The sequence below is a fragment of the Nomascus leucogenys genome, chromosome 8 (genome assembly GCF_006542625.1).
Source record: "Nomascus leucogenys isolate Asia chromosome 8, Asia_NLE_v1, whole genome shotgun sequence".
In the NCBI taxonomy this organism is placed as follows: domain Eukaryota; kingdom Metazoa; phylum Chordata; class Mammalia; order Primates; family Hylobatidae; genus Nomascus; species Nomascus leucogenys.
The window spans coordinates 56411106-56483194 of NC_044388.1; the positions used below are offsets into that span (position 1 = coordinate 56411106).

The 72089-nt window shown below is 41.5% G+C and overlaps 1 protein-coding gene across 2 annotated transcripts; it reads right to left on the reverse strand.

Moving 5' to 3' along the window:
- Window positions 1-1052: 1052 nt before the first annotated feature.
- On the reverse strand, window positions 1053-30727 carry EEF1E1 (eukaryotic translation elongation factor 1 epsilon 1). 2 transcript variants are annotated; one of them, XM_030817273.1, is made up of 4 exons: window positions 30590-30715; window positions 25438-25638; window positions 18377-18472; window positions 1053-3253 (listed from the first exon to the last, which is right to left on the reverse strand). In XM_030817273.1, exons 1-4 carry the CDS (start codon window positions 30674-30676, stop codon window positions 3158-3160), a joined length of 480 nt encoding a protein of 159 aa, XP_030673133.1. In that variant the 5' UTR covers window positions 30677-30715; the 3' UTR covers window positions 1053-3157. The 2 variants fall into 2 exon arrangements, with proteins under 2 accessions (XP_030673133.1, XP_003272300.1); XM_003272252.4 differs by lacking the exon at window positions 1053-3253 and adding an exon at window positions 7605-8239 and having other exon boundaries at window positions 30590-30727.
- Between the last annotated feature and the right edge of the window lie 41362 nt (window positions 30728-72089).

Genomic DNA, 72089 nt, shown 5'->3' on the forward strand with positions numbered 1-72089 from the left:
AGAGTGCTGTATATACCCTGTTTCAGGAATGTGTTCACAGACCATTGGATTGTAAACTTTATGAGGGCAGGGACGTGACTGTGTTATCTGCAGGGCCTAGCAGAGTTCTGTTACACAGTATGACCTAAATAATATTTGGATTATCATTGACTGGTCAGTGCTGTAGGCTTCTCAGAATTACAGAAAGAAAATCCTTGGAAAGGGGCTTTCACTTTTCAGAAGGAAGAACATTCGCAAAGATAGCTACACTCTCTTTTAGACAGGTCGCATCGATCTTTGTTTTTTTTTTTTTGAGATGGAGTCTTGCTCTGTCGCCCAGGCTGGAGTGCAGTGGCGGGATCTCGGCTCACTGCAAGCTCCGCCTCCCAGGGTCACACCATTCTCCTGCCTCAGCCTCCCAAGTAGCTGGTACTACAGGCGCCTGCCACCACACCTGGCTAATTTTTTTGTATTTTTAGTAGAGACGGGGTTTCACCATGTAAGCCAGGGTGGTCTCGATCTCCTGACCTGGTGATCCACCCGTCTCGGCCTCCCAAAGTGCTGAGATTACAGGCGTGAGCCACCGTGCCTGGCTAATCAATCTTCGTTTTTAAGAGATAGGGTCTCACTCTGTTGCCCAGGCTGGGATCCAGTGACACAATCATAGCTCACTGTAATCTCAAATCCTGGGCTCAAGTGATCCTCTTGCTTCAGCCTCCCAAAGCACTGGGATTACAGGTGTGAGCCACCACACCTGGCTCATTGATCTATTAGAAACAAAATAAGAAAGACAGCATGGTCCTTTTTTCCAACAGCTTGAAAAATGTGAGAACCCAAGCCTTTTTTTTTTTGAGATGGAGTCTTGCACTTTCACCAGGGCTGGAGCGCAGTAGCGCAATCTCAGCTTACTGCAACCTCCGCCTCCCGGATTCAAGTAATTCTCCTGCCTCAGCCTCCCAAGTAGCTGGAATTACAGGCGCCTGCCACTATGCCCAGCTAATTTTTTGTATTTTTAGTAGAGATGGGGTTTCACCATGTTGGCCAGGCTGGTCTTGAACACCTGACCTTGTGATTCACCTGCCTCATCCTCCCAAAGTGCTGGGATTACAGGCATGAGAGACTTTTAAACTGGCAAGTAATGTAAATTCGTGTTTTATCAAAATCCCAAGATGCTCTGCCACCATTTTTATCTCAGATAGGCTCACATGTTGAGCAAGTTGGCACCTCAGGGATGATTGGCAGGTGGGAAAAGTCTTAATAATTTGGCTTTATGATTTTACAATCTTCCATAGCAGTTTGTCCTTTACTCATAACTTTCTACACATTAGGCACAGTGCTGAGTAATTTTTATACATTCCCACTGCAAATTAAATGAGATCAGTCGTCTTTACCCCTATTTCGTATGAGGAATTCCACCTGCAGTGACTTGAGCAAGGTCTCATAATTAATACATGGTGAGGCTGGTGTGCTCGACTCTACTGCTACCCCACCCCCAAATGTTTTAATGCTGTAATTCACGTATTACAATATTCACCATTTAAAGTTAGAGGTTTTCCGTATACTCCCAGAATGGTGCAACCATCTCATTTATTCTTAAAGTTATGTACCCATTTATTTTATCTAATACCTAAGGCAGATTTTTTCTAGGTTGGTAAAAACTGATTCCACAAGTTAATTAAGCAGAATTTTACGGCACTCCATGTAAAGTAGTTTACAGGTTAAGTTTGAGCCAGACATTTGTGTTTGAATCTCAGTCCCTTGACTATTGGTTGTATGATGTTGGGTTAGTTCCCTACTTCTGTGTGCCTCAGCTTCCTTATCTGCAAAAGGTGATAAAAAAGGAGTGAATTCACTTAAAGCACTTAGAATAGAGCCTGATACACACTAAATGCTCAATAAATGTTATCTATTATTGTTGTTATTAAAAGTTTTAACACATATTTTAAAAAGCATTAACAGATCTTCATAACTCTGCATGCTACAGAATCCTAAAATTAGTTCTGAATCATGAAAATTAAATTGTCAGTGAAATATGGTCAGTGGGAATTGTATTATATCCCAATTCTTTGCAAATTGATAATCCATGTGATGTCAATTTATTAACAAAAGATCTTATACAGTTGATCATTTGGCACTCAGAAGGCATTTTCCCATTTAAGCATTACTCACTGTGACAGAGATAGCTGGTTGCCTATGCAGTATCCTTTTTCCTTCTTTTCTCATTGACAGAGCAGAGCTTTATTCTGGGTGCCCTCCGACTACACACATGGCCTCCTCCCAGCTGGAGTGGCCAAAATTGTAAATCAATACAGCTGAATAAGGCTTCCAGGAAAGGCCCTTCAGGGGAATTGACAAGGTTGGGAGAGAAGCCTTTTGCTGTTCCCCTCTTGCTCTTTCTTTGGATCTTAATCAGACTTATGTCTGGAGCTCTGACGTTAATATTGGACCATATGTTGAACTTAAGAATGGAAACCACTTGTTCAGCATGGAGCAGCAGAGACAGGAGCTGGATGCTTCACACCAAAGGTGGGCTATTTCCTAACTTCTTTTACGTGAGAAAAAAACAACCCACCCTGATGTTATTGGGTCTTTCTGCAATATAAAGCTGTACCAGAAACATATACATGTAATTTACACTTATACTTTTCTCAGTCAGCTCAAAAGGAACTTAAAAAAACAGTACATTCTTTTAACAGATCGAGCACCGACTGTGGTGTGCCAATGATTGTTCTGAGGGATGGATAAGCAAGGGAAAATATAGTCTCTGCTCTCAAGAAATTACTAAGCCTGACAGAAGAAACAGATAATCAAAAACAGTACAATGATGCCAGTGCCAGAATCAGGGGCCAGGGGTGGGACACACTTGACTTCCATGAGGACAAGCAGAATACTGAAGAGGTTACCAAGTGAGAAGGAAAGGGCATTTCAGGCAAATGCCTGACAGAAATGACCCAAGAAGCACAGTAGAAATTCTACAAGGAAATGAATTGTTTTGATCTGCATGCTGAGAATATAATCTAACGCTTGGCTGCAGAAGCCAGGTCTTCATCTTTCGACCATCCCTTCATCCTCCAAGATCTAAGTTAGTTGCGAGAAGTCCTGGTACTTGGTGGTACCAAGTAATACCTGTTCCATCAATGTTTTGCACAATAAAGAATTGCCTAGCAGACTGAGGGATTCAGAGGAGTAGGACACAGGAAGAAGCGGGAAGAGGGGTCGCTTGACAAAGACGTGGTCTCCCTCTCTGTCCTCCCGCTCTTTCCTCACTGCTGACCTAAAATGAAGGAAAAGAGTGAAATAGTTGGGATGAGAATGCTTGGTGGCCTGTTTCCTGTTGCCTCTATCTGTCCTGCTTCAATCTTCCTGCTGAATGGTGGGAGAAGACAGAAGTGTTGGGGCCAGATGTAATTTGCAGCAGTGAGACATAATGTGGCAGGCTTATAGCAGACCCAGTGGTTAGCATGAAAGGTACACAGACTTGACCTATCCCTGTAAGACACATAACAACTCCCATCACTAATCTGAACCCTGTAGTCTCCGAACATACAAATACAAATTTACAGTTTTTAATTTAAAGACCATGTCGCAAAACGAAATATACTCCTGAGGGCAATGAATTGTGAAATACATCATGTAAAAACTGTCTTGATCTGTTATAATATACAGGAAGATGTGAAAGAGTGTAGGTTCCTTTCTAGACCACCACAACAAAGTGAGTTGCACAAATTTTCAGTTCCCCCAACCATAGAAAAGTTACGTTTATACTACACTGGAGTCTATTCAGTGTACAACAGCATTACGTCTAAAACCACAATGTATGCACCTTAACTAAAAAATATTTTGTTGCTAAAAACAGCATTAATGATCACCTGGACCTTTAGGAAGTCAATCTTCTTGCTGGTGGAGGGTTTCGCCTCCATGTCAATGGCTCCTCATTGATCAGGGTGGTGGTTGCTGGAGGCTGGGGTGGCTCTGTCAATCTCTTAAGACAACGATAAAGTTTGCCACATTAATCGACTCTTTCAAAAAACATTTCTCTGTAGTATGCAATGCTATTTGATGGCATTTCAACCAAAGTAGAACTTCTTTCAAAATTGAAGTCAATCCTCTCAAACCCTGCAGCTGCTTTGTCTACTAAGCTTATGTAATAGTCTAAATCCTTTGTTCTCATCTCTACGGTGTTCACAGCATCATCACTAGGAATAAAGTCCGCCTCAAGAAACTACTTTCTTTGTTCACCCGTAAAAAGCAACTCCTCATATGTTGAAGTTTTATCAAGAGACTGCGGCAATTCCGTACCATCTTCAGGCTCTACTTCTAATTCTAGTTCTCTTGTTATTTCCACCACATCCGTAGTTGTTTCCTCCACTGAAGTCTTGAACTCCCTCTAAGTCATCCTTTAGAGTTGAAACCAACTTCTTCCAAACTGCTGTTAATGTTGTATTTTGACCTCTTCCCGTGAATCGCAAATGTTCCTAACAGCATCTAGAATGCTGAATCCTTTCCATGTTTTCAATTTACTTTGCCTACTCCATCAGAGAAATCACTATCTATGGCAGCTATAGCCTTACAAAATGTATTTCTTTCTTTTCTTTCTCTCTCTCTTTCTTTCTTTGAGAGGGAGTCTCGCTCTGTCGCCCACGCTGGAGTACAGTGGCTTGATCTCGGCTCACTGCAAGTTCCGCCTCCCGTATTCACGCTATTCTCCTGCCTCAGCCTCCCGAGTAGCTGGGACTACAGGTGCCCGCCACCGTGCCCGGCTAATTTGTTGCATTTTTAGTAGAGACGGGGTTTCAACGTGGGCTCCATCTCCTGACCTCGTGATCCGCCCGCCTCGGCCTCCAAAGTGCTGGGATCACAGGCATGAACCACTGCGCCCGGCCTACAAAATGTATTTCTTAAGTAATAAGACTTGAAAGTTGAAATTACTCCTTAATCCATGGACTGTAGAATGAATGTTGTGTTAGCAGGCATGAAAACATTGTATTTATCTCCTTTTTATCTCCAGCAGAGCTCTAAGGGTAACCAGGTGTATTGTCATTGAGCAGTGATATTTTGAGAGGAGGCTTTTTTTCTGAGCAGTAGGTCTTAACAGTGGTCTTCAGTAAACCATACTGTAAACAGATGTGCTGTCCCCCAGGCTTTGTTGTTCCTTTTATAAAGCACAGGCAGAGTAGATGTAGCATAATTTTTATTTTATTTTTTGAGATGGAGTCTCGCGCTGTCGCCCAGGCTGGAGTGCAGAAGCGCGATCTTGGCTCACCGCGAGCTCCGCCTCCCAGGTTCATGCCATTCTCCTGCCTCAGCTTCCCGAGTAGCTGGAACTACAGGCGCCCGCCACCATGCCCGGCTAATTTTCTGTATTTCTAGTAGAGATGGGGTTTCACCTTGTTAGCCAGGACTGTGTGGATCTCCTGACCTCGTGATTGGCCCGCCTTGGCCTCCCAAAGTGCTGGGATTACAAGCCTGAGTGACTGCACCTGGCCAGATTTAGCATAATTCTCCAGGGCCCTAGGATTTTTGGAATGGTACATGAGCACTGGCTTCAACTTCAAGTCACCAGCTGCATTAGTCCCTAATAAGAAGGTCAGTTCGTCCTTTGAAGCTCTGAAGCCAGGCATTGACTTCTCTCGAGCCATGCAAGTCCTAGGTGGCATCTTCTGCTAGTAGCAGGTTGTTTCGTATACACCGAAAATCTGTTGTTTAGTGTAGCCACCTTCACCCATGATCTTAGCTAGATCTTGCAGTCTACGTTAGCACTTGCTGCTTCACCTTGCACTTGCCTTATGAAGATGGTGTCTTTCCTCAAATCTCATGAACCAATCTCTGCCGGCTTGGTTTCAAACCTTTCTTCTGCAGTTTCCTCACCTTTCTCAACCTTCACAGAATCGAAGAGAGTTAGGGTCTTCCCCTGGATTACGAGAATGTTGTGGCTGGTTTCATCTTCTATCCAGACCACTCAAACTTTCTCCCTATAAGCAATAAGGCTGTTTCGCTTTCCTATCATCTGTGTGTCCAATGGAGTAGAACTTTTATTTATTGATGTATTTTGAGACAGGGGCTCACTCTGTTGCCCAGGCTGGAGTGCAGTGGCACGATCACGGCTCACTGCAACCTCAGCCTCCCAGGCTCAGGTGATCCTCCCACCTCAGCCTCCCAAGTAGCTGGGACTACAGGCACTCTACCATACCTAATTTTTGTAGAGACGGGGTTTTGTCATGTTTTCCAAGCTGGTCTTGAACTCTTGGGCTCAAGTGATCTGTCTACCTCCACATCTCAAAGTGCTGGGATTATAGGCATGAGCCACCACTTTTAATTTCCTTAAAACTTTTCCTTTGCATTCAAGTTGGCTGTTTGGTGCAAGAGGCCTAGCTTTCAGCCTGTTTTCGTTTTGACATGCATTCTTCAAGAAGCTTAATCATTTCTAGAGAGAGATGTGCAACTCTTCCTTTCACCTGAGCACTTAGGGGCTACTGTAAGGTTATTAAGTGGCCTAATATCAATTCTCTTGTGTCTCGAGGAAGAGGGAAGACCAGGGAAAAGGAAAGAAATGGGGAACGGCTGGTCAATGGAGCAGTCAGAACACACACAACATTTATTAAGTCTTAAGTCTTATATGGACATGGCTTGTGGCACCCCAAAAATAATAATAGTAACAAAGATCATGGGACACAGATCACTGTTAACAGATAGAGTAATGAAAAAAATTCAAAATAATGTGACAATTACCAAAATGTGACACAGAGATATGAAGCAAGCACAAGGTGACGGGAAAATGGTGCCAATAGACTCGCTCGAAGCAGGGTTGCCACAAACCTTCAATGTGTTGAAGATGCAGTAAAATGAGGTGTGCCTGTGCTCACACACCTGGCCTGTTAAGTCTCCTGACTCAGTAACTTTAGAGACAAAAATGGCGGCCTGTTACAATCCTCATTTTGTTATAAACAAAAAAATCATGATTTGCCTGGAGAAGAGAAAGAACTAACCTCACTGATTGCCAAGAGCTGCATAGCAGGCTTTTTTCTTCATGTTGTCTACTTTAATCCTAATTTAGCATTACCTTAATTTTTATTTTTAGAGATTAAGAAAATATGACTGACTGCTTTGTTTAAAGTTCTGCTAGAACTTTGAAGGGTCCATTGGTCAGACTCAGCATCAACACCAAAACATTAAGTAGCATTAAACGGGAAAGCCCCCAAAGACCCCATTTTCTCATTATTTGAAAAGATAAGGTCTTTAGCTCTACAATAACTATTATTTATTCAACCAGCAAGTTATAAAATATACAGATCTTTTAATAAAGTGCCTTTGTTCTTCACACAGCACTTTAACAGCAGTCTTTCCATGAGAGTTGGCTTTCAGTTTAGAAAAAATCTAGTAATTAAAAATCCAAAATTAGTGGGACAGTAAGACTTTTCCATCTCTTTGTTTTTATTTTCCTCCTTACAGGAGGAAGAATTTCCCATCTCTTTTTGGCCACTGCATATTACAATAAGCCCAACAACAAAAAAGAATCATTAACTAGGGAGGAATGTATCTTACTCCAGTTTCCCGCAGGGCAGTTCAGTAGTTAGTTTCACCCCAGTGAGTACTGACTACAGAAAGAAAGAAACAACAAAAAAATATTTTTTCAACCACATTTACTAGCTCACATAAGTATTTTAAAACAAATCCATCTGTCTTCCCTTTTGGTTTCCTTGGCACAATTTATCACAGTTCTTAACAAACTACCATAAATACCTATAAGGGGAAAATGAATTTTAGAATATGAAAGAGAGGTTAATAAATAGCCAAATATGTCAACCATTGAAAGGACCACCAATTTTAAGATTAAGCCCGATTTGCAACTTTTATTGAAATAAATGTCATCTATTAAAAACAAGGTTAATTTATAACTTGATCTCAACTTGTTTAATAGCAACTGAATTTTGACATAAAAATTGCAAAACTTCAACTAAAGAACAAATAAAACATTCAGACACAAGTTTACACTTCAAAAATTCTATCAACTTCAACAAATAATGAATGACTGTATATTAATTTACATTAGTCCTGTGGTCCAGAGTACATTTTCCATTTAAAACATTTTAATAGATCTTCTGTATAGCATGGACAGCTTCTAGTGGGAATTAGTATATAGTCTGTTCTTGATGAAGACAACACTAGACAGATGTTGCCTGATGCCTGGATAATGCTGAATGTGACAAAACCAGCGAGACACATTAAGATATTTCTCCTTTTCTTGAACTGTCAGGTCAACCTAAGTAGAGATTAAAAACATACACACACAACACAGATGTTACATAAGCACAACTATTAATATCACTTAAGTAGGAGATAGAAGTTGAAAAACAACATCAATCCCCCAAGAGTTCTCAAAAGCCAACATATTCAGACAGGAGTAAAAGTTTCAGCCCAGTGAACACTGACTTGTAAAAGTTCTTCATGTTCAATGTTATGTTCAGTACAAAACCTGATGTGCTTCCTGGGAAATATCAAGTTTTCAACAAATGGAAAATTTACATTAACTGAGGATTTGGAGGTCAAATAATTTGTTTTTTACTTCATTGGAAAGGAAGACAGATTAAGATACAGTTCTTTCTCTGGTGTCCTTTAGTAAACCTAAAAAAAGGAAATGATCCATTTCAAGTCAATATTGCTTAATATAAGGAGGGGCTATTTCCAGTAGTGTGTGACTCAGATGAAGGAGGCTGAGTAAATGCATGAGAACAGACCTTCATAATTCTGTTTGCAATAAAGCTGAACTCAATCTTTCAGTGAATGTAGCAGTTCACCCTATTTGCTATCAAGCTACAAGAATGCTCAGAGATTTGGTTAGAGAGAGATGTGATACAAACTGCAGGTGCTTATCATTTCACTGGGCTCAAATCCCAAAATAGGTGACTCAAAGACTTTTCTCTAAGATAAATTTTAGATTATTGAGAGTTATCAGGTAAAGAGAAAACCAGTAGGGCAGTAACTTGCAGCCATGACCCCATGAATGGGTAGTGTAGTTCCTTCTCCTAAGTCACATTTACTTAACAGATAGTGCAAATCTCTATAACACTGACAGGAGTGTTTGCAGAAAGAAATAACTCAGCCACTCTACAAGCGGTACAAACCCCCCAGCAGCCTGACTGTTGGGAGACATTTTTAGTGAGAAGACTGTCCTTTGCTTTTCAGAATTTAGCACATATCTGTTCTGCAGACAAACATTCTGGTAAGTTACCAGATCACCAAAGGTGAAGGATAAATCACTCTACATGCAATAATTATTACAGAATACAAAAGGATATTAACAATAAAATTAAAAAGTAGGCAGTATTTTCTCATTAAATGTTGATTTGGACTCGTATTTGTTGGCTCAGTTTACTTAAGTTGTTACCAGGGAGAATCTTCACTGCTTCTGTTTCATAAAAATTTAAGTTTCAGGTTTTAGTGATACATACTTAAGTCCTACACACAAGCTGCTCTAGCACATTATAAAAACATATTCATCTTGTTTAAGGTGTGTAAGGTTGTGTCTACTTAGAAAGATGTTACTATAACTGTCTCATCTATAACATAGTCAGTCCATGGCACAGAGATAAATAACACACCAGTCAAGAAAACTGGTCAAGTATGTCTTTTTTAATGTAAAAGTTTAATTTTTATTATGAAAATTCATGGTTTCACATGAAAGAATTACATTAGGCTAACTGGTAGATTCAAACGGAAAAGAGCATCTACCTGTCAGGTGTGTTTTCATAGGCAGCATTTAATCTGTGGAATAAACTGAGCATCAGTCTACATTTCAAGAATATTTTGAAAAATATTTTGTAAAAGGGCATTTTGTTCTTTTTCTAAATCTTTACCATATATAAACGTCAGCAAGGACTTCAAAAGAAAATGTACGATTTATTAAAAGCTCAACCAGTAATAAACAGAGCTGCAAATCTAACAAGAAATGGGAGCTTTCTTACCAAAAATGAATAAATGAATGAATAAAATTCAAAATCAACTTCGACAAATCTCTTTGCTGATAGTTAAAGCAAACAGATTTAACAATAAGTTTTACTCCAACTTGATTTCATGTCAGCTGCTGAAATATATGATGATTCAAATCTGACCTCTTTCTTACCATTTTAGTCCTTTCATAGCTCTTTCATTTCAGATAATTCTCCACTCAGCCATTTGGTAAAGCATTTCCAAACAATAGAGTACTAATCCTTGTTTATGTTCAAGTTGTTCACCCAGATTTTAAACTAGGTAAAAAGGGCAATGTTATGTGTGATATCTGTATTTCAGAACAGCATTTGCTGTCACCGAAGACTAGTATAAGTTGCTTACAGGCCTATTATTTAAAGCAATAACAACATGCAGAACACAGCAAAATAAATATTCTCCAACTTAAACATTTTACATTTGGAGTCTCTAGAGTCAGGATTATCAACAGAGTCACAGTAAAAAATAGTTTTTATTCCAAGAGCTCCTAAAGCTTCTGAAAATTCCTAATTTATTCCAATAATTTATTTATTTATTCATTTTTGAGACGGAATCTTACTCTGTTGCCCAGACTGGAGTGCAGTGGTGCGATCTGGGCTCACTGCAACCTCCACTTCCTGGGTCCAAGCAATTCTCCTGCCTCAGCCTCCCAAGTAGCTGGGACTACAGGCACATACCACCACACCTGGCTAATTTTCTGTATTTTTAGTAGAGACGTGGTTTTGCCATGTTGGCCAGGCTGGTCTCGAACTCCTGGCCTCAAGTGATCCACCAGCCTGGGTCTCACAAAGTGCCTGGATCACAGGCATGAGCCACTGCACCCAGCCCCCTATTCTAATAATTTTTAACTAGATGATCCATTTGACAATATTTTTAGATGATCTATTTTAAGAATGTACATTTATTCATTTTCCCTCAGGAAACTTTTGCCAGAAACTCACAGAGTTTTTCAAAAAGGATGAGGTTACGGTTACCACTTTCACCTCTTTTTACAGTTTAAACTTTGGAACTTGTCCCTTTGAGTCTGAGACAATTACGAATGACCTTGTTAACTCTGCTACTTTTTTGGAAGACATTCCCTATTTAAACATTGTAAACAAAGAAATGAACAGATTTCTCCCCTCACCAAATTTACAGATTTTAAAAACATTTCTGATGGGCTCTCCCAGACTATTTCACTTACAACCCTGGTTTTCCACCATCCCTTTCTAGCTCCAGTTCTTTTTCCTTTCTTACAACAGGAAACAATGCAATTGTTCTAGTTGCCATTTCCTGCTTCATGTTGATCTGCATGCCTGTGTGTCTATAGTGGTGCTTGGCTCTTTCTGCCTAATAATTCCTTTAATTTGTACTGGCACTCTATCATGACTTTGAACCTTAAAGCCAAGCAGATAATATTCTGAATCACTAATTTTCCATGAAGTCATGTGAGAAACACTTTAAGTGACCCGTTCCAGATCAGGGTGACATGCTGCTTTGCTACCTTTCCAACTGGCACCACGCTGCCGCCTTTGGGACATTCTTTAGGGCCAGTGCTCCTGGACTATTTTGCAGTTATTTCTTTTATTTTTCCTTTCCTTATAAAAGAACCACATGCCTCCCATGGTGCTCCAAACTTCAGAACAAAAGTATTTCAGTTGATAACAATCTTACAGTCAAGCAGCACATAATATTACAAAGGATTTTAATAATCTTGAGTAACAGTCTGTTCACAGGGATGACTATCTACTAGTGAAATCACTTTAAGAAAGCAGTGAGTCACTGGTGTTATAATAAACAGCCACACTAACAGGCAGTATAACAAAGGAAAGGCAACATAATATTCCTCAAATGGAGTTAAGATAGACCAGATCTTAGAATAACTCAGCCATGACTAAAATTGGGCTCACAATGAAACAAAATACAGTGGAATTATCTGATGACTTGAAGGTTCCTTGACTGCTGTTTTGTACACTGTGCTGATTACATATTCCGTATTGAATAATGTGAACAAATTAAGGAATGCACGAGGACAAAAATAAATAATATTGCCAAAGCAAACAAAGCACGAAGACCTGGCAAATATCAGCAGGTGGCCAATCTGCACCTCCCACCCACCCGACCTTAATTTAACACCTAGAAATCATTTATTCCACATCTGTATGTATTTGTACCCGACTTAACTGGAATGTCATTTAACACCACGGTGCAATTCTGCCATTGTGTAGGTTTTAGTCTGTGAGGCCTGTTCCTTGAGAAGGTGTTTATTTCTCTGATTACTTTGCCTGCACTTGGACTAGAGTGGGAGAGATACTTTGACTCATGATAGGAACCCAAAAGGATGGTCAACAGTGATTTACATATTAATCTATTCAATTTCACTTTGAAAAAGATAAGGATATCTTTAATCATAACATCCTAGTCACTATATATGAAGAGGACATACATTCCGAAATAGAAAATGTAAACACACACAGAATGCTAAATATTATTAATGTAACCCTAACTTTAACATGCTGTACTGAATGAAACACTTTTAACCTGCCTAAAAACCAAGTGCCCTCCAGTGCACTTAGACTCGTAATTAAATAACTTTGCAGCTAGTGCTATGAATATTTTGCAGTATAGGATTATGACCTTGTGCATTCTGCTGGCAAAGGAATTCCAAACAAGTTCCCTCCTTTTTCAGAGTATTTCTTTTCCCTACTGCAAAACCTGCATAAGCTAGAGGAAAGGAAAATTTAATGACACACTTGGTTTATGAGTTGCACTTCAGTATCATCTTTTTTTTTTTAATTAGATGGAGAAATACTCTCCTTCTTAATGACAGCCCGATGCTACAGCAAGCCAGATCTTGTGGGTCTGAACAGACATTCACTAGCCTGCTGGCTGTCATCACACAGGATGACTGATGATATTTTTCCTAATATAAAGATTAAAAAGTTAAATGTCAAAACATATGTCACATTTAAATATATATATTTTTAAAAGCCAACCAGTTTGTTACTGTGGTTTTCAGATAGAAATTGTTCTTGGAGCCCTGTTGGGTAGCCATGCTCACAGCAGCACAGTCTCACTAAAGTGAAGTACAGACTCCCCCAAGTTCAAAGACTGTGTTTAGGCTGCCACCAGGAGAGAGATGCTTAGATGCCTTAGCAGCAAATCTTCTTTACCTTGGAGGCTTTTTTGTTTTGAAATGAGGTAAGTTGTGCCTCATGATCATTTTAAATTCAAAAAGCTACTAAAACATATTGAACCTAGCATGGAATAAAAGAAGCTGGTAATCAATGTATTTCAGCTCCAATAAACTTTTTCCCATTTAAATAACATTACTTATATTACACTTTCACTACAAAGATAAAAAATCTGAAATAGGAACTATAAATAGGTACCAGTTGTTAAATATTGCTTTTATTTATTTTTTTAAGACAGGTCTCACTCTGTTGCCCAGGCTGGAATGCAGTGGTGCAATCATGACTCCCTGTGGCCTTGACCTCCCTGGGCTCAGAAGATCCTCCTACCTTATTCCCTCAAGTAGCTGGGACTACAGGCACAGAGCTACCATGCCTGGTTAATGGTTTTTTTCTTTTTAAATAGAGACGGGTTTTGCCCTGTTGCCTAGGCTGGTCTTGAACTCCTGGGCTCAAGCTATCTACCTGCCTGGCCTCCCACAGTGCTGGGATTACAGGCATGAGCCATCACGCCCAGCCTTAATATTGCTAATCTCCATAAGCATGTAGCTGCACAAGGCACTGTTTTAAAAGCCAAGAGGGGATGAACAGAAATAAGACAAATCCTCTTTGGTCCCTTATTTTGTGTAAATTGAATCATATTCTTTGTAAGTATGGGACACATTCATTCTTCACTCCTGTTGTCCCAATGTAATTATTAATAGGCCTCCTTTCACAGCCAAGTGTTTTGGATGAGAAATCATGTGGTCGCCCTATTTACAAAGAATATTTGTAATCAAACTTATCATAAGCTTTCCAAAACAATGAAAATTCCCTTAGATAGCCAAGGCCATCCAAATCTTCAGATATTTTTCTGACAATTTCATAATTCTGTATTCTACTTATATGCCTCATTCATTAATAACATAATATTCTGACCAGAGATTAGCACTGGATTCCATTTTCTCTACTTCATTAATTGCTTTCATGTAAAACAGTCTAATTTCTTCAATAAGATTAATATGCCCCTGAAAATAGTTTTATACTTCTGTTGTCTCCCTCTCAAGTATGGCATAGTGGGCATACACAGTCAGTTCTCAATAAATCATTTAAAACTCATAATAGTTTTACATTAAATTAAGGATCATTCTAAGCCATTACAATAATGTTACAGAATTTAACATAATCACTGAGGGATCTTTGAGGAACAATTCAGAATAAAGTCAAGTAAATTCAAACTGAGGGATTATAGCTTGAGTAGGGGACTAATAACTGTATCACGCATTATTACGGTATGTTTGGGGGGTGAGGGGAAACTAAAAGGAATCCACTTCTATGACTGTCATGAAGCCCAGGAGTTCCGGAGGGAACTGCATTCCATTCTGAATTTTCTGGTTACAATCCCTGTCTTCTCTCTTCAACCTCAACTGAAAACCCAGACTCAAGAGGCCTCAATCTGTGCCCTCTTATTCTTGGCAAATGGCAAAGCCAACTATGTAGGAGGCTTTTTCAGAGGAGAAAACGACTTTGTTTTTCCAAAAGACAAACCCTCCACTTTGCTTTATGAGGCAGATAGCAGCCCCAAACCATGGACAGGTTGGGGCCTGCGCAGGCCTCAATTATTACGGTATTTTACAGTTTATAATACAAAGAGCTTCCCCATACGTTAAGACACTTCAGTCAGAAGATCTAGTTTGGCTCTTCCAAAAACTGAGCGCTGTGCCTTTAAACCACTCAAGTTTCCTAAACATTAGTTTCCTTCTCTGTAAAAGGAGGCTAATAACACTGGTCCTATTTCCTTCTTAGTGATGAGGTACAGCGAGAAAGTATAGAGGAAACTCCTTGAAAAGCACAGAGAAATACGTTTAAAAATTTATTCAGTGTTTATGGAGGGGTGACTACATACACATGCCAGGAATTACCTCAGACAATGGTGTTACAAATACGTGTCGCTACAATCATTGAGTCAAGCAGCTTATAATTTAGAGAGATTTTCAAAGAATTACAGTAAGAGTGAAACAAGCTAGACCTGAGGTGTATATGAGGTACAAACACACACAGAGGAAGGAGCACCGCAATATGGTTTAGGGGCCTGAGAGGGATTCAGCCGACGAATGAGTGGGAACCGAGAGATACTTGGGAAATGCAAATGAAGTGGGGAGGAAGGTAAAGGCTGGGTCCAGGGAGCAAAAGAGAAGAGCAATGCAAGGACACTGGGTAGAAAGAGCCCAGCATCCAGCAGGCTCTGGGGCACATGTTGTGGCTGAGAGAATGACAGGAAGGAGGACAGCAAGGGAGGCAGGAGTCAGATGAATTAAGACAGAGTTTCACTCTTGTCGCCCAAGCTGGAGTGCCTTGGTGCGATCTCTGCTCACAGCAACCTCTTCCTCCTGGGTTCAAGCAATTCTCCTGCCTCAGCCTCTGGAGTAGCTGGGATTTCAGGCATGCGCCACCACGCCTGGCTGGTTTTTGTAGTTTTAGTAGAGATGGGGTTTCACCATGTTGGCCAGGCTGGTCTCGAACTCCTGACCTCAGGTGATCCACCTGCCTCGGCCTCCCAAAGTGCTGGGATTACAGGCGTGAGCCACTGCGCCCAGCTAATTTTTATATTTTTAGTAGAGATGGGGTTTCGCCATGTTGGCCAGGCTGGTCTCAAACTCCTGACCTCAGGTGATCTGCCTGCCTTGGCCTCCCAAAGTGCTGGGATTACAGGGGTGAGCTACTGCGCCTGTCTGAGTTAATTATTTTGAGAAAGAAAAAGACACGGTCATGAGAAAGACTGCTCCAGGGGCCACCAATCTCATCTCTTACAGTCCATCCTCTTTCGATGAACAAAAGATTCTAAATACTGGAACTTGGGCAATGTCATCGGGATCATGGGAAAAGACACATGTGAGAGGCATTTAGCAGCTGGAAATCAGGATCTGACTGGATGCATGAGGTGCATAATGCAGAAAAATGCATGAGTTCTTTTTTTCCCACAGGGAGAAGATGGGTGTTGGAGTGATGGGGAGTTGAGCCAAGCTTGTAGGCAGAGAGATGGGTATAAGAAAGCACATATTCTGGGGCCAAAGTGTCTGGTTTCTGGACCTCATTCCACCACTTACTTGGTCAATCTCAAAGAAAACATTTGACCTCTCTATGCCTCAGTTATCTCACCTGTAAAATGGGGCTGATAACATTAGTGCCTACCCTATGTGGCTGTTATTAGGATTAAATGAGTCAACATTTGTACAGCATGAAGAACAGTGCCAAGAACATAGTGAGTATCATGTCATTGTTCATGAACAAATTTAAAATAAAGAGACTGATCATGTAGGTAGTGGAAAAGATTGAAGAAAAAAGAAAGGAAATACAATCTGGAGCAAGATCCAGAAAAGGGGCAGTAGGCAGAGAGGAGATTCAGATAAGAGGCCAGATGAATGGTGATATGGTTTGGCTGTGTACCCACCCAAATCTCATTTTGAAATGTAACTTCCACAATTCCCACATGTCATGGGAGGAACCTGGTGGGAGGTAACTGAAACATGGGGGCAGGTCTCCTCTGTGCTGTTCTTGTGATAGTGAATAAGTCTCATGAGATCTGATGGTTTTATAAGTGGGAGTTCCCCTGAACAAGCCCTCTCTGCCTGCTGCCATCCATGTAAGACATGACTTGCTCCGACTTGCTCCTCCTTGCCTTCCGCCATGATTGTAAGGCTTCCCCAGCCACGTGGAACTGTTAAGGCCATTAAACCCTTTTTCCTGTATATATTACCCAGTCTCAAGTATGTCTTTATCAGCAGCGTGAAAATGGACTAATACAAATGGATTGGCCTAGGAAAAAGGCAAGGCTGAGACCAGGAAAAGGACACAAGATAGACAAGGATTCGCAATCAGGCAGGCTGGAAGATGAAAGGATTCAGATGAACAACCTCCATTTTTCTAGCCGAATAATGGAGGAAGGCTCGGTGATAAGGACTAAAGATAAAGGAGGAGGGAGAAGGAAGGGGCTTAAGGAAGGAAGTAAAGGTTTGGAAGTATCCCTGGGAGAAAAAAAAAAAGGAGCTGATCCAGTATGAGAGTCCAGCTGCAAATGGATAGTAAACATTTTTAGTGGCAGTAATCTACAGTGTTATAATTTCTCCAGTAGAGCTCAGCTTGGATCTTGGATGTAAGAATGAAGACATTTATTTGGACTGGCCAAGAGCTGAGAACTTACAGGGAAAGGGTGGTGACTGTAGGGTAAAGCAAAGGAGCTGAAGATACTAAGAGGACATAGCTGAAGTTACACAAAAGGGGGTCTAGGTTGGGCGGGGAAGAAAGTATACAGATTTGGAAAAGAGTCAAATTACATCAGACAGAAATTACACACTAAGAGATTAAAAGAGCTAAGATAAGCGGTGTATTAGTCAGGGTTCTCTAGAGGGACAGAATTAATGGAATATATAAATATATAAAGGGGAGTTTATTAAGTATTAACTCACACAATCACAAGGTCCCACAACAGGCCATCTTCGGGCTGAGGAGCAAGGAGAGCCAGTCCGAGTTCCAAAACTGAAGAATTTGGGAGTCTGATGTTTGAGGGCAGAAAGCATCCAGCACGGGAGAAAGACGTAGGCTGGGAGGCTAAGCCAGTCTAATCTTTTCATGTTTTTCTGCCTGCTTTATGTTTGCTGGCAGCTGATTAGATGGTGCCCATCCAGATTAAGCTTGGGTCTGCCTTCCCCAGCTCACTGACTCAAGTGTTAATCTCCTTTGGCAATACCCTTGCAGACACACCCAGGATTAATACTTTGCATCTTCAATACAATCAAGTTGACACTCAGTATTAACCATCACAAGTGGTTACACAGAAGATGGGGTACTGGACTTAAGATCTAGAGGTGGAATGGTAGGAATATGGGGCCCAGGGGATGATGACAAAACCTAAAGTGTGGCTGGAGAAGTCACTGCTGAAGAAGAGCAGAAGCATAGGAAAAAAATCAAGGTCAAGGAAAAGGAAGCAACTGAAAGGAATTCCTTTCATTTGATAAGCTGAAAATGCAAATCTGATTTAAATTCAAGACAAAGTTTTTTATTATTATTATTATTATTATACTTTAAGTTTTAGGGTACATGTGCACAACGTGCAGGTTTGCTACAAAAGGCACTTTGTATAAAGGAATTCCTTTCATTTTTATTTGATAAGCCAAAAATGCAAATCTGATTTAAATTCAAGACACAGTTTTAAAAATCATTCTCAACACTACAGAAAAAAAGCCAGTAACTATACAAATACTCACTATAAAGCGATGAAGTCCGTAGTACAATAGGATATCTGCTAATGTAAAGTTATACCCTGTAAGGTAGACTTTATCTTCAAGATATGAATTAAGATCCTAGAAAAAAGAAAAAACAAATAAATATTAATATAAAAAACAGTAATAATAAAGTTAATTATCATGACTTAAAAGATTTAGGCTACTAGAAAACAAAATATTGCCATTTAATAAATTTACTCTGACATTAATATTCATTCAAAATCACAAATAATATGCCAGTCACCTCATTTTAAAAAAATAGACTCAACATTACTAGTCTTAAATAAACAAGAAAACATTAGAAAATGATATTCAAAGTGACATCTATGATCATTTTAAAGTCTAGCTTTTTGTTTTTGGAAATATTTTGTTACTCATGCTCATTAGTTACACTTATTTTTTCCATTAAAATACAAAAATTCCCCAACAATTTCAATCTCTTTAGAGAATTCTAAGAAACTCTATATCCATGAAACAATAATTCACCCATCTCCCCTTGCCTCTAGGTCCTGGCAGCCACCATTCTACCTTGTTTCTATGAATGTGACTACTTTAGATACCTCATATAAGTGCAATCATAAACTATATGTACTTTTGTGACTGACTTGTTTCACTGAATATAAGTTCCTCCATGTAGCATGCAGCACATGTCAGGATTTCCTTCCTTTTTAGGGCTGCATAATATTCCACTGTATGTACAGATCACATTTTATCGATTCCTGTGTCAACAAACATGGTTGTTTCCACCTCTTGGCTATTGTAATGCTGCTGTGAACAGGAGCATACAAACATGTCTTCAAAACCACGTTTTGAATTCTTTTAGGTATATACTTACAAGTACAATTGCTAGACCATATGGTAATTCTACTAATTTCTTGAGGAAGTGCTATTCTGCTTTTCATAGCAGTTGCACATTTTACATTCCCACCAACAATGCACAAGGGTTACAATTTCTTCATATCCTCACCAACACATGTTACTCTGTGGGATTTTTTTTTGGTAGTAGCCATCCTAATGGGTGTGAGATGATATCTCATTGTAAATGTGATCTACATTTCCCTAATGATTAGTGATTCCAGCATCTTTTCACATGCTTGCTGGCCACTGGTATATCTTCTTTGGCTAAATGTATACTAAAGTCCTTTGCCACTTTTGAAATCAGGATATTGGGTTTGTTTGTTGCTGAGTTGTAGGAGTTCTTTACATATTCTGAATATTAACCCCTTATCAAACATATGATTTACAAATATTTTCTCCTACTCTATGGGTTGCCCTTTCACTCTGTTGTCTCCTTTGATTGTGTCCAGAAATGTTTAATTTTGACACAGTCCAATTTATCTATTTTTACTTTTGTTAGAGGTATTTTCTGGCAGACCAGCATGAATACGTCAATTTCCTGAGATGGAAAATGTTGGCTTCTCTTAAAATTAACACTTAATTTAGCAGAACAGGAATTTACATTGAATTATAGTCAATTAAGTGAAACAACAGATTGATAGAACCTTCAGAGGAAGGTTTTGTAAATGAGTTATATGAACTATTATTAAATATTCTTTGAGGCTCCTCTAAAGACTAGATATAAAACACTGTCCAGTGATCAACAGCATTTATTCTAGAAGAATTCCTTAAACTATAGAGAGGGTATTTTGTTCTGATTCTCAAATCGCATCTGTCTTAGTCCACTTGGGCAACTATAATAGAATACATAGACTGGGTGGCATGTAAACAAAAGAGATTTATTCCTCACAGTTCTGGAGGCTGGACGTCTAAGATGAAGGTGATGGCAGATGCAGTGTCTGGTAAGGGCTTGCTTCCTGGTTCACAGGCAGCTGTCTTTTCACTCGGTAGAAGGGGTGAAGTCTCTCTCAGGCCTTTTATTAGGGCAATAATTCCATTCATGAAGGCTCTGCCTCCAGGACCTAATCACCCCCAAAGACCCCACCTCCTAACTCCATCACTTTGGGGGTTAGAATTTTAACATATAAATTTGGGGAGGGGGAGTCAAACATTCAGACCACAGCAACATCCCAAAGTATCTGGAATATAGTGGTTTAGCAATCAGTAAAAAATGTTTGCAGAATATAGTGGTTCAGAAACCAATAAAAAATGTTTGCAGAATTGAATTTAATCTCTTTGAGTTTGCAAAGTTAACATGATACACGCTCAACATGAAGATAATGATGAAGACCTTTATGATAATCTACTTCCACTTAATAAAGAGTAAACACATTTTCTCTGACGATTTTCATTTAAAGACAGTCATTTTCAAAATGGTATATGAATATGAGCCCCTAAAGGTGGTACAGATAAGAACATAAAGGAATATGGACACAAATGAGACAGGCATGGAAGAATCAAAATAAAATTTGGGTGGAAAGGGTAGAATGTATTGGTGTATTAGGGACTACCACTTAAATTTTATGGTACTCTGTTGAATGGATATGATTTCTCTCCAAATATCTTCAGAGAAATCAACTTTGAGAAAGTAAAAGAAATAAAATATCTTCATTAAATTTCAACTAAAACAAATACATCTTTATTTAATTTTAAGAAGTATTTAAAGACCTGAAACAATAACAGTTTTATATATTTTCTCCAAAAACAGAATCTATATCCATGTTTTAGTGATAAAGACTTTTTTTTTTTTTTTTTTGAGATGGAGTCTCGCTCTGTTGCCCAGGCTGGAGTGCAGTGGCACGATCTTGGCTCACCACAACCTCTGCCTCCAGGGTTCAAGCGATTCTCCTGCCTCAGCTTCCTGAGTAGCTGAGACTACAGGCACACAACATGACCGGCTAATTTTTTGTATTTTTAGTAGGGACAGTGGTTTCACTATGTTGGCCAGGCTGGTCTCAAACTCTTGACCTTGTCATCAGCCCGCCTTGGCCTCCCAAAGTGCTCGGATTACAGGCGTGAGCCACCGCACCCGGCCAAGACTCTTAAAAATGTAGTTTTTATAAACTATGATTAGGTAATATTTTCTGGGTTCGTGATATAAATAAAATTTTTCCTACCAAAAGACAGAGTTTCACACATTCGAAATATTCACAGGTGAGAACTAATTATGTCTGACGTTTGTTTCCTCTTTTTTTTTTTTTACTATTCTTTCTGATGCCATTGTCAAACTTGTTAAATACTTCCCCTACAATTCCACCTGATGTTTCTTTTTCCTTCCATCTATTAAACTTTCTAATAATACAAAAAAGTTGAAAAAGCAGTAAAATAAACGACTATATACCCTCCACCTAGACTCAACAAATGTTAGTGTTTTGCAATGCCTGCTTTTTGAAATTATATACTACCTTATTTATAAGGCATTTAAACTTAGCATTGTGGTTTTATCACTGAAATGGCACTTTGACAAGTAAGAATTAAACCCTTTCATAATATCCTAAAAGGAAGAGTTTTAAAAATAAATAATAAAAACCTATACAGCCCAGTATAAACACAGGCAAGGAATACATGTAAGTGAATTTTTAAAAATAATAGCATAGCTAATAAGCAGTATGAAAACGACACATTAATAATTTTATTTAAAAAAAACAGCAAATAATTTTTTTTTTGAGACATAGCCTCGCTCTGTTGCCCAGGCTGGAGTACAGTGGGGTCACCCTGGCCCACTGCAACCTCCACCTCCCGGGTTCAAGTGATTCTCCTGCCTCAGCCTCCTGAGTAGCTGGGACTACAGGTGCGTGCCATCACACCCAGCTAATTTTTCTGTTTTTAGTAGAGATGGGGGTTCCACCATGTTGGCCAGGCTGATTTCCAACTCCTAACCTCAAGTGATCTGCCTGCCTCAGCCTTCCAAAGTGCTGGGATTTCAGGCGTGAGCCACCACATGCGGCCTCAAACGAATAATTTTTAAATTATCTTGTTTTGGTAATTACATTGGGGTAGTGAAGGAGAAAGAGGTAATACCATGTTAGTTTTGTGGAAGAGGCCACTCTCATATGCTATGATACTATAATAATGTACTTTTCTAGAGGACAAATGAGCAGCATAGCTTTAAAAATATATAGCTTTTAGCCTAGCAGTTTCTCTCGCAGGAATTTAGCCTAAGGATGCCAGGTGCGGTGGCTCACTCCTGTATTCCCAACACTTCGGGAAGCCGAGGCAGGCGGACCACTTGAGGTTAGGAATTCGAGACCAGCCTGGCCAACATGCTGAAACCCCATCTCTGCTGAAAATACAAAAAAAATTAGCTGGGTGTGGTGGCATACACCTGTAATCCCAGCTACTTGGGAGGCTGAGGCAGGAGAATTGCTTGAACCTGGAAGGCAGAGGTTGCAGCCTGTGTGACAGAGCAAGACTCTGTTTAAAAAAAAAAAAAAGAAATTAGGCTAAGGAAACAAATGGGAATGTGCTCGAATATTTAGCAACAATCTAGTAACTACCCAGGGATAAATAATTTAAATTGTGGTACAATTACAGCTTAAACCTTGAACAACACAGGTTGGAATTGCACAGGTCCACTTAAACACAGATTTTCTTCTGCCTCTGTCACCCAAGAGAGTAAGACAAACCCTTGCTCTTCTTCCTCCTCCTTAGCCTACTCAATGTGAAGTGAAGACTATGAGGATAAAGACCTATATGACAATCCACTTCCACTTAATGAATAGTAAACGTATTCCCTCCTGCTTATGATTTTCTTTATAATATTCTTTAGCTTACTTTAAGAATATGGTATATAATACACATAAAATACAAAATATGTATTAATTGACTTTATGTTACAGGTAAGGCTTGCAGTTAACAGTAGGCTATTAGCAATTGAGTTTTTGGGGAATCAAAATTATACATGGATTTTCAACTGCTCAGGGAGTCAGTGCCCTGCACTGTTTAAGGGTCAACTGTATATGATGCAACGCTAATATGTTATTAAAAGGAGAGTGTAAGTGAATACTTGTTGACAGAAAAAGGTACTGACAACACATTGTCGGTGAACAAAAAAACAGTTTACTGGCCAGGTGAGGTGACTCACTCCAGTAATCCCAGCACTTTGGGAGGCTGAGGTGGGCAGATCATTTGAGGTCAGGAGTTCGAGACCAGCCTGGCCAACATGATGAAACCCTATCTCTACTAAAAACACACAAAAAATGAGCCATGCGTGGTGGTGCGCACTTGTAATCCCATTTAATCGGGAGGCTGAGGCACGAGAATCGCTTGAACCCAGGAGGCAGAGGTTGCAGTGAGCCAAGATTGCGCCATTGCACTCCAGCCTGGGTGACAGAGTGAGACCCTGTCTCAAAAAATAAAAAGAAACAAAACAAAACAAAACCAACAGGTTACCATGCCCAGTAGGTGCCTGTTTTTTTTTTTTAATACATACACACATATATACAAAAGGAAAAAAAAAAATGCATAGAAAATAGAAAAAACACAAAAGGGGTTTAATAAATATCTGATAGCCAAACATAAGCATTAATAGTTCTCTCTTGTTGGTGGGACTATGGATGTTTCAAGTGTCCTCCATTTGCTTATTTGTACTTCCTAAATTCTGTTATATTTACTGCTTTTAAAATAAAAACAACACTGTCTTAAAATAGCAAAACAAAACAAATCAACCCTTTTCTCATCTGTGCATGTGGCCAAAATCACATTGCAATCCACTCTATATACAATCGGTCTCACCCGCCAGTCTGAGTTCTGTAAGGGCAGAAACTGTGTCTAATGCACCACCAGCCCTTAGAACTGCATCCTGGTGCATTGCAAGTGCTTATATTGTAGGTGCAGATGAGCAAACTACGGTCAGACAAGGAAGACAATGCAAATTGCCCAGCTCCACATACATTCCAAAAACAGGAACATTTTAAATCAGAGGCTCCCAATTAAATATTTACATGTCTCAGAGATAACACTTTGGAAGTTATTTCTATGCTTCTAATATCACATCTATTAATATAACTTTTGAACCTTATAAACCCAATTCGTTGAAATTCTGTTCCTATCTTTCAGAATCAAGTACTTCATTACTACCCTTTCCCTTGGAAAACTATGAAAGATGGTTGTGTTCACTTATTTGCCTGAAATCTCACATTCACTTAGAGGGAGGGTATGACTGCTTCCCCCTGGAAATGCTGTGAATAGTAGGGGCACAAGAGAAGGGTCCCTGTGAATGACCAACATGGTATTAAGAATAAATCGTTGATCACGACAGACATACAAAGGGCCAAGTTCTGAAACTGACTTTGTACCAGTTCTCTTGATGGCATCTATCAAGAATGCAGTTTGAGCCATTTTCCCCAAAGTGATAAAGGACGACCTTTTTTGCACAGCTTATATTGCCATGATATAACAATCACAATAAAATTAAGAAACAGAAGGAATTCCTACAGTGATATGCTGTTGTCTGAATAATCTCTAAGTTTCTTTCAAATTTAAAGCTTCAACAAAATCTTAAAATCTGCCTTCTTTTTATATAAATAAATTAACAAAAATAACTTCATTTGGAATTTTTTTTATTCTTGGCAACTCTGAAGCTATATCCAGTAGATTATTTTATTATTTGATGCCTTTGAAAATAAAAATTTAAAGCAATGATTCTCAAAACAGGGAAAGGTGAGCTTTCCCAGATCAGACAGATTTTTCAAACTACAACCCTAAAAGATTCTGATTCTCTCTTGCCTCTGAGAAAGTACTTTACCCCTTAGAGAATCGGGATTGTTGAGTGGGGCATCACATTAAAAAAACAAAAAAAGTCATAATACTGTAATTACTGACTATGACAAGGGTTTTGAAGGAAAAGCACAGGGTGCTGTGACTGCATATAGAACAAAGAACCTCATCCAGCTGAGAGAGCAGTAGTCAAGACAGTTTTCAAGGCAGCATATCTCAGCTGAGATCTGAAGGGGGACAGTGGTGGGGCGGCGGGGGGCGGGGGGGGTGGGGAGGACAGAGTCTGTTCCAGGCAGAGGGAATAACAGATGCAAACTGCTAAGGCAGAAGGAAAGAGGTGAAGAAGGCCAACAGCTGCAGCTTTTTAATCTCAGGGGAAAGAGATTTCTGATTAACATTCATGCATTTCAGCCTATAAGTCACGATACCTTCAACAGTGTGTGGATGTCATTTTTACTGGAGTGTCCATCTACTTGAGTGACCCTGTACTCTAACCACTGCTGAACGATTGCTTTTTCTTCTGCAGTACTCCCCAGCAAATATTCTTTGTTGGCTTGCTTGACTAGATGAGCTGCTATAGTAGTCAATCCTGTTAGACTTGGACCATTGTTTGTCTGAAGAACTGGAATCTTAAAAAGAAAAAAAAAAGTTCACAGAATTTAAAAAACAAGGACCACATCATGATTATAACTTCAAAGTAACCACGAAATCCCTCAACTGTTTTTTGAAATAATCCCGGATTTTACTCTAAGGTACTAAATTACATACAAATGAAAGTCTGGAAAATAGCAGTTAAATAATTTACAATTTGGTAACAGATGCTTGATGATGAAACTGGTAATAACATTGCAAAAATCAGTATAATATTACTACAATAATTTTAAACTATGTACAATGAGAGAAAACGGAAACTCTAATTATACTGTATTAATTTCGATCAAGTTTACCTGCACCCTATTATATAGCAAAGTGAACATACTTAAATTAACCTGACTTCATGTTTCCCTTATTACAATAGCAATATAAAGGATCGGGTTTGCTTGCTTATAGGAAATTGACAATTAATTTAAATTTTATTGATACACAAATAAGCAGAATGCATTATGAGAAATGTAAAAGACAATGGAAAGTATTACCTAATGGGAAGACCGACCAAACACAAATAACAAGTAAACAATCTCAATGACTTAAGCAAATGAAAAAAGAATTGTTTTTTGGGGAAGACTGCTGCTCTTCTCAGCAATGAAATAGAAATAGTATCTTTTTTTTTTTTTTATTTGAGACGGAATCTCACTCTGTCACCCAAGCTGGAGTGCAATGGCACGGTCTCGGCTCACTGCAACCTCTGCCTCCTGGGTTCAACTGATTCTCCCACCTCAGCCTCCCGAGTAGCTGAGACTACAGGCACGTGCCACCACACCTGGCAATTTTTTGTATTTTTAGTAGAGACGGGGGTTTCACTATGTTGGTCAGGCTGGTCTCGAACTCTTGACCTCGTGATCCACCCACCTCGGCCTCCCAAAGTGCTGGGATTACAAGCGTGAGCCACTGCGCCCGGCCGAAATACTATCTTGTTCTCTATAATGATTTATACTTTGCAAGGCATTTTCATACATCTGCATCAACAGGACTTGGTGAAGTATACAAGGAGATTAATACTCTACAGGATACAGATTCAAAGTAAGGAGGTAACTCCAAAGTAAAGGAGGTAAAATTCTTTCCACTTTCCATTCACTATTAATAGCTCCTTGACTTCTCACTTTTGTCTTCAACTCAAATGAAACCACAATCTCTAAGATCACCAATAAATTAAATGTATTGAAAGAAAACAGTATGGAACCCTCTGAGGGGTGCCAGTAATGTTCTATTCCTTGATTGGGTGGTTACCTGAGTGTGTTAACTTGGTGGTAACATCAAGATGTGTGTACTGAATGTATGGTATATTTTGGGGAAAAAAGAGAAAGCAAATGACTCACAACTGCTGGGTGCAGGGGACACAACTGACTCTAAAGAGAATTATTTGTAAAAATAAATTATCCACAACCCAAGCATGCTCTAAAAAAATTTCCAGTTACATTCTCATCTGATCATTACATCTTCTAAGATAAGGTAAGTCATCTCATCCTCATTTTACAGATAATAAAAACCAAGGTTGCCTGGTTTGCAATGGCAGAGCCAGGGTTTGAATAAAGCCCTATTGGCTCAAACGTCCATTTTCTTTCCTTTACATAGCCTAAAATACACAATTCTTATGCAGTTGCAATTATGAGACACATACTATTTTCACATTCATTTTAAGGTTCCATAGTCTTCAAAGTAATTACTTTTAATGGCTGCATATGCAATAGCATGCGATGCATAATGATATTCTGGTCAACGATGTTCTGGATGGCATATCCAATGGTGGTCCCTTAAGATTATAATCAAGTATTTTTACTGTACCTTTTCTATGTTTCAATATATTGAGATGCACAAATACTTACCATTGTGTTACAACTGCCTACATTATTCAGTATAGTAACACGCAGTACAGGTTTGTAGCCTGAAGGAGCAACAGGCTATATCATATACCTACTATTTGTGAAGTAGGATATTCTATCTAGGTTTAAGAACACTAAGGCCGGGCGCGGTGGCTCACGCCTGTAATCTCAGCACTTTGGGAGGCTGAGGCGGGCGGATCACCTGAGGTTGGGAGTACGAGACTAGCCTGACCAACACGGAGAAACCCCGTCTCTACTAAAAATACAAAAATTAGCTGGGCGTGGTGGCACATGCCTGTAATCCCTACTACACGGGAGGCCGAGGTAGGAGAATCCCTTGAACCCGCGAGGCGGAGATTGCAGTGAGCCGAGATCGCACCATTGCACTCCAGCCTGGGCAACGAGGGTGAAGCTCCACCCGACCCCCCAAAAAAAAAACAAACAAAAAACACAAACAAACAAACAAAAAACCAGAACACTCTATCATGTTCACACAATGATGAAACTGCCTAACAATGCATTTCTTGAAACGTATCCCTGTCTTTAAATAACACGTGACTGTATGTCAATGTGTTGATGTACCATAATTTAAAGAATCATTATCCTAGATAAGGATCTCTGAACTGCTTTCAATTTTTAACTATGATTGGTAATGTTGCAGAGAATGCCTTATTGCTGGCTCACTGCTGTCAGCTGTCTTCCCAGAAAATGGCTGAATCTTATCACATATGGCCAACCCTTTCCCCATACAAGTAAACAGAAACTTTCACTAGCTGCTAACTGCTAAAATGCTTTAATTAAAATTAAATTAAAAACCATACTCTGAACTCGAAAGTCTTCACAGTTGGGCCTCAAACTGTAATTTGGGGTTTACCTTGCATTGCATCATTCCTCATATTGGTTTACTTACTGCCCTCAACTTCCCAATCCTTCATAATTTATTGGTTTTACACATCTTTGAAAGCGTAATCCCTTAAATGCCAGCTCTTCCATGAGTTTATAAATCCATTTTTATAGTCGGAATTAACTTCCTTTTTCACACTCTTCAACAGTGTCTTGCTCCATATGGAGTCCTAATTAGGAAAAAGAAGTCAGGTTGACGGGACCAAGGGAAAGCAAAAAGAGAAGGGCGATAAGCTACAAGTCTGCCTTTCTTCATGGTCCAGGACACAGCTCTTCTGCACAAATACCTCAACAATCTTTCTGTATCCAGCTATCACCGGACCTTCGGCTGATAGAAAACTCAAGTTAGCTCACTGCAACCTTGGTGCTATCAGTACTGCACAAACCCCACTTCAGCACACAGCAGACATACTATTCCGTAAAATCCCCAGCCAGCCTTTGTTTCCTTGAAGTTAGCTCCTGTCTTACTAACTTGCCTGTTGCGCCTTGCAACATATTTTCATACTTTCTCTAATAAATCTGCTTTTCTTTACCTACAGCTGTCCTGGTAAATTCTTACCCTGGCGCCACCAGCCCCAGAGAGTTGCTGTTCACCCGCGATGGTCCATAAAGTGCTTACTACGTTGTGCTTTAAATTATTTGCTGATGATTGTTTCTCATACTAGATAATACTCATATCTTGGCAATGGTCCCTAAAAAAATATAAACTAGGCCAGGCGCAGTGGCTCACGTCTGTAATCCCAGCACTTTAGTAGGCCAGGGCATGTGGATCACCTGAGGTTACGAGTTCAAGACCAGCCTGGCCAACATGGTGCAACCCGGTCTCTACTAAAAACACAAAAATTAGCCGAGCGTGGTGGCGCACACCTGTAACCCCAGCTACTTGGGAGGCTGAAGCAGAAGAATCGCTTGAACCCGGGAGGCAGAGGTTGCAGTGATCCGAGATCATGCCATGGCACTCCAGCCTGGGCAACACAGCGAGACTTTGTCTCAAAAAAAAAAAAAATATATATATATATATATATATATACACACACATATATGGCACTCTTCCAATTTAAATGGTTGCAATGTTTGTCCACTTGGCCATATATATTTATATTACATATATATTATATAATACATACACTAAACTAGGGAGTAGGGGCCAAAGGGACGGAATCATCACTGGGGCAGAGGAAACACCGAAAGAAGGCCACTTTGGCTCCAAAGCCTACTCTGCCACCAATCACAGGGCTGATCTTAGGCTGAACACTTAACCTTTCTAGGCTTCAGGTTAACTTAAATAAAAACTATACTACTACTTTCTAGACAAGATCTTCACATGGACCAAATGAAGAAGAGAAAAAATTGAAGACAAAAACCAAACATCATTTGGAAAAAATCTCAAAGGAGCGAAAAAAACATATATCCGAAGTAGTCTTCCTACAACCAATTTCCTTCTCTAATACATTCCCTCTACAACAAACAACTATAAAACACAAACGTTCTAACAGTGCCTCACCAGGCAATCTCATACCTTGTGATGTTTCCCGCATTCTCCGTGGGTCGTACACTTAAATTGATAATCCAAGGCTTTAGAAACGCCTTCCCCGAATCCCCTAGATTGGGCCAAGACTCCTTAGGTGTTCTCTCTGTCATTTATGGTGCAACGTGGCACTCTTCCAATTTAAATGGTTGCAATGTTTGTCCACCCGGCCAAAAAGCAAGCTGCCTGAGAGGAGGAAGCATGTTCCCCTAAATCACCGTTGTATTCCCCAGGCCCAGCACAGTGCTACCTGGCACCCTGTTAGCTATCACGGAGTCGCTGCGCAATAACTGAATGAAAGGTGCGATTACAGAAAAAAGAAAAAAAAAAAAAAAAGCCAGTTACTGAATACATTCCAGGTTGGTCTAAGAGCCCTGTGAGGACCCTCCTCCAACTGGTTTTGTTTCCTCATAATGAGATGATGACAATTTCCCAGGAGTGAAGTTCAGGCCAAGCCCAACCTGAGCTGGTTACCCCCTCCCTCCAGGAGGTAGGACGGCAGGGGCCGAGGCCCAGAGGCGCCAGCCGGCTAGCGGCGCAGACACGTGGGGAGCTGGGTAGCAGCATCCTCACTCCGCCCGTAACGGGTGGCCGGCCCGGGTCCTGCCAGGGCTCGGCAGGCCCCGCTCCCGTCCACCTCTTCCCCTCCGCGCTGCCTCTCCTTCTCACCTGTCGCTCGCCCTGAGCACTGTATTTATTCCCCTTACTCAGTCCCAGGCACTTCTCCAGTAGCGACAACTCTGCGGCCGCCGCCATCTTCCGGCCGTAGCTGCTGGCAGACGCGAGACCCGCAGAACAAGAACCTCCCGCATTGGTGGAAACGGAAGTCCCACTCCTGCAAACTTCAGCGGCGATTGGCTGAACGGAAGGGGCGTGGAGAGCGCGCGCCAAAGCGCAGGAGGCGGGGCCAGTGGAAGGGGCGGAGCTGAGGGCGGGGTGTGAGACAGGTGGAGAGGTGGAACTGTTGGGGAGCTGCTGGTAGAGCGGCCCCAAGGCCGGGCTTCGGTGGCTGCAGTAGACTGGATCTGGATCTCTAAATGGCAATCTATTGACATGGCTGCCAGCGGTAACTCGTTAACTCATTTGCTAGTCTAAGAGAATTTATATATGATGGGAACTGAAATTTACCTTAGTTTGGTTCAGGAATCTGTAAATTTGAACAATCAAATTGAATAGCAAAGAGTTCACAATCCATTAGGAGTTTCTAATGTGTAGCATAATTCATGAGGATTTTAATTGTGTTGTAGTGGTGAATTCGAAAAACTGGTTTTTCTTCTGTTAATCTACAGCTCAACACTAGCAGGAGAATTATACATTTAAAGATTAATCACAGAGCATGGAGTATGTCAGATAGGGGTCAAATAATTACAGCTCAAGGAAATCAGCCATTAATGGAATTAATGATCTTTATTTGCACTACCAGAAAGCTGGTTACATAATTTATGAAGTTTTGGTGTATAAATAAACAAGGTGCATAACTTTGCCCCACTAACTTGCTACATTCTTGTATCTTCGAAAAAAAAAAAAGAAAGAAAATTAGTAGTATATGTTGAATATTTCCAAAAGATTTGTGAAAATACAAAATATTTTCCACATTGAAGAATGAATAAACAAAGTGTGTATTAGTCTGAGAGAAATAAAACAATCCTACAAGGTAATTCATCATTGAATCAGAAATATCAAAGTTTAGTGGGGAATGTTGTTACTGTGTTACACCTTCCCTATCCCAGAATACTTAATGAGTTTACTCTGGCAGCAGAAGTAAACATAAGGAAAAGAAACTTTTGCCAAATCAACATAACAAAATACAAAAGAAATTTCAGTATAAGTGGATTGTTGTGCACTAAATTATCTGTTTTACTTTCCATATTCAGATAATTAAATGACTATTCTACTATTTTTAAAAGACCAACCCTCTAAGATAATTCACATATCTATTTTCAGTGTTTAGGTACACTGTTTGCTTGCAATAAAACATTTTTTAAAAAAATTAACATTTATCCAATGCTAATGGGTGGTATATTTAAAATAAGGTTTGGCCTTTACATAATTATAGAAATATCAAATTAAAAAAGAAATCCCTAAAAAACTGAAAGCAGAACAAAGCATATTGTATATCAAATTGATGACATCATCACCCAGTGTGGACCTCTTTTAAGTGACTTTATAGCACAGTCATTTAATTGTATACTCTTAGTAAGATATGCTTTAAGGACAAAATTCATGAAAACCTGTTTTTGGTTCTTTTTGTTTGTTGGTTTGGTTAGCATCTTGGCAGTGTCAGCATTGGTATGGTGCTGTATGTGTACTGTGGAATAAAGCAAAGACACAATCATGTGGTGTTGCTGGAAACTTGGGTGTTTGGTGTTGCCCAAAAGAGAAGGAATTGTAAGGTAGATGAGGTTAAATCAAAACTTTCTGGTCCTGAATTTGAATTGTAATATCAATATGAACTTATGACGCTTTTATCTTAAGGAAAATGAAAAGTATTTCCTATCTTTGTTTACTTAAAAGGCCTAGAAACAAGGACAACTCAGTAGCAACGAGCACCCCAGCACCCAGATTCTGGTTTCAAATACTATTTCCCACAAAAGGAAATGGAGGCTCTTCGAAGACTGGCTGAATCCAAACCTGGGAGGGAGATCAGTCTGGACCATCTAGTTATAGTAGAAAGAAAAGAGAGTATCTAAGAGTAATGAAGGGAGTCAAAGGGTAGGATCAGATCACTTGAGGGTCAATAATAGTCATTACAAGTTGAGGGTCAATAAGAATAATTGCAATGAATTGAAACATGTTGAATATGTTTAAGTCTATGAGTTCATAATGACACTAAAAAAACAAGAACAAAATCGAAATAACCCTCATTGGTTACCTTTGGAGGATACTAGAGATCCAATTCATTATTTTGAAAAATGATAAAGAAAGCACATAGAGAAACCAATTTTTTTCATGATTATCCTATGTAAACTGTATCTCAGGGAAACTAAACTCTGATGAGGAAAAATGTCTTTATAGAATTCTAACTAATAAAAACAGAACAATAGAATATCATTGTTTTGCAGCTACTGATATAATAATGAATCTAGGTGACAATTATCAATAGCTATTCACATCATAAAAACAGAGACACACCGACATAAAGTGCTTCCGAGAGAGGTGTACATCATCACCCAGTCTTGCCAATCGAATATGAATTTGACCAAACCTTTTGATCTAAGAGTCAATTTACAAGAAATAATAGCAGGAAAGAGGATCATGTTAAATGGTGTCAGGGAGATGTAATGAGCAAATTCTAGATCATGAAAACTATAGGACAAATGATCCAGTTGTTTCAACAAGTAAATTGCAAAGCAAAAAGAAGAGGCAGAGAGAGGTGAACCTATAAGTTGAAAGCGTTATAAGGGAACTGTCAACCAATTGCAATATATAAATCTTTTTTTCAAGTCTGATTCCAACTAATAAACTGTTAATTTTTTTTAAGTGGATTGTCACATCATGATTGTGGCAAATGTCTACTACATTCCATTTTATATACTATGGGTATTAAATTACATGCCCAAATTCACATAACTAATAGATCTGTGCATGAATCATCTGGGGATTAAAAAAAAAATCCATGCCATACTGGAGATTCTGATTCACTTTATCTGGGGTGGGACCGAGCGCTATTATTATTATTTTTTTAATCCCCAGCTGAGTCTAATATGTGGCCAGGGTTGAAACCCCCTATGGCAGATGGAGAATTTCAACTCTGCTTTCTGGCTTTTAAACCCACACCGTTCTGATTTTCTAATGTCTCCTTTCTCTGTTACGGTGAGCAGGTGCAAGCTTTACTTCACTTAACATTAGACATACGAAAGAGGAGAAAGCTTATATTTTATTAGAAAGAATCAATAAATGTATTTTTAGATGATCTACATATTTGATCTGGAAATATCTATATCAAGACAGCCTTACTCATAATAAAGGTAACTTGATGAATTGATTTTGTCAAATAGAACACTTCTGTAATCTGCTATTATCATAGTCAAGTTTTAAATCCACAGTACCTTAGGATATAAATTAAACGTCAAATGAAATTAATTTGGCAAGTGGAACATAAACTGGATGGCTTTTCTTTTTGGAGCATGCCTGACAGCTTTCTGTATGTCATACAGGCATCTGTTAAAATGAGCTGCATATGCCAGAAACTGTTACTGTATCAGATTGCTCTTAGCAATGCCATCATCTGCAAATTTTCAGTTTTAGAAGAGTTTAACTTTCTATTTCAGAATATGGTAGGGTTTTAAACTTAGGTGTGAATGATATTAAATTATGTAGTAAATGAAGTGATGCAGGTGCTATGCATGCATTTTCTTCTCTCTATATATACCTATCATATCTATGTATGTCTTGAACTTATCACGCTTGTTTATTGAGCCATTACTATGCACCAGGCACTGTATGATGCCCTGGGGACACATTGATGAACAACCCCCATCAAACTTAGAGTATCTCGAGAGGAAAGACACTAGAAAAATTTTGCGATAAGGCAAAGATCAGGAAGCGGAAGGCATGATAAGAATGCAGAGAAGGCACCTGGCCAGGTGCGGTGGCTCACGCCTGTAATCCCAGCACTTTGGGAGGCCGAGTTGGGTGGATCACGAGGTCAGGAGTTCAAGACCAGCCTGGCCAAGATGGTGAAACCCCATCTCTACTAAAAATACAAAAATTAGCCAGGTGTGGTGATGGGCACCTGTAATCCCAGCTCCTCGGGAGGCTGAGGCAGAGAATTGCTTGAACCCGGGAGGTGGAGGTTGCAGTGAGCCAAGATTGCACCACTGTACTCCAGCCAGAGCGACAGAGTGAGACTCAATCTCAAAAAAAAAAAGATTGCTTCCAGGAGGTCATGGTGTTCAAGTTGAGACTTGAAGGATGAACAAGAGTTGGTCAGGTGAGAGGTGGGGTGGAAAACTGCGGGAGAGTTCTGAGCAATGGGAATTGCATGTGCAAAGGCTGCAAAGTGAAAGAGGGCATGATTCTTTGGAGTAACTGTTCAGGCTAGACAGGTAACCAGATGCTGGATTGGAAGGGTCCTTGAATGATGCCTCTAAAAATGTTGGGGCATCCTTTATTTTTGATGGTTAATTTTATGTGTCACCTTGACTGGGCTTCAGGATGCCTGGATATCTAGTTATACATCATTTCTGGGTGTGTCTGTGAGGGTGTTTCCAGAAATGATGAGCATTTAAGTTGGTGGACTGAATGAAGATGATCGCCCTCACCAGTGTGGGTGGGCATCATCCGGTCTGTGAGGACCTGGAAAAAACAAAAGTATGAAGGAAGTTGATATTTACTCCTGACCTGACTGCTGAGCTGGAACATTGATCTTCTCTTGCCCATGGTGCTCCTGGTTCTCAGGTCTTCAAACTCAGATGGGAATCTGCACCATTGCTGTCCAGCTCTCAGGCTTTTGAATGGTACCACCATGTATTAGTCCATTTTCACGCTGCCGAGAAAGACATACCTGAGACTGGGCAATTTACAAGAGGAAGAGGTTTATGGGACTTACAATTCTATGTGGCTGGGGAGCCCTCACGATCATTGTGGAAGGTGAAAGGCACATCTCGCATGGCGGCAGACAAGAGAAGAGAGCTTGTGAAGGGAAACTCCCATTTTTAAAACCGTCAGATCTCATGAGACATATTCACTGTCATGAGACCAGCATGGGAAAGACACACCCCTATGACTCAATAACCCCCAACCAGGTTCCTCCCACAACAGTGGGAATTGTGAGAGTTACAATTCAAGATGAGATTTGGGTGGGGACACAGCCAAACCATATCACACCATCTTTCCTGGGTCTCTAATTTCCAGACAGCAGATCACTGGACTTCTCAGCCTCCATAATTGTGTGAGCCAATTCTTATCTACAATCATTTATATACACCTATCTCTATGCGGAGGACAGAGTCTTGCTATGTCACCCAGGCTGGAGTGCAATGGTGTGATCTCAACTCACTGCAACCTCTGCCTCCCAGGTTCAAGCGATTCTGCTACCTCAGACTCCTGAGTAGCTGGGATTATAAGTGTGCACCACCACGCCCAGCTAATTTTTTATATTTTTTAGTAGAGACAGGGTTTCACCATGTTGGCCAGGCTGATCTTGAACTCCTGACCTCGTGATTCACCCACCTCGGCCTCCCAAAGTGCTGGGATTACAGGTGTGAGCCACCACGCCTGGCCTCAGGTGATCTTTCTTAGCTGCCAATCTATTTGGTCACTCCTTCCAGAAAACATGCCTGTGGCTCTTCACGGCACTTAGAATTTAGTCCAGACTCCTTCATCTGGGAGCTAAGGTCCTTTATAACGTGACCTCTGTTGACTTTTTCATGCTCACTTCTAGACACTTCCTGCCTGGCATTTTTTGCCCCAGGCCTGGCCATCTCCTCACAGCTCCTGGGAGCCCAAAATATTCTCTTGCCTCTGGGCCTTTCTGTCTCTGGTTCACTCCAGCAGGAATGCCCCCCTTCCTCTCTTAGGGCTGAATTTGAGCACTCATAACAGCCTTGGGAATGCTCCCGACACAAGACAGACCCCACTGTGCTGAGGCTGCCTTCTTGGTATCTGCCTGCCCTGGCCGGCATGCTGACTGAGCACACAGACTGCATCCTGTTTATTACTGAGTCATTGCACCGGGCACCAGCCTTGGAACAGAGTGAGTACTGGATACATTCATTTGCCGAATGAATAAAGAATCATGCAGACATATGGAATGATGTTGAAAGCTAAGTCAATGGGTCAAAACAAGTAACATGAGAACTGTGAGGATATCATACAGTCTCATCTTTAAGCAAACATTAAACACCAAAAATTAAAAAACCCTTATCTGGTGGTTGACCAGTGCAAATGAAGATGACTCAAAACTACAAGTCAGGAATGGGCAACCAATGTACTGAAAGAAAAAGCATTTTCTTTCACTAGTCTCCCAAACACTCGTTCATTGATCCCCCAAACCACCTTCTTTGGGCTCAGAAAGTGGCCATTTATTACATTATCACCATCATCGTCGCCATCGTCCTCATTCTCCTCCCTCTCGGCATCTGGCTGTCAAACATTTATTGATCATTGCTCTGTGCTGGACTCTGTTCTAAGCTCTTGTATTAACTCATGAATTATCACACCAGCCTTTGAAGCAAATACCATTGTTATCCCCATTTTATAGATGAGGAAATTGAGGCTCCAAGAAGGGTAAGAAAATGAATTTTCTGAGCATCACAGATAGAGAAGTACCTTAGAAAAGAACAAAGTATCCCCCAGATTTTGAGGCCTGCCCCGACATCCTCTCTGTAGCCTCCTAATTCTCCGACTCAGTGGCGACTCAATTTAGAACTCCAGGCTCTTCTTGGGGGACTCCAGTTCATCAAGGCTTGGGTGGATCTTGGCTTGAGAGCCATGCTGGGGACCCTGCTGCACAGTGTCACTGAGATTGTTGCAGAGGAGGTGTGAGAGAGGAGCTGTCGGCACAGCTCCAACCACAGCCCTGGGGACAATGACAGCAGAGAGTCACAGGATTTTTAGCAGCAGAACATCTTCCCCACACTCTCTGGAGGAAGGCTCAAGGGTGGAGCATGTCCTCGGTGCCACCCTTCAAGTGAAGAGTCAGCTTGGGGCCAGCATGCTGGTGACAGGCTAATTCTTTCTGTTCAAGAGCAGCACAGGCCATTGGAGGGACATGTGCCCTAGAACTACTTCCTTTCAGACTCTGCTCAGGGTCACCTTTTCTCTGAAGGCTTTCCTAATCCCTTCCTATCCTCGCCCCCAACCCAGGCAGCGCTGGTCACTCTGCGTTTTGGGTTCTGCTGAACCCTGTATCTGCTCCCTACAAAGAAATTTGCCATACTTCATCGCACCTATTTATTCACATTTTGGACTCTTCCAAATAGACTCTAAGTCACTTGAGATGCAACTGACACAGAGTAGGCATTCAATAATGTTTCTAGAATGAGTGAATGAAGGTTAATGAATAGTAATAATTGGGGTGAAATATTAGAGGAACAGAGGAGTGTTGAAAGAGAATGGGGCTGGGTGTGGTGGCTCATGCCTGTAATCCTAGAACTTTGGGAGGCTGAGGCAGGTGGATCACTTGAGGTCAGGAGTTTGAGGCCAGCCTGGCCAACATAGTGAAACCATGTCTCCACTAAAAATACAAAAATTAGCTGGACATGGTGGCACATGCATGTAATCCCAGCTACTTGGGAGACTGAGGCACGAGAATCACTTGAACCCAGGAGGCAGAGGTTGTAGTGAGCTGAGATTATGCCACTGCACTCCAGCCTGGACGACAGAGTGATACCCTGTTTCAACAACAACAGCAACAATAAAAAAAAAAAAAAAAAAAAAAGAAGAGGGGCTTCAGAGTGGTGCAAAGGTAGCTGGGCATGGTATCATGCACCTGTGGTCCCAGCTACTTGGGAGGCTGAGGCAGGAGCCTGGGAGATTAAGGCTGCCGTGAGCTATCGTTGTGGTTGTGAATAGCCACTGCACTCTAGCCTGGCCAACAGAGCAAGACTTTGTCCTAAAAAACAAAAACAACAACAAAAAACCCAAAAAACAAGCAAACAAAAAGAATAGGAAGAAAAAAAAGAATGAGAAACAAAGCTATATACAGGCTCAAGGACTAGCCATCCACATGCTGATGTTGAAGGGCCCCATGTGTTCCCATCTGTGACGGGGACCCCAAAGCTATTTTCCTCTCCTTTTTACCATATAATAGAGCACAGCTTCCATAATACTGCCGGGAAGTACAGGGGCAAAGCTTATAAAACAAAGGTTGATAACTTTGGTCCCAAGTTGGTAACTTATTCTTTCATGGCCTTTCTCTGCTAATAATTTTTAAAATGGCTTTTAAACAGTTATCTTAGAATCTTTTGTAAACTTCAGTTCATTTTAGACTTTTTCTTTCTCCATAACATTCAGGTGTGTATTAGTTACAGTTGTCTTGATAACAAGTAGTTCCACTGTCTCAGAGGCTTAGCACGTAGAACACTCATGCCACAGTTCAATGTAGGTCTCTGACTGCCAGGCATTTAGGAACTCAGACTTACAGTCTAGTGATTCCATCATCCTCTAAGGCTTCAAAGTCCCTTTCTGGGCCCTAGGCTCTTGTCATTTGAACTATAGATGAGGCAAGAGGGAGACCATTGAGGACTACACTAGGTATTATGGGCTAGGTCTGAAAATGTTGCACATCACTTCTGTCCACATCTCATTGGCTGAAACTCAGTCAGGAAGACACACCTGGCTAAAGGGAGGCTGAGTGAAGTGATCTGATCTGTCTGTATGCTGGTTATTCTGCACCTGTCCCCCAGTTTTATTCTCCATTCTCCTTGGCCCTGCTCTTTGACACAGATGACTGAGTCTGTGGATGACATTACCCAGAGTCTTCTACCTTCTGGCTTCCAGATAGGTTCAGTGTGGGAGGCACAGTTAAGAGATTGGAGAGCATGAGTTTGGAGTATTTGTGCCTTTCTTCCTTCCTGCATTTGGCTGTGCAGTAGAGTCTGACTCTGTTTGTAATGTTTGACTGTTCACAGCATTTAGGCCTCCATCCACCCTTCCCTGCCCACCGTCATACATCTGGGACTTCATGTAAGGAACTCCCCACCCCAAGCTCCTGACCTCTTGATGCAGTGGGATGTTTGAACCCCTCAGCTTCATGCCAGCTTGCACCTGCCCTTCCCCAGAAGTCCTCTGTGTGTTAGCAATAGACTTTCTTTCTTACTCTCTTGGTGCATGAAGGAGGGTCATGAGTCTCCACATCTGATCTATTGATTGGGAGGAAGTCCGTACCCTATTGATGGAATGACCAGAAAACAGGCTGTGTTATCTGAGAGCAGTTGGTAACCTAGAAGTGATAATGGCTTTCTATTCTTGCTAGTCCCTGGGCACCTCAGCTTCCCAGATTGATTTTCTTAATCCTTTCCATGTTTCTATATCTAGTCCTTTCTTTAGAGCCTCTTGAAACATCAGAGTTGGATTCTTTTTCCTGCAGAAAACCTGATGGATATGGGAAGAAGAAGGAAGTGGTCTGGTGAGCATTTAGTCAGTTGCTGCCACATTACGGTCAGTGCCAATTTTTAAGTTTAATCCTTGGCTTTCAGCGAATATGGATATATATGGTCAACATCATTTGTCTTATATAAATGCACTAATATATATAATACATATACTGATGAAAGTAGATGGACTTTTATGAGGAACTTTAGTAGATGAGGGTCTTTTTCACATTGAAAAATTTTGCTTTCAGACTTTTTTTGAGATTAAAATGGCGTTTGAACATTGGGATGAAGACTACTCATCTGAAACTGGGCTTCGGCTAACTGGGCACAAACATGCTTTATATAAATTTTCCCTGTAGGGTCCAAAGTAGTTCTTTTTTTTTTTTTTGAGACGGAGTCTCGCTCTGTCGCCCAGGCTGGAGTGCAGTGGCGCAATCTCGGCTCACTGCAAGCTCCACCTCCCGGGTTCACGCCATTCTCCTGCCTCAGCCTCTCCGAGTAGCTGGGACTACAGGCGCCCGCCCCCACGCCCGGCTAATTTTTTGTATTTTTAGTAGAGACGGGGTTTCACCGTGGTCTCAATCTCCTGACCTCGTGATCCGCCCGCCTTGGCCTCCCAAAGTGCTGGGATTACAAGCGTGAGCCACCGTGCCCGGCCTAGTAGTTCTTTTTTTAATTTTATTTCTTTTTTGTAACAGGGTCTTGCTCTGTCACCCAGGCTGGAGTGCAGTGTCACAGTCTCGGCTCATTGCAGCCTCCGCCTCCCGAGTTCAAGCAATTCTTCCACCTCAGCCTCCCGAGTAGCTGGGATTACAGGGCCATGCCACCACACCCAGCTAATTTTTGCATTTTTAGTACAGATGGGGTTTCACCAGGTTGTCCAGGCTGATCTCGAACTCCTGACTTCAGGTGATCCAGCCCCCCCAACCCCCTTCAGGCTTCCAAAGTGTGGGATTACAGGCATGAGCCACCGCTCTCAGCCAGCCCAAAGTAATTTTTAGTGAAGGGGTACTGCTGTAAAAAAGAGTCTGCAAACTAGATACATTTCCCCCCCCAATTCATCCTGCTGAGATGCACATAGATGTGTGTGTCTTAGAATCAGCTGATGCTGGGAATAGGTCCCTTGTCATTAAGGAGGAAGATGCCAAGGGAGTCAGGAGGAGAGATGTGTGTTCCTACAGTGCTGTGTGGAATTCCGCAGATGACCTGGCTGCTCATGTCTTACTGTCAGTTTCTGCAGTTAAATCAGGCAGTTGTAACTTGTGTCTCTCTACTTTGTTTGATTCCATATCAAGCACCCTGCAAATTGGCGGGCATTTTTCAAATTCCCTTAAAGTTTGTGAACAAGAATCTTCAAGGAGCACTTGCCATCTCGGTGCCTGATTTGTGTATGCTCACTAGCTTGCAGCTTTTTCCAGGTTCTCTGGTGTTAAATTAATAACAAATGATGTAGAGCTGACAGGCAGGTGAAACTGGGGAGAACCGTGATATTAAAAAAAATCCCAATCTATTATGTGGCACAATGTGCAACACTTTGTCAGATTTTGCCTGTAGGTATCTTAATTTTACTTAAATATTTTGCTCATATCTTTTTAACCCAGAAGATGGGAACATAGCCCTTAGCATCTCTCAAGCAGACTGTGTAGCATATGTTAGTGTGATACAGAATACCAAACTCTGTCAGTTATTTGGCATTCTTTGAAAAGGCACTAGATAAAAATAAAGCAGATAAAAATACTTTCATGGTGGAGGAATTGTCTGATTCCCACTCGAAGTTATAAGGGGCATATTTTGGATCAATATAAACATTATTTTCTCACAGACAAAGCCATCCAACTATGACTGCCTCAAAGTTAGAGTACTCTTTGTCATTGTAAGTATTTAAGCAATTGGAGATCATCTGCCAAGATTCTTTGGAAATGATTCGTTGCAAGTATGCAAAATATTGGAAGAATACTTTGCAGTTTTAAACTGGATACATTCAATCTGCTTTACATATTAAATTTAAATGTAATCTTTTAAAAATACTATGGAAAATTAATATACACACAAGTAGGGATAATAATATAATGAACCCTTATTACTGATTACCCAATTTCAGCAATGACAACATTTCTTTTAAAGAACAGTGCCACTGCTAAAAACAAATTTAGAAGCTTCTGGATTGGATGATGCCTGAAGTCCCCCAAATTCTGTTTTATAGGCAATATAAGAGTCAGCCAAAAAGTGAACACCACTCAATGTCTATCATCTGATAATGAATAAACATAGTATGTCCATACAATAAAAAAAAACCCACCAGGCTTTACTGAAGGGTTGAGGCAACTGTAGGGAATGACAGCAAAATGAAAAAACCTAAAATTTCCTTCCGAATTTGACTGTCTATTTCGTTCAAGAACTGGACCCATCCAGAAGTTACACCTGTCCTGAGGGGTCCCCTCATGGACATTCACAGACCCTAATTTCATTTCTTCTGTCCACGGATTTGCACAATTTCATAAAGGTGCTTCTTTTTGCTAAACTTCCATGATGTGGCTGTCCATTGGTCTTTCAGAAAACCATCTTTTATACACACTAAGATTGATCTTTCTCTTCCAGTTAGTTCATTTCCCCAAGGCTAGTCTGAATTATTCAGTTTAGAATACCACTCCAGAAGAAGGGATCCAGGATGACAGTCGATTCTGGCCTTGTCTTGCCAATGCCATGGAGTAGTTCAAGGAGATATGAATGTTCCAAGCCCACCCTCACCAGTGGGGCCACTATCGCCCTTTATTCTCCATTTTGTTCAGTAAGTAACTGTTAAAACAAATATAATTACTCATTTCCTAGGGATAAACAAATATAATTACCCATTTCCTAAGGAGCGTTTAAGCTGTATACTTGAAACTGAAGGTCACAAACTTTGTAGCCGGCAAATTGGACCTAGTATGTGGATATGTTTTGTTTATCCAGTATAAGGTTGGCTTATATAGTTAAAAAAATTAGAATAGTTGGCAACCCTTAATGTCGAGAGATTTTACATAAAAATCCAGATTTCTGGCTTTTCTTGAGGAATAGGAAAACCTGGCAACTGAGCACTCATTCCTGCTCTAGAACCAAGTGTCTGGAAGTCAGTGGGTTCTGCTGCCTCTGGAAGAAGGGTGATCTCTCTTTGCTTCGACTTAGACCTCATTTTCTCCTTAGTATTCCCCAGAACTAAGGCAGTGAATTGATTACTTTTTATCATCTTGCACCAGTCCATTTCTCTTTCTTACCTGGCCCCTTAGGCATTTGAATTTGTGAGCCTCGATTTAAAGCCATAACGAAGAGCAATATTTTCCTGACTGCTCTGTTAGCACCCCAATGTTATTGTCTGCTTCTTTTTTTTTTTTTTTTCGAGATGGAGTCTCGCTCTGTCACCCAAGCTGGAGTGCAGTGGCGCCATCTCGGCTCACTGCAACCTCCGCCTGCCGGGTTCCCACCATTCTCCTGCCTCAGCCTCCCGAGTGGCTGGGACTATAGGCGCCTGCCACCACGCCCAGCTAATTTTTTGTATTTTTAGTAGAGACGGGGTTTCAACGTATTAGCCAGGTTGGTCTCGATCTCCTGACCTCGTGATCCGTCCGCCTTGGCTTCCCAAAGTGCTGGGATTACAGGTGTGAGCCACTGCGCCCGGCCGTTGTCTGCTTCTTATGCTAGGAAGTGTAGGTCCGTTTTTTAAAATATCCTCCCCATGCATTCAAATTTGTCTCCCCCAGTTCTGCAGCTATTTTTTTTTTTTAAGGCTCATTACTGAGCAAACATCTGTTTACGACCCACCTCTGTAAATCCCTAAATGAATGACGAACTTTGAAATGACTTCATGAGGTTCTCAGATACAGTAAATTATCAGCTGCACAATCTGGGGAGAAGAGACTAAGGGGAAAGGAGTGACTTTATTTTTTAGTAATAACATGACTCAAAACCTCGACTATTTGTTATATCACCCCTACCCAGGCGTGAGTTGCTTCTGGGGTCTCTGAAATAGAGCAAATTAATATTTTCATTTAGTTTCATTCTTGAAAGGGTGAGTTTCTCCACACGCATCATGGCTTTGTCTTCTGGATAGAGGCAATAAATAAGCAAACAGTAAATAATTAAAATGATTCAGTAGTGATAAGTGCTGTTGAGAAAATAAAACAGATTTATTTTAGGAGGTGGGTTCAGGAAAGGTCTCTCTAAAAAGGTGGCACTTGAAACGAGACCTAAATGACATGAAAGAACCTCTGAGAAGGTGTCTGTGGTACAGCAAGTACAAGATTCTGAAGCACAACAGATTTTGATTGAAAAGGGGTTGAAGAGAACTTGGTGAACAGAGAAGGGGAGAGATAGGGGATGAGGTCAGAGTGATGTGTAAGGACCAGGACATCAGAGGCCATGATGGGGTCTTTGGGTTTTATTTCAAATACACCGGGGAGCCTTCAGAAGCTTTAAGCAGGGGCATGATGTAATTTGCTGTACATTTTTCAAGATCATACTGGTAGTCATGTGAAGAAAGGATGGTGGGGCAGAATGAATGGCTGCAGGGAAATGAATTTATAAGCCATCCATGGGGTTCAGGTATGGGATTATGGCAGCTTGGTCTATCACTTAGGATTAGGATTGTGATACTAATGGCTGATTATGTCATAAACTCAACTATATTGGCTTCATCAAAGGGGTTTCTCACATAAGAAGTCTGTTGATGGCAGTCCATGGCAGTCCATGGCTGCTCTTTTGTGCCTTCAGAGTCCAGGCTCTTTCTGTTTTCAGCCTCTGTCATTCCAACATGTTGCTCTTGTTCTCATGGCTGACAGATGGCTGTTGTACCTCCATTGCATGTGCCTTTTTAGGCCAGGAGGGCAAAAGGGAAAAGGCACTTCCCTTTTATCAGGAAAATATTGTACTGGTTATGGTTACCTGCAGAAAACTAAATTTACTCCAGCAATACTACTGCAATCCTACTTGGCCCCTGTGATGTTCAAGACCAGATGCTAAAGCCTCGTCACCACTGCTCCTGGAAGATCCAGATCAGACTGAGTTCCCAGCACAGCTAACTCCCCTGTTCTCTTCTTCTTCCTTGGTAATGGAACCCCTGATTCATACATGGACTCATGACTGTCCACGAGAAAGACTACATTTCCCAACTCCCATGCATCTAGGTAAGGCATATGGCTCGGTTCTGGTTAGTGGGATTTAGGCCGAAGTGTCATGTGAATGAGCCCTCCTTTGTCTGACCTTCTTCCTTTTGTGGACTGGAAAGCTGATATGATGGCTTGAGCTGCAACAGCCATCTTGGATGATGAGGAGGAAGCCATACATGAATGTGGCAGAAAAACAAGAGAAGAAGGTTGGCTTGCTCATGACTGTAGAGTTGCCAGATCTTGCTTTCTTCAAGAAAAGTGTCTAAATGGCTTTCTTTCTAGCCTTCAGAGAGAATCCGAAAACCTCTATCGTTAGGAAAACCTCCATCTAGAGGAAGGGCAGAAAGCAACTGAAACCTAGCTCCCCTCCTCACCCCTGTCCCTGCTCCCTAAAGACTAAAGGTTGGATGGGCCTGGGTGATGTGATGAAATATGCCAATCTTGATCACGTGCCAGATGCCTCCATGTCAATCTTCTGGCTTCCCTGGGTCACACTGGAAGAAGGATTGTCCTGGGCCACACATAAAATACACTAACACTAACAATAGCTGATGAGCTAAAAAAAAGAAATTGCGGCTGGGCGCGGTGGCTCATGCCTGTAATCCCAGCTCTTTGGGAGGCCGAGGTGGGTGGATTACGAGGTCAGGAGATGGAGACCATCCTGGCTAATACAGTGAAACCCCGTCTTTTCTTTTCTTTATATTTTTGAGACAGAGTCTTTCTCTGTTGCCCAGGCTGGAGTGCAGTGGCATGATCTCAGCTCACTGCAACCTCCACCTCCCAGGCTCAAGCAATTCTCTCACCTCAGCCTCCTAAGTAGCCAGGACTACAGGGGTGTGCAACCACAGCCGGTGAATTTTTCTATTTTTTATAGAGATTAGGTCTCTCACCATATTGTCCAAGCTGATTTTGAACCCTTGGGCTCAAGTGAGCCTCTCACTTCAGCCTCCCCAAGTGCTAGGATTACAAGCATGAGTCACAGTGTTTGGCACCCAATGACATTTTCTATTTCCATGTTCTCATAGTGTTGTAGTTTAGATATTTCTCTCCTCTGAATCTCATGTTGAAATTTGATCCCCAAGGTTGGGGGTGGGGCCTTAACAGAGGTGACTGGGTCATGGGGCAGATCCCTCATGAATAGATGAATGCCCTCCCTTGGAGGTGAGTGAGTTCTCACTCTGTCAGCTACTGAGAGAGCTGGTTGTTAGAAAAAAGGCTGGCACCTCCCTCTTTCTCTCTCGTTCATTCTCTCGCCATGTGCCTGCTGCCCACACTGGCTTTCCTTCACCTTCTGCCACGAGTGGAACAGCCTGAGCCCCTCACCAGAGGCAAATGCTGGCATCATGCTTCTTGTATCACTTGCAGAATCATAAGCCAAGTAAAACTTTATTTTATTTTATTTTTGAGAGTATCTGTCGCCCAGGCTGGAGTGCAGTGGCACAATCTCAACACACTGCAGCCTCCGCCTCCCGGGTTCAAGCGATTCTCCTGCCTCAGCCTCACATGTAGCTGGGATTACAGGCGTACGCCACCATGCCCAGCTAATTTTGTGTGTGTGTGTGTGTGTGTGTATTTTTAGTAGAGACGGGGTTTCACCATATTGGCCAGGCTGGTCTCAAATTCCTGGCCTCAAGTGATCCACCCACCTTGGCCTCCCAAAGTGCTGGGATTACAGGTGTGAGCCAATGTGCCTGGCAGAAACATTTTTCTTTATAAATGACCAACTCAGATATTTCTTTACAGCAGCACAACAATGGACTAAGACACACAGGCAACAGTGTTACTAAATTTTTTGCTACTAAATAACAAGGATCCCCTTTCCTTCCTCTAGCTTCTGGTAATATTTTCTTAACTTTTTTATGAGCCCTCTCTTACAACCTTTTAGGGGCCCTGATCAATTCTGCTAATGGTCTCTTCAGGGTCCTTAGGACTTCTACTGACCACTGGATCATTAAGCCACTAGTATATATTCTAGGATCTTACGAGAGCAGCAGCCCACTTCCAGGTAACAAAATCTGTTGATTTTTCTTTTGAGACGGAGTTTTGCTCTTGGCCAGGCAGTGGTGCAGTGTCCAGGCAGAGTGCAGTGGTGCAATCTCAGCTTGCTGCAACCTCCACCTCCTGGGTTCAAGCATTTCTCCTGCCTCAGCCTCCCAAGTAGCTGGGATTACAGGCACCTGCCACCATGCACCGCTAATTTTTGTAATTTTGGTAGAGACGGAGTTTCACCATGTTGGCCAGGCTGGTCTGGAACTCCTGACCTTAGGTGATCCGCCTGCCTCAGCCTCCCAAAGTGCTGGGATTACAAGTGTTAGCCAGTGTGCGCGGCCCAAAATCTGTTTTTAACTTATCTATGTAGTCCGTAGCACAGCACCTGGTAGACAGTGGATATTTGATGTGGAATTATATTTTTCAGTTCTTTGTTTTTGTCTTTTTTCACATTTTAAATGATGGCCATAGGTAGTTATGGTTATTTTCATTTTTTTTTCTTATTAGACGGAGTCCAGTGGGGAATCTTAAAGCTTTCTGCATGAAAAGAGAGTAGTAGTTTTTACAACAGATCAATGACATTTTGAAAAATTTTTCTTTTAAAATTACTTGAGCACACAATTTGAGACACTGTAATTTGTTTTTACTCCACAGGGACATTCACAGGGGCCAGGTAATAATTTATAAAATAAACACAAAGACCAAAGTCATTTGAAATTCAGACTGATTTTCTGTCTTTTTTGGGGGGAGATAAGGGGAGGTTGTTGAAAAAGATAAACCTTTCATTCATTTTTATTTAGGGCCATTCTTGCCAGCAAGGGAAATTTAATCCATTCCAACCACCAAATCATTGACTGTACATTTATTCATTAAAGTAATCAATCAGTAGGAACAGGGTTTTCTTTCTTTTAATATATTAAATGGTAAAAATGATGGGCTCATAAAAGTGTCTAGGAATTTTCATTTCTTATCTTAGGTCAGCTGTCTGCAACAGTGTAATCCCAACTGTGGGACTTTGACATAGCTTGCCTGCTTTTTCAGTTGTTTTATGAGCACATGTACCATTTGTCCATATATGTAGCTTCCCATACGCCCCTGCGCAAGAGAGCGCTAGAAACAGTAATTCCGATTAAGGGCACAAGAGAGAACAGAAGCATCAGAATTAGCACATATCTGGAGACAATCACTGGCGCCCTGGTCAGTAGTTGATGCATTCCTCCACCTGTCCCTGCAACTGCTCAGTCCTGGTGTCTATGACTGACAAGCCCTGTGGTCTGTCCTGTGTCATGGACCCTGGCAGGAACACATCCACTCATAGCCTTTGAATTTCAAAAGCAGATAATAAATGAATGCGATCACACAACTATTATTTTTCTGTCATCATAAATAATTTATGAGGAAGGTCTTTAATATTTTTTAAGATGGTTGATATTTTAAAGAAAATAGCACATTTGGCCAGGCGTGGCGGCTCATGCCTGTAATCCCAGCACTTTGGGAGGCTGAGGCAGGTGGATCGCCTGAGATCAGGAGTTTGAGACCAGACTGACCAACTTGCAGAAACCCTGTCTCTCCTGAAAATACAAAATTAGCCAGGCATGGTAGTGGGTGCCTGTAATCCCAGCTACTCAGGAGGCTGAGGCAGGAGAATCACTTGAACCCAGGAGGTGGAGGTTGCGGTGAGCTGAGATTGCGCTACTGCACTCCAGCCTGGGCGACAAGGGTGAAATTCCATCTAAAAAAAAATGAGCACATTTAAACAGTTTTTATTGCTGCGCAACTTGCACTCAGAAAACTGTGTCAATTGTAAACATACAGATCAACATTTCACAAATAGAACACACCTGTGTAACCAGCACCCAGATCAAAAAGCGCCATCTCATGCACCCCTTTCTAATTCTTCCAGTTACTGATCCTAAAAGTAACCACCACCTTGACTTCAAATACCATAGATTAGTTTTGCCTGTTGCTAAAACTTTACATAAACATAGTTATATGGTAAGTAGCCTTTTTAAAGCATTTATTTTTAAAGCTTTCTTCAGGCATGATGTTGTACAATATATTCCATATATTTAGAGGATACAAGTTGATGAGTTTTGACATATGAATACACCCATGAAACCAACACCACAATCAAGATAATGAACATAGCCATCACTCCCAAAGTTTCCTTGTCTACCCTCTCCCTGCCCCTCCTCTACTCTCCCCAGGCCACCACTGATCTGCTTCTGTCACCATAAATCAGTTTGCATTTTCTAGAATTTGATGGAAGTGGAATCATAAGAATGTACTCTTTTTTTGGTCTTTCACTGCCTATAATTATTTTGAGATGTACCCATGCTATTTTGTGTACCAGTAGCTTGTTGTTTTATTGCTCTTTAGTATTCTGTTGTTTGGACACACCACAATTTCTTTATCCACTCCTCTGTTAGTAAGTACTTTTTTGCATGTGTCTTCCTTTGCTTAACATTATGCTTGTGAGATTCATTCTTAGTAGGACATTTTTGGAAGAAAAGGGAAAGTTACTGAGTAACACACCAAGGGCTAAAACTCTACGCCAGAAAAGATGAATCAATCTACATTTGTGAGGTCATGGTCCACCTTAAGTCATTCATATGTATAATTTAAGAATTTATTTTCTCATGGGTGGAGTGACCAAGGTCTTAACTGTAACTACCACCTACAACAAAGATTTCCTGCTCACTATCTGTATCAGCCATGGGTCAACAGTTGTTCTGATCTGTGTGCCTTCATTCAAATACAGGCTGAAGAACCCCCACCCCGACCCCCATCTGGGGGCATAATGATCTTGTGGCAGAGAAAAAAGGGTTAAGGCCAAACCACCCAACAGCTCTTCAAGCTTCTTCTCACATTTCCTCAGCCAAAGTAAGTCAAATGCCCACCCCTGACATAAGTAGGGCAGAAAAGTATAATCCTCAGTTAGGGATGCACCGCAAGCCACATGGCTAGAGACAAGGATATATCATTTTCTTACAAGGGAAGGCAGAAAACAAGTAGGAACAGTAATACAATCTACCCTTTCACTATATGCTCACTGTCTCACACATCTTGTACAAAGTAGATGCTCAATAAATGCTTTTGACTCTACCTCCTGGGCTCAAGCCATCCTCACATTTCAGCCCCTTCCTGAGTAGCTGGGATCATAAGCATATGCCACCATGGCTGGATAATTTTTGTATCTTTTTCCAGAGACAGCGTCTCACCATGTTGCCCAGGCTAGTTTCAAACTCCTGGCTTAAGCGATCCTCCCACCTAAGCCTCCCAAAGTGCTGGGAGTACAGGTGTGAGCCACTGCGCCTGACAGCACTTTAAAGTTTTAAGACTTTTTCAGGCTGGGCGCGGTGGCTCACGCTTGTAATCCCAGCACTTTGGGAGGCCGAGGCGGGCGGATCACGAGGTCAGGAGATCGAGACCACGGTGAAACCCTGTCTCTACTAAAAATACAAAAAAATTAGCCGGGCGTGGGGGCGGGCGCCTGTAGTCCCAGCTACTCGGAGAGGCTGAGGCAGGAGAATGGCGTGAACCCGGGAGGCGGAGCTTGCAGTGAGCCGAGATGGCGCCACTGCACTCCAGCCTGGGTGACAGAGCGAGACTCCGTCTCAAAAAAAAAAAAAGACTTTTTCAGTTTTAATCATCCCCCCATTCTTCCTTTGCCAATGTATTTTCTTTACCTTTAAAAGCAAGTTTACCTTTAATTAAGAAATAAATAATTTCCTGCATGCCTCATTTATCTCATTTAATACTTGGTTGCCTATACAAGTGACCAAAAACATACAAAAAATGTTTAACACCAGTAATCATCAGAGAGATGCAAATCAAGACTACGAGGAGATACTATCTCACACCAGTCAGAATGGCTATTATTAAAACGTCAAAAAATAACAGATGCTGGTGAGGTTACAGAGAAAAGGGAATGCTTATACACTGTTGGTGGGAATATAAATTAGTTCACCCTTTGTGGGAAGCCGTTTGGAGAATTCTTTCTAAAACTAGAATTACCATTCAACCCAGCAATCTCATTACTGGGTATATACCCAAAGGTAAATATATGTACCCCAAAAGAGACCTGCACATGTGTGTTTATCACAGTGCTATTCACAATAGCAAAGACATAGAATCAATCCAGGTGTCCATCAGTGGTGGACTGGAGAAAGGAAATGTGGTACATAGACAGCATGGAATACTACACAGCCATAAGCAAGAATGAAATCATGTCCTTTGCGGCAACATGGATGTAGCTGGAGGCCATTATCCTAGGTGAACCAATGCAGAAACAGAAAACCATATACCACACGTTCTTACTTATAAGTAGGAGCTAAACATTTGGTATACACAAACACATAGATGAGAACAATAAATATTGGAGATTCCCAAAAAGGGAAGGGGGAGGGCAAGGATTGAAAAACTACCTGTTGGGAACTATGCTCACTACCTGGATGATGAGATCAATCCCACCCCAAACCTCAGCATCCTGAAATATACTCATGTTACAAACATGCACATGTACCCCCAGATCTAAAAAACCAAGAACTTGGTCATCTGGTTTCTTCTCCTCAGGATACTAGGAGGTTTTAGGGCATGCATGGTGGTGTATGCCTGTAGTTCCAGCTACTTGGGAGGCGGAGGTGAGAGGATCACTAGAGCCCAGGAGTTCAAGCCCAGCCTGGGCAACATAGGGAGATCCCATCTTTTAAAATCTATACTAGGAGGTTTTAGACTGTTTCTTGGGATCCAATGAATCCAATGATCCCAACAATTTTCCCCAATCCCCTCTCTACCCTCCTCAGGCTATGAGCATGATACTCTCCATTTTTCTTTCCCTACCTGTCGACCTCCTGTTCCTGCATTCAGGTTCTACTTGAATCACAGACCCTCCCATCATGTTAGGACAGTGGGCCTGGTGCGGTGGCTCATGCCTGTAATCCTAGCACTTTGGGAGGCTGATGTGGAAGGATCCCTTGAGACCAGGAGTTCAAGATCAGCCTGGGCAACATAGCAAAACCCCGTCTCTACAAAAAATACAAAAATTAGCTGGGTGTGGTGGTGCACACCTGTAGTCCCAACTACTTGGAAGGCTGAGGTGGGAGGATCACCTGAGCCTGGGATGTCAAGGCTGCAGTGAACCAAGATCATGCCACTGCACTACAGCTTGGGTGACAAAATGAGACTCTGTCTCCAAAAAAAAAAAAAAAAGCAAAACACAGGGTTAAGAAACTATCGGCACCTTGTCAAAATTCCTACCAAAAGGTCTTCCTCTGTTAAGCCAGTGAAGGAGGAGGTCTGGACTAAGATCAACTCAACCATATTTTCTTATGACCACACTACTGAATGGTTAATTTTCTTGTATTATTAGTTTACACGGGGCCTAGGCTAACTGGCATAGCTGTGCACCTCTCTAAAAGGAGTCTTTTATGTCTTATGTTGTCTGAGAATCCACCTCATCTACACTGTGCTGCAGCCTCTACCTTATATTGTAAAATTAAAATTTACTCATGAACTATGAAAGTCATGCTCTTTATTTGGGCTCATGATCATACTTGCTGTCCCTGGAAGGTTTAAAAATTCCCATTTCTGAAAGCTTAGTTCCAAACTTGCACTGACTACCAACTACTAATATTACCTGTTTGAAGGAGTCATTATAAAATACTCTTTGAGAATGTAGCTTATGTGTAGGTGTTGGAAAAATACATTTACTTGGTGATTCTTGGCTATAGTTGGCTTCAGGTATGGTTGGATGTGGAGTGATTTTGTGTACTTGAGGCCCTCTATCTTTTTTTTCTTTTTTTTGAGATGGAATCTCACTCTGTCACCCAGGCTGGAGTCAGTGGCACAATCTCGGCCCACTGCAACCTCCGCCTCCAGGGTTCAAGCGATTCTCCTGCCTCAGCCTCCTGAGTAACTGGGGCTACAGGTGCCCACCACCATGCCTGGCTAATTTTTTTGTATTTTTAGTAGAGATGGGGGTTTCACCATATTGGCCAGGCTGGTCTTGAACCCCTGACCACGTGGTCTGCCCACCTCAGCCTCCCAAAGTGCTGGGATTACAGGCATGAGCCACTGCGCCTGGCCTGAGGCCCTCTATCTTTGCTCTACCCTTAGCTGGGACCCAAGAGCAGCACGGCAGTTGAGGAAAAGCCTGGTATCCAAGCCCAGGCTCCCCATGGCATTCCCTTCCCTACCACTTACGAGGAGTGTAGCCTGGATGAAGCTACTTCACATCTCTGTGTTCCAGCTTTTCAACTGTAAAATGGACTATTTCTAAAATAGTACTACATACCTCCAAAGTTAGTCACGAGGGCTAAAGGAGTTAATGTAAGTAGAGCACTTAGAACAGAGGCTGGCAACTAAGAAAGCGCTGTAGAAATGTTAGCATTATTAGTGGGCTGGATCAACCCACTCTGTCCCTCCATGGGGTGAGCATCCTGTTGGGATCTGCTGGGGCATTCCTGTCTGCAAATGGAATTGTGAGGTGGTTCAGTGATGCTGCAGTTTCATCTAATTCCTGAGTAGGACTGGCACCAGGCCACTTTGAGCAGTGAAGTTGGTCTTCAGGAGTATTTGGTTCTTCCCATCAGTTTTTGAGTCTTATTCTTCTCTTTGTCCCAGTTGGCCAATGTCTTGCTGATCCAGATCCTGACAACAATGGCAATGGTATGGGTCCACTCCTATCAGAACCAATGCATACATATTTCCAGTTTCTCATTATACATTTTTTTTTTGAGGCAGAGTCTTCCTCTGTCGCCCAGGCTGGAGTGCAATGGTGCAATCTTGGCTCACTGCAACCTCTGCCTCCCGGGTTCAAGCGATTCTCCTGCCTCAGCCTCCCAAGTAGCAGGGACTACAGGTGCGTGCCACCACACCCGGCTAATTTTTTGTATTTTTAGTAGAGATGGGGTTTCACCATGTTAGCCAGGATGTTTCATTTTACTTTAAATGTATCCAATGAAAGATCTATCCATCCACCCACCCACCCACTCACCCATCCATCTATCCGTCCATCCAACAAACATTTATGGAGCACCTCCTATGTGCTAGGCAAACTCAAGGCATTGGGATAGGCTAGGAAATGGCATCATTTCTGTCTTCAAGAAGCTTGACATTGATATTGGGTTAATCCACAGGAAATGACACAAAATGCCGAGAAGTCTGGCATTTTGATAGACTACTAAGAGAGATATTGACCTTTTTTCAGGGGCTATTTCAAGACCTTTACATGGTAACATGAAAAGCACCCTCTACTTATTTAAAGACTTGATTTCTTATACAGGTATTTAAAAAGAGCATGAAGCTGGGACATTCTAAGAGCCAAGAAGTTAGGAAGGCAGTGAAAGGGGAGTAGGTATCGTGGATAAAAGTTAGAAGTTTAGGTAAAAATTGTGTGTCATAAGCTCTGCAGCTGGGACTTATCTGCCCTGCCCAAAATGGGCCAGTAGTTGTGCACTGAGGCTCATCAGCACAGCATGAGGACGAGGTGATGATCAGATCCTTCTTTCTGGCTGCAGGACCGAGGGTGCTATTGCTGCAGCTGGCGAGGATGATCACAGCACCGTCCAGACATCTCCAGTGAGTAAGGCACCCGTCTGATGGTGCTGCAATGCTCATTCTATTTCCAGCAAGTTATTAGAAAAGTGTGCGTAATCATTGTGTAAAATGCCAGCAGAGTTACCTTTGTGTGGTTTTTCTCACTTGAGATCTCAAAGTCAAGTCGAAATTCTTGACGGGCTGTCCCTGTTCTTAGTAGCTGGATTCCCACCTCATTCAGTACAATGTCTCCCACGACTTTCCAACGTGCCTCTTGGTTCTGTCAAGCTGCTCCCTTTCTTGCTCACTAAAAATGACCTAATTCCCTTGGCCAGGTGTGGTGGCTCACACCTGTAATCCCAGCACTTTGGGAGGCTGAGGCAGGTGGATTATGAGGTCAGGAGTTGGAGACCAGCCTGACTAACATGATGAAACCCTGCCTCTACTAAAAATACAAAAATTAGCCTGCAATCCCAGCTGCTCAGGAGGCTGAGGCAGGAGAATTACTTGAACCCAGGAGGTGGAGGTTGCAGTGAGCCGAGATTGCGCCACTGCACTCCAGTCTGGGCAAGAGTGAGACTCTGTCTCAAAAAAACAAAACAAAACAAATCAAAACAAAACAAAAAAACCTCATTTCCACCTCAAGGCTTTCACTCCCCTTTTCCCCCTTGATTAGATACTTCTTTTTGCTTTCTCCCATACTTTTCTGGCTCCACTTAAAACTTCTTCAATGAAGCATTCCAGAATTGCTTCACATCCTTTAATAATCTCTATTTCCCCCTGTGAATTTCCAGGCTACTGTGCACATAATTTGGGTTACACAATTTAGACTTTAATTACATATTGCATTGCAACGCTGGCTAGTTATTTTATGTGCTGGTGTGGTTAACTGATCGAGTGGGAAGCTTCCTGCTCCTTCCCTGGGCATGTCCCCGCACCCAGCACAGTGCTGAGGCTATAGTAGGTATCCAACACTTGTACCGGTACATCCAGTGTATACAGTATTGCAGGTATGGATCCCAGCTTTTCAAAGTCTGAAGCTTATACAATTTGAAGGAGCCTTTTCCTTAAAGGAAAAGACTACAAGATTATGAATACAAAACCAGGAGCCAAAGTGAATATTTAGTGAATACATCTCTAAGGCTGCATTTTGGGGAGGAAGCCTTCACAGGAGAGAGACTCTGGAGCTCCAGCAGCCCTGAAATGGACAAATCTAGAGGTGTTTTTGGCCTTCACAATCCATCTTCTCCATCTGTCACATACAAACTGAACATCAGGCCTCATTCTGTCTCCCAGCGGCGCACCTTCCCTACCTTGGTAAACCGGCAAGGAACTCCCCTGATTTAGTCTGCGCCAGCTCATAGGGCTGGGTGTGTAATTGCTAGGGAGGAAAACAGTGGTTGACAATTAAGCATCAACAGTGTCATTGATCTTTTGGGGAAGAGAAGAGGAGCTTGTAGCAGCCAAAGTATCTACACATTTATGTGTTATGTATTTATTCTATAAATGTATTTATGCCTTATATGGCATATGTCATTTAAACTGGAACAGGCAGAGTGTCAAGAGGCCAGGGCTGTATATTTATCATTTGAGCACCGTGCAGGGGGCTGAGCCATTTCCTCTCCATCTAAGCTGTTGTTTGGAATCTGACCAGCTGGTGTCACTGTGGGACCACGAATACAGGCATCTTCAGCGCCCTTGGATTAGAAGAATTTTGGATTGGCGTTGCAGCCCTGGGAAAGGTAACCTTCCTCCCACCCAGCGCCAGCCTCCACCAGACCTCCTCTCTCCCCCTGCCTGCATAGTTTATAAAATTGAGAACTAGCTGACGGATTTAATTTTGATGGAGAATTACCTGTAGGCAAGAGGGCAATCAAACTCATACTGTTAAAGGGCGGGGGGACAAAGGTAATGAATCTGTTCTGTACGTTTAGCAAATGGAGAGTGTCAGGCTAATAATCCGTCAGCTCCTTTTTCCTATGCAATAAGCTTCCCTTACATCTTGTTAGGTACAACGAACTCAGCGCTATCTATAAGGGGCTGATTAACCAAGCAGTGCCTTTTCCAAGCTTCTCATTTCCTGTGTCCTTTCTGCCACCTGCGCTTCATCTAGTTGGACCATCAAGGAGTCCCAGGTGAAATGGGGATTTCAATTGAGTCTCTCAGTCACCAAGTTTTAGCAAATTATGGAGGTTTGGTGGGGGAGAAGCTCGAGAATAAAAGCTGAGAAGTGCTTTGGAATTCACTGCAGGTGGAAGGCATTTCTGCCTGCGTTTCCTGTCACTGTTGCAAATCATGTACAGTCTTTCATGGACAACGGGGGATCAGATAAAGCTCTCCAAGTTTAACTTTTGTTAAAAGAAGAGTCCTGCTGACCCAGGGTCATTAACTGGTTATCCCCAGTTTGCCAAGGCTGCCATAATAAAGTACCACAGACCGAGCGGCATCAACAGCAGACATTTATTACCTGACAGTTCTGGAGGCTGGAAGTCCAAGAGGAAGGTGCAGGCAGGGCTGGGTTCTGGTGAGGCCTCTGTCCTTGCGTTGTAGATGGCACCTTCTCACTCCGTCCTCATGCGGTCTTCCCTCTGTGTGCTCGCATCCCTGCTACCCCTTCCATGTCCACATTTCCTCTTCTTACAAAGACACGAGTTAGCTTCAATTAGGGCTCACCCCAGTGGTCTCATTTAACCTAATCACCTCTTTACAGGCTCTGTCTTCAAATACATCTCATTCTGAGGTACTAGGGGTTAGGGCTTCAACATAAGAATTTGGAGGAAACATAATTTAGCCTCTACCCCTATCCCCATCCCTTCACTGGTCTGGATTGAAGTTGGCCAGTTTGACATGCTGATTATCTGACAGAAATGTGTCTCCTCGGCTTTTATTTTATTTTATTATTATTTTTTGAGACAGGGTCTGGCTCTGTCACCCAGGCTGGAGTGCAGTGATGTGATCTCAGCTCACTGCAGCCTCTACCTCCTAGGTTCAAGTGATTCTCGTGCCTCAGCCTCCTGAGTAGCTGGGACCACAGGTGTGCCCCACCACGCCTGGCTTTTTGTAATTTTTGTAGAGATGAGGTTTTGCCACGTTGCCCAGGCTGGTTTCAAACTCCTGGGCTCAACTGATTCACCTGCCTTGGCCTCCCAGGGTGCTGGCATTCCCTTCAGCTTTTTTTTTTTTTTTTTTTTTTGAGACAGAATCTCGCTCTTTTGCCCAGGCCGGAGTGCAGTGGCGTTATCTCGGCTCACTGCAAGCTCCGCCTCCCGGGTTCACGCCATTCTCCTGCCTCAGCCTCCTGAGTAGCTGGGACTACAGGCGCCCGCCACTGCGCCCGGCTAATTTTTTGTATTTTTTAAGTAGAGACGGGGTTTCACCGTGTTAGCCAGGATGGTCTCGATCTCCTGACCTCGTGATCCGCCCGCCTCGGCCTCCCAAAGTGCTGGGATTACAGGCGTGAGCCACTGTGGCCGGCCCCCTTCAGCTTTTATATGCCATTCTGAGTAGCGTGGTTCATACTTGCCAACAGTCCATGATCCTCCTCTTCAGAACCATGAGAACATAAATAATTTCTTCTCGATGCCCACAGACCCTCCCTGAAGACCGCAGAACCTGGGAGGACAGAGGGACCTGTTCAGGTGACAGGACCTAGGGCCTTGCCCAGGGTTCCTAAAGAGTTTTTGATTGATCCCAGGGTTCCCTAGCTTGGTCTTCTTTCTTTTGTCTTCAGGCTTTTGCTGGAGTGCAGTGGTGTGATCTCAGCTCCTGCAACGTCTCCTTCCTGGGTCCAAGCAATTTTCATGCCTCAGCCTCCCGAATAGCTGGGATTACAAATGTGCGCTACCACACCCGACTAATTTTTGTATTTTTAGTAGACATGGGGTTTCACCATGTTGGCCAGGCTGGTCTTGACCTCAAGAGATCTGCCCACCTCAGCCTCCCGATGTGCTGGGATTACAGGTGCGAGCCACTGCAACCAGTCTTCAGGCTTTAGATACGCATTTTAAATAAATTCTTCTGCCAAGATGTTGTAAAGTTAATGTATTGAAAATAAAGTTGATTCAAAAATAATTGAACTCACAGTGTATTTTTGCTATGCAGTACAGAAAGCTTTCACCTTTTACCACATAAAAATAAAGCAAAACGAATTAAAATAATGTGCAGATGTTATGCTCTTATCAAATTAGCAAGTAATAATGTTCATGCTAGAAAATTTAGAAAGTATAAATAAACAAAAGGAAGAAAAATCAATTATACACAGCTCTTAATATAGAGTTATTTATCTCTACTTCTTTTTAGGTGTAAACATATTTTACCAAAAAAAGAGAGAAAGATTATACCATAATACTGCCTTTTTTTTTTTTTTCAGATGGAGTCTTGCTTTGTCGCCCAAGCTGGAGAACAGTGGTGCCAACCTCCGCCTCCCATGTTCAAGTGATTCTCTCACCTCAGCCGCCCAAGTAGCTGGGATTACAGGCACGCGCCACCACATCCAGGTAATTTTTGTATTTTTAGTGGAGATGGGGTTTCACCATGTTGGCCAGGCTGGTCTTGAACTCCTGACCTCAGGTGATCTGCCCGCCTCGGCCTCTCAAAGTGCTGGGATTATAGGTATGTGCCACTGTGCCCAGCCTATAATATTGCTTTTTAACAAAGAGAAAAAAGTTAACTAAACTGCCACCCCCAACCAAATCAGCAACTTAATGGAATTAATGAATCCAGTCTTGTATACAATAAATGTTGCTTGCCTACCATACCAGCACTGTTCTAGGGCTGGAGACGTGGGGGTGAACAAAATAGACAAAGTCCCTGCACTCACATTCTAGTGGAGAGACATAAACAACAAGTAGCAAATCAATATGTGCAGCATTTCATGGATTCCAAATGCATATACATTTTTAGAGCATCTCTGATACTGGGATGCATCTTAGGGTCACTGTTGGTCTGTAGTGGTCACTGCCTGAAAACGTGTGACATCAAAAACTTCAGGATAGGTGTCAAGAGCATGGAAGACAATCCCAGAGACAATATGGCCCAGTCCCTTAGCGTCTATGAACAAATGGTCCTGGGGTGGAAGTCGGGGCAGCAAGGAATTAGCAGAATGTAGCAACCTCCTGGAAGCGGGAGTTAAGTTGTCCTGCACTGCATGGTGCATAGCTGGCCAGGAGGCCAGCACTGGTGGCTTTTTGGTCTCTTATGAATTTATTTTAAGAAATGCTGCAAAACCAATGATCTTAAGGTACCGAAGATGACATTGTTTGGCAAAATGTAAACATAAGACAGCTGTAAGTCAAAAAATGAGTCACATGAGTGGGATTCTGAGAAAGTTTTAGGAATATATTTTTTTTTTTTTTTTTTTGGGATGGAGTTTCACTCTTGTCACCCAGGCTGGAGTCAGTGACGTGATCTCTGCCCACTGCAACCTCTACCTCCCAGGTTCAAGCAATTCTCCTGCCTCAGCCTCCCGAGTAGCTGGGATTATAGGCATGCACCACCACGCCTGGCTAATTTTTGTATTTTTAGTAGAGATGGGTTTTCACCATGTTAGCCAGGCTGGTCTTGAACTCCTGACCTCAGGTGATCCACCTGCTTTGGCCTGCCAAAGTGCTGGGATTAGATGCGTGAGCCACTGCACCCGGCCTGTTTTAGGAATATCTTAATCGATCTATTTCATGTCTTCAAAATGCATGCACAGGGGTGATACATGATAAAATCTATCCCCAGTCAGGTCTAAAAAAGCTCTTTTAATGAGCATAAAATGATTGTCTACGTAGTAAGAAAGCATGATGTCGTTGTTGAGTTAGCAGTGGTGTTTCTCTTAGTGGTATATAAAACGTGCCTACATGTCACAACCCACAGTGTCTTAGATTTTGTGAAATATGGTGGTCCATTAGGCAGTGATTAAGTGGCTCAGATAAATTTATGGTAAACTTGGAAGCACCCAGCTGGACAAAGTGATTTGCATGGTGGGATGTGGAACTCAGCTTCAGGTTGGCCTGCAGAACCAGGAGCACCTGTGTTTTCGTCCTGGCTCTCCTGTGAAGTTCCTGTGTGATTCTGGGGAAATCCTTTAATTTCGCCCAGTGTTAGCTTCCTCATCGGTCAAATGATGCCATCCTGCTTATTTGGTAGGGGGTGAAATGATGGTCAGATGATTTATGGGTAACAAAGTTTACCTAAGACCATCCTGCGGGTCTGTGCTTGGCGCTGGGAGTATGGCACTGAAGAAGGCAGAGATGGTACCACTCCTTTAGGGGATAACATTTGATGACATACCGATCCAGTTTCCCTCGCCTATCCGGGAGACCTTTTCTGGTTCTTTCTGCTTTCTCTGCCCAACTAATAAAAAGTAACATGCAATGTGTCAGGAAGTGTGTGAGCATTTTTCATCACTCATTTAAGCCATATTTGAAAGAAATAAGTGGACACTATTAAACTGATTTTTAAGACCTGACAATTGTTTAATTCATTTAACATTTGTATTGGGCCTTGGCAAAAATGTAAAACAAAAGAAGTTGACCTTCAGAAGGCCAAGTATCATTTTGGATAAATTTCCTCTTAGTGTTGTGGATATAACCTTTTAAGGAACTAGTGCCTCTAATTCCTTCACCCCATCCTTTTACATCTACATATTTGTGTTTTCTTTTTCTTTTCTTTTTCTTTTTCCTTTTTTTGAGAGAGTCTTGTTTTGTTGCCCAGGTTGGAGCGCAATGATGCCATCTTGGCTCACTGCAACCTCTGCCTCCCACATTCAAGCGATTCTGTTGCCCCAGCTTCCTGAGTAGCTGGGATTACAGGTGCCCACCACACCCAGCTAATTTTCATATTTTTTAGCAGAGATGGGGTTTTACCACGTTGGCCAGGCAGGTCTTGAATTCATGACCTTAAGTGACCTGCCTGCCTCAGCCTCCCAAAGTGCTGGTATTACAAGCATGAGCCACTGTGTCGGGCCCTTTTGTGTTTTCAAATTTGGCTTTTGGGAGCTAGCTTATACTAAGTGGTAAATGACTAATAAAAGCCTTGAAGCACAACCCTTCTGAAATGTTTGCATTTTAACTGGGATCAGTGCTTTGAGGTAAAAAAAAAAAAAAAAAAAAAATATATATATATATATATATATATATATATATATTTTACACATGGATTTCAGGTCATAATCCTTAAATAAATAACTTGATTTCCATCTGTCTCCCCCATCATCCTTCTCCCCTCCTGAGGGCTGTGTAGGAATACTTAAACCATCACAGTTATGATTGGTTACTTTGCATTCAATTAAGGTTGCTTCTATTTAGGAGGAAGTTTTATTGTTTTTGTTGTTGTTCTATTTATTTCTTATTACAATTAATTATCAAATATCTCTGAAACTCAAACACATTTTTAAGGAAAACCTCTTCCTTAACTCTTAACAGCAAAAGCCCTATGTCTAACCCCAGAGAGTTATATTTTACATTTAATTTATTTGAGAGCCTCTTATCTATGTGTTGGAATATGCCCTTGCATTTTTTTAAAAAAAGTAAGAATAATATGAATGTAAAATAACATATTTTATTGATATTCCTAATTCTCATGTCTGATTCATTTTATTTAAGGAAAAAAAATTGTGATTCCTTGATTTAACAATAAGAATGGCCTTTTTTTTGAGTTTAAAAGAATTTCTCTCTCTCTTTGCTAATAACACCATCTGACAGGATTTTAGCCAACAAGCAGCGCCTGTCATCTTGAACAGTGACGGATGTTTGTTATAGCCCAGGCTTGACTAATATTATCTGTGCAACTATGTTTTCATCATCAAGTCAGCCTAATTTGATGTGAGTTTTGAGAAATAACGCTCTCAACACCGAACAACGACCAAATAAAACCACTTTTATTTGGTTAACCAAGGTTTAATCAATAAACACATCAGCATTAAATTTGCTGCACTGCCCTGTGTTGTAACGTGGTTGTTCCCTCCCTCTGGTTATGCATTTTGTCACTTATGGAATGGAAGTTCACTGTGCATAGCAGTTCTGGCACTTGGGAAACAGAGGCACATGGATAAAGGCCTCTTTTTTAGCTCGAATTCTAGGGACATTTAGCCAGGTTCTGTCTTTGCTCTATGGGCTTCAGTAAAGAGCAGTGGTTGGGAGAAATAGTCTATCTTCGCTGATCCTGCAGCTGAAGGAGGGATGAGAGCAGGAAGAAAGGAATCAAGAACTGCCTTTCCTGTGCAAACACTAACCATTTCAACAGCGTGAGTGTCACAATGCAATCCGGATGGAAGAAGCCATTGCGTTAACAGATAACGATCCACCTCCATTCTCTTCAAAGTGATTTCTTTTTCCTCTTGAACTCCCATCAGGGAGCAAAGAGTGAAGGGACTTCAGGTTCATTTAATGTTTACTATGCCTCAAGTGTTTCCTTTGATGTCAGTATCATTCCTCTCATTTTACAACTAAGGAAACACTGGGCTCAAAAGGGTTAAATCACTTGTCCAAGGTCACATAGATGTCAATAGAAGAAGTAAGCTTTTGATTCCTAAAATATATATAATTTCCAAATTATTATATATATTATTATATACATATTAAATATATAATTTCTAATATACATATTAGAAAATTGCACTGCTTATTTGTACAGACAACAGTTCATATTTGTAGAACTTTAAATCTTGTGTTATAGGCTTTTGTTTTCTTTTTTGAGACAGAGTCTCGCTCTGTCACCAGGCTGGAGTGCAGTGGCATGGTCTCAGCTCACTGCGACCTCTGCCTCCCTGGTTCAAGCGATTCTCCTGCCTCAGCCTCCTGAGTAGCTGGGACTACAGGTACGCACCACCACGCCTGGCTAATTTTTGTATTTTTAGTAGAGATGGGGTTTCACCATGTTGGCCAGGATGGTCTCGATCTCTTGACCTCGTGATCCACCTGTCTCGGTCTCCCAAAGTGCTGGGGTTATAGGCAGTATTATAGGCTTAAAAAAAAAAAACCCTACATGCCATAAAGGTAAAAGCTACTGTTAGAAACTTTTGGAAAAGTGGAAGACGAGTGGCCTTTGTAATTAAACATAACTGGGCTTGAAGCCCTCAGCTAGCGGTGTGGCCTTGTGTGACAATGATTTTCCCTCCCCCCACCTCATATTCTTCATTTATAACAGGAGAATGCTTCTACTGAGAAATTGTGGACACTCTATAAATGTTACTTTGGGATAATTCTAAACATATCACATGCACTGATCACAATGAAGGAATTTTTTTTAAGTATGTTCAATATTTCTTTAGGGTGTTATTTAATTAATCTCCACACTTCTACAATGTTCATGCATAATAATTTGGGCAGAGAAGTCGAGTTGATAATATGCCCTATTAATAAAACGGGTCCAATTTAATAGACTATAATGTAAAGATGGGAACAATTTATAGTTTTCCTCATTGTTTTTACTTGACTGTGCATAACTCAGCCTCCATTCTTACAGATGACAGAAAGACATATTTGACAAGTAAAGATAATGGTCTTTTTCTCTTTAAAATCATCCCTTCCAGATAAATTGGTTCAATTAACAAACTTCAGATTCCCTTTTAGGGTCTTTCCTCCCACTCATCCTTCCCACAATGTCACCTGAATGAAAGGAGAAGCTCATGAATTTCTGGGGAGCTGAGACGCCCTCTCCTTCCTGGTCACTTTGTACCCTGCACAGGGACCTGCTGAAGTGTGTTAGGTCCTGTGTGGCATCCTCCTGGTGCCTGCTGGGGAGTTCTGTTCTCCCGAACTCTGAGATGTCTTTGGACAGACCCCAGACCTCCTCAGGCCATTGGTTCCTTCAGCACTTTCATTTGAGTGTCTGTTGAGGGAAGCAGGGTAGTTAAACAGGCGGTGAGAACACAGCATAACAAATGCTACGATGGAGGAAGCGCTCAGTGTCAGGAAGCACCATCTCTATGAAAATGGAAAGTCCAAAAACAGTCATTACTTTGCTTTTGCTGGAACCCAGGTGACTTCTGGCATCAATGTAGAAATCAGGGGTGCTGAATCCACACTCTGCTTTCTGAGAAAGCTTCCTGTGAAAACTGGCTCTCGAGTTGCAAGCTGAAGGAGGTGCAGGAGGCAGCTGGCCAGACCAAGGGTTTTGAGAGTTAGGGATGGAAAGGAGGAGTGCACGTGTGAATCAGAGACTGTAGCATGTGAGAGGGCCCAGTGGGAAGCTTTTTTGAGAAACCGAAAGGTGGGGGCTGGTGTGGTGGCTCATGCCTGTAATCCCAGCACTTTGAGAGCCCAAGGCAGGCAGATGGCTTGAACCCTGGAGTTGGAGACCAGCCTGGGCAACACGGTGAAACACCATCTCTACAAAAAATTTAAAAATTAGCTAGGAATGGTGGCATGTGCCAGTAGTCTCAGCTACTTGGGAGGCTGAGGTGGGAGGATTGCCTGAGCCTAGGAAGTCAAGGCTGCAGTGAGCCATGATTGCTCCACTGCTCCACTCCAGCCTGGGTGACAGAGCAAGACCCTGTCTCAAAAAACAAAAACAAAAACAAAAACAAAAGAAACAAAGGTGGGGTACCATGTGTGTGGGTGGAGCTGGAAGTGTCATGCAACCAGGCTGAAGGAGGAAGCCGGGATCAAGTTAAGAAGGGCCTTCGTAACCATGGTAACATTGGTCACCATAGCCAGTCACTGTCAAGAAGCCACAGAAGTCTTGGAAGCAAACGAATGACATGATCCCCTTTGTGGGAAGATGACTGAGCTGTATGTACACGATGGATCTGAGGGCCTGTTGTAAGAGTCTAGGGATTTATTAGAAGGAAGACATGATTAGCTGAACAAAATCTCATTTTTATGGCATGGGTTGGTATCCAAGATCATGAAACAGAATTCCCATTTTTTTTTCTGAAAAAGTAGAAGTCAACAACATACACTAAAATGTTATCAGAAAAGTACTCTATGTTAACATACGGATAATTTTATATTCTATATATTCCATATAATATATTCTATAGTCCATGGCTCTTTCCATCCACACTCCATTGAAAATAAATTATGAAATTATTAAAAAACTCAATGAATAATAACTTACAGATTAAAATGCATACATTTAAAATCTTGCCAACTGGTCCATTACTGTAGGAGCTCTTATTAAGGTTCACATATATGCATCATCTTTCCTGGGCTCAGATCATAATCCCCCATGTTCATGTGACGTGCTGTAGACAATAAAAATGTTCGGAAGAGACATGTGATGCTGTAAGACACTGAGATTTGGGGGACAGTTTGCTACCCTAGCATAACCTGGTCTACTCTGGTGAATATAACTCTATTACATCATAAAATGATATACCAAACATGGAATTTTAAAGTATCTCAGTCTCTTATACAAATGGAAAATTTGAAAACAGTAGTTAACTTGCTTTGACTGGCACCCAGGTGACTTCTTGATGAAAATGAATGCTTCCTAGGCTTTTAGGTGTGCCAGCGATGGGAAAACTGAGAATGATGAGGAAGCGAAGGAAAAAAAGAAGTCTTTCTCCAGACCTGGCTTGGGAACTTCCCATTATCTCATCCATCTCCCTTCCCCAGCTTCCTATCTCAATCTCATTAAGCTCAGCAGGAGACACATTGGAAGAACTTCCCTTGAAGAAATATTACTTGTTACTTTCCAATAAGTGGACTAAATGGATTTAGCACCTGGGCAGTTTGTGCTAAGATGCTTATCAGCCTGAGCTGATCTGTTCACAAGTTCTGAGCACTGTGCAGGGGGATATCCAAATCCTGTTTACAGGTGCTTCAATGACACAACCGCGAATAATAATTTCAGTGAAAGTGTGCAAAAGTCGAGCCACCAAAATGCATCTTTTTTATAGTACTGTATCAGTAATTTTGCCCTATTTAAGTCATTATAACATTTAAATTCTGGTATCTCACTGTATCAAAATGCTTTGGATGCCTGTTCATTAAAATTCTCTGCATGTTATTCAGCAGCATCGTATATGAGTTGGTTCTTGGTAGTGATTTTAACATGCTTCATCCTTATTTTGTGTTCCTTTATTCCTTTCCCTGTATCGATGTGTTGCAAGGCTTTATCTCTAAAATGCTAATAGAATTGTTACTGGAGGAAGCAGCAGCTACGGAGACAGGCTCTGATCTTTTGGTGCAGCTCTAGTTCCTATGCTAGCAACAATTGAAAAAGTAGAAAGCAAACTCTGCACAACTGATGACTTGATAAGCAAAGTGCAAAGACAGGCACAAAACAGGCCAAAACATTTGCTGCTTCAAGAATATTAAAGAAAAATAATAATACAAAAAAAATAGTAAAGATTTGGGATGGAGGTCTTTCACCTAAGGAGAGAAGCTTTGTCTTTTCTGCAGATTTCACCAGTCACTGACATTGTAAGTGAATAGTGACATTTAGTAAAATAGTAAATGAAGGGAATAAAATTTACGGTTGCATGTTACTTATGATTATGTAGATTATAAGGGGAGGTTGTATGGTTTCCTTAGGTTCTTTGGAGGGAAGTCTACAGTCAAGTTTACGAAATGGAAATATGGCCCACGAGGAATAACCTCTCCTACAGCACAGGGAGGCCTGTTTCCTACTAGAAACCTGCTTCCTGTTTTTCACGTTTTTAGTCATTTTATCTAACTATTCATTTCTTGTGCCAAAATTATTTGAAGCAGTTTATGAATATTTGGCTTTTAGATGGAAAAAAACCCTACATTGTCATGAAATGCAAATTATTATTGAAAGTCCTAACTTTCCAGATTCATTCCCACCCTGCCAAGCTTTAGCCACTCAATTTACAGACAGGGATACATTTTTATTTTATTTATTTTTTGGAGACAAGGTCTCACTCTGTCGCCCAGGCTGGAGTGCAATGGCGTGATTTCGGCTTACTGCAACCTCTGCCTCCTGGGTTCAAGCCATTCTCCACCCTCTGCCTCCCGAGTAGCTGGGATTACATGCGTGTACCATCACACCAGTGATTTTTTTGTATTTTTAGTAGAGACTGGGTTTCACTATGTTGGCCAGGCTGGTTTCAAACTCCTGGCCTCAGGAGATCTATCCGTCTCCACCTCCCAAAGTGCTGGGATTATAGTCATGAGCCACCGTGCCCTGCCCAGAGATACATTAAATATCTCTTATTAATATCATCGGTGTTTGTCTAGGGTTATCATCCACGAATGAAGCAAGCCAACCACCAGCTTCAAAAGGCAGGATATGTTACCATTGATTCATCAGAATCCCAGTTGGAGTGGCTTAAGATTTTCGTACTTCTCTTTGTTATGTAGCATCAAAGGTGAGACACTGGGCACTGCTTGAGATAAAATATCCAGGAAGGGGTTTTGGTTTATGCAGAGACACAAAGTTGTGTTACTTGTGCTTCTCCCGGCTGTGGGGGATCTCCAGGTCGTCTTTCTGTGCTGAAGAGAAAACACAGTTACTGCATTCAGGTTTATGTTTTTAAATCTCCTTTTACTGAGATAACTCTATGTGACTGTCAACGCTCCTAATGGGTTTGAAGCCCGGCCATATTAAACCAGGGAGCCATCATGTCGTACTGGCGTCCGTGAGTGCACACTCCCTGTCCAAGCCGACGTGGCATTAGACAGCCTTCCAAGTTCTGGGCTCAAGCTTTGGATGTACAATCATGTTTCCTTTGGAAAATGATTTTTTTATGACTGAAATAAGATTGATTTTCCTTCTGTACGTTAGTTGCACTTGTAAAAACAGCTTTAACCAAATTTTAGGGTCGTTCTAATATTAGTCATTTCTACAATTAAAAGTGTTATGTTAACTATTCTGCAGATGAACACTTCCTTCATCATGTCTCCTTCCCTTCCTACATAAAAGCAAATAGAATCTTTTTTCTTTTTTAGATGGTGTTTCGCTTTTGTTGCCCAGGCTGGAGTGCAGTGGCACGACCTTGGCTCACTGCAACCTCCGCTTCGCAGGTTAAAGTGATTCTTCTGCCTCAGCCTCCAGAGTAGCTGGGATTACAGATGCCCGCCACCACACCTGGCTAATTTTTTTGTATTTTTAGTAGAAACGGGGTTTCACCATGTTGACCAGGCTGGTCTTGAACTCCTGACCTCAGGTAATCCTCCCGCCTCAGCCTCCAAAACTGCTGGGATTACAGGCATGAGCCACCATGTCAGGCTGCAAACAGAGTATATGTTCTCTGGAGAAAAGGTCAGAGGCTCTGTCTGGGTATGTGTGTGTTTTCTGGAACATTCTTTTTCATAGCAGTCTCTGTGAACTTCCAGATTTATATAGCCTGTAAAGGTGAAAGCAAATGTAAAGAACATTGTTTGGTTTCCTTAAAAGAGAGGTGCAGAAAATTTGTCTGGTTCTATTACTTGAATAATAAAATAAATCAGGGATTTTGAGCCTTTTTTAGAACATGTTCTATGTTACTCCAGTTAGCAATTTGCCTATTTTTTATTTTTATTTTTATTTATTTATTTATTTTTGCAGTTTGGTACAGGAAACCTTATACAGTTTGGTGTTAGAATAGACAAAGCAAAAGTTCCCTCCTCGAGGCCCAGTTCCTCAACTGAGGTAATATGAGCCACCTCACAATATTTTTGTGAGGGTTAAATGAGATAATGCGTGGAAAAAAATAGCATCACATCAAACACAAAATAGTCACTCCATAAATATCCATTGCCTTTCATTTTATAATCTGACATTCTCTTTCCTTAAGGAAAATCTTACATTAACCTTATAGTCAATGAGACAGAATGAACGAAGGATGGAAAAAGGAAGGGAGAAAGAAGAGAGGAGGCTGGGTGCGGTGGCTCACACCTGTAATCCTACCATTTTGGGAGGCTGAGACAGGTGGATCATCCGAGGTTAGGATTTCAAGACCAGTCTGGCCAACATGGTGAAACCCCATCTCTACTAAAAATACGAAAGATTAGCCAGGCATGGTGGCAGGTGCCTGTAATCCCAGCTACTTAGGAGGCTGAGGTAAGAGAGTCAGTTGAACCCAGGAGGTGGGGTTGCAGTGAGCCGAGATTGTGGCATTGCACTCCAGCCTGGGCAACAAGAGTGAAATGTCATCTCAAAAAAAAAGAGAGAGAGAGAGGAATAAACAACAAAGGAATGGTATCAACATCACATGAAAACCAGTTCAGAAGCACAATTTTAGTTAAAATGGTCACTTGGTATCATGCTAACCAAAGTAATTGATTCAGCCGTTAAAGAATTGGTTGTATAACATTTACTCAGCACCTACTAAGTACCAGGTACTGGGTTAGGCAGTAGGTATTAAAAGGTGAGCAGATGGGTTCCAGCCCTCTGGGAGCTCAAGTTCTGTGGAGAAATAGACACAAAAATCAATAGCTCCAATACAATATGCCAAATTCTGTAATAGAGAAAAGGCTGCACAGGGGTGATGTGCTTACAGTGAAAGGATTACTTAGATTTAGAGCCATGAGCTCCTATCGTCTCTAGCATATTACAGATATTTTGATGCAATGCTTTTCCCTTGTGAGAACTCCTTGTCATTGGATGGGCAGTTAGGATAATTTGTTGCTCAGACTCAACTTATTTTGGCTTCTGTAAAAATTATCTGAGTAGTGAGGCAAAATGCTTGAGTATTAGGGATAGCCATAGACATCAATTTCCTCAAGGGGTAAGAAGTTTTATCATTTGTGTTTTCGTCTGTAGCAAAAAATACAAACGCATAAAAGATCAGGACCCAAATGAAAGATTTCACCACCTGGGCCTCTAAAATAAGTTGGCAGCTCCAACGAGAAGGTGTAGGTTGAAAAGAGGTCCCTGTCCCTCACAGTTTAAGCAGACCTGGCCGTTTCTTATTTAGAGAGAGAATGTTCCTTAGTTGACATGAAAAGTTTTGATGACACACCACCCTAATTATCCCCTACCTTCTGGAAGAGCTGAATCCACAACCCAATTCTGGGTGACATGTTTTTACCCTTCTTGCTATTATCAGTCTCCACTAACTGATCATCACGTCAAGTTAACCTGCAAATACAAACTCCTGAGCCATTTAATGAGACCCTGATCTATGGCCAACTTGAGGCCCTCCTTGCCCATCTCTTCCTCCATTGAACAACAACATCAAATAATGCTTCCAATAAAATTGACGCATCTTTGTTAGAGATGTCAGGTTTAGGGGTGTCTGGCCTCTGAAGCTGGCTAAGGCATGAATCCTTTTCTAGACAAGGTAGAGGGCTCACTGGAGTGATTAGAGCAATTATTCACGGTTACCTGTCATATTTAATCAGCTCTGGCCCATGTGGTGGGAAGAGGTGACCTAGACCTGCCTTTTCAGACCAACTATTGCTATTGGATGGCATCTTTGCCTTCAGCATCTCCTTAGATACGCCCGAGTTCCAAACATCTATTGGCAAAACTTAACTTTCTTGCATTTTTTAATTCTATTTTAATAGCCCTTTTACTCAGAGGAGGTCATCTGAGGCTTGTTATGATTTATTTTTCTTCTGTAATTTCTCTTTTATCCTACCTGACATATTTTATTGCTAAATTTCCCATGTGATAAAGCAATAGTCCTTCTGAGTTATGGAAAACTTCTTATTTCCTTTCATCTCATCAAGTCATCCTGAAGAGCAGATAAAAGCCTTTTAGTGAAACCTGGTATTACTGAAGAAGGAAAGGAATTCTAAAACCATAGAAAAATGGCTTATATCTGGTGCAGAAGTTATTGATGGGGTAGACTTTATTGTTAATTATTATGAGCCTTATCATCATCATTATTATCATCATCATCATCTTCACTGGCATTAATTCTTGTTTTCAGCTCCATTAGGTACTTGTGTGTATGCGAGTAGCACTAGAAATGCCATAACAATGGAATCATATGTCCACAGTCCTACCTCTTTGAGCCATGCAATTTAAGGCAAGTAAATTCAAACATGCATTAAAAGTAACACATTACATTTTGAGTAAAGAACAAACAAGAGCTTGGATTGTAAAAATAATTGAAACATTGCCTTTACGTATAACGTTTTATTTTTTTAAGCGTGAGAAGTGAAGGAAAACCACAAATGCTATGTACGTCATCCAGGAGAATGTTTTTACCCCCTCCTTTAATTTCTCAGAGGGAGAATTAGGGCACAGGTGGGACATTATATTATGAATTACTTTAGAAAAGGGAAATCGATGTCTGGTGTGATAGGGCATTTCAGCTATATTACCACCAGAATTAAAATTAGGTATCTTGGTAATTTTGATAAAAGTGAGATTATTTTCTTTGGCTAAGGCTAATCAGCAGTCATGATAAGATTGGGATAGTATCTCCTTGGTGATCAGAAATACCCTTGATATATGACAAAGTATGTGACTCAATCTGGGTCAGTGAAAATTTTCTCTCCCCCTGATTTCTATTCATTGTAAGTACAAACTCACTCTAGAACTCTGTGGGAACTCCTCTTATTTGTGGCCCAGAAATAGCATTTAATAGTTACTTGTTATCGTTTCTAAATCAACACATTTCCAAGCAGAATC

Bases quoted from the DNA above. Each gene is read 5' to 3' on its own strand.
- EEF1E1 (XM_003272252.4), bottom strand. From the start codon at position 30,676: ATGGCGGCGGCCGCAGAGTTGTCGCTACTGGAGAAGTGCCTGGGACTG. The intron at 25,639-30,589 runs GTGAGAAGGAGA...TTTCTTTTTAAG, and splicing joins GTGCTCAGGGCGAGCGACAG to ATTCCAGTTCTTCAGACAAA. The intron at 18,473-25,437 runs GTATCGTGACTT...TCTTTTTTCTAG, and splicing joins ACATCCACACACTGTTGAAG to GATCTTAATTCATATCTTGA.